Source organism: Henckelia pumila, chromosome 4 (genome assembly GCF_033568475.1).
Source record: "Henckelia pumila isolate YLH828 chromosome 4, ASM3356847v2, whole genome shotgun sequence".
Lineage (NCBI taxonomy): Eukaryota > Viridiplantae > Streptophyta > Magnoliopsida > Lamiales > Gesneriaceae > Henckelia > Henckelia pumila.
This window is the reverse complement of record NC_133123.1, coordinates 51724433-51796521: the sequence shown is the minus strand read 5'-3', so window position 1 is coordinate 51796521 and position 72089 is coordinate 51724433. Positions and strand designations below refer to the sequence as shown.

Genomic DNA, 72089 nt, shown 5'->3' with positions numbered 1-72089 from the left:
TGTGACTCGGAACAACGATTTCCAACTTGCCCAACGAATCATGGTAAAGCGCCTAGCAACATCGCCCCATGATTCCCTAGGTATCACTGATAGTGCCTACAAGAACCAGTAGATTTTGGTTAGCGTACAGTACGGTCCCTTCATCCATATATCCCGATCGAATCAACAACCATTGGTATATCGAGAGTCGCTCAAGATTCGATAACTATGCAATACATCTTGAAGATCAAATTAGTGACATCGCATGTGCTACTAAGAAACCATTTCTTAAATCACATCAAGTACTCTGGCCAGAGATTTGTCACACTAATATCTCCTCAGATCGCATAGGATATCCACACTCGCAAGTATGTGGTGAATCCTTGACAACAATGCATCGACTCCTATATGTGTCGTAACTGTACCCAATCTCGACACCTGATGACCCCCATAGAGTCGGTAAACGAGTCAAAGCACAGCACTAGCATATAGAGTCTCCATGATGTTTCAAGTCGTAAGGACTAATGGTGTACAACCAAAACCGCGGACTTTATCCACTCGATAAGTGATAACCACTTGGAAAGTCCGGATAGGGTAGTTCGATTATTCATCCTATGAATATCCATTTGCATGCTTCGAACATCTCCATGTTCCCTACCAATGAAACGTGGTACTCCGCATCGCAAATTCTAGTCTCAAACTCGAGCGATCCTTATCCTTATTATCGGACGGCTCAATTGACTAGGAACAGTTTAGAATATACAGTGACTATAAGATGTATTTCATGATAGACATCCCCATGTTCTACCACATCTTACATACACTATAGTATATTCAAGGTCTTTATCAAAACAACAATAGTATATCACAATATAACAATATGAAGAAAGATAAAGTCATTGCCATTAATAAAAGTGTAAATTATATTGAACAAAAGATCGTTTGTACAAAGAGTCATCAAAGCCCATAGCCACAAGTTGGCTCACTGGGCACCCACTCTTTCAATCTCCCACTTGCCCTATAGCCAACTAGTCATACTACGTAGACCCATTGCTTCGCGATGTTTGTCAAACAATGGTCCTGGCAAAGGCTTAGTAAGCGGATCAGCGATATTGTCTGCAGAGGCCACTCGTTCGACAGTGATGTCTCCTCTTTCCACAATCTCCCGGATGATGTGGTATTTCCTCAGTACGTGTTTGGATCTTTGATGAGACCTTGGTTCCTTTGCTTGAGCAACGGCACCCGTGTTGTCACAGTACACCGGGACTGGACCAACAAATTCAGGAATGACGCCCAACTCTTGGACGAACTTCCTCATCCAAACGGCCTCTTTAGCAGCAGCTGATGCTGCAATGTATTCAGCCTCAGTGGTGGAATCCGCTGTGGTGTCCTGCTTGGAACTCTTCCAAGAGACAGCACCGCCATTGAGCATGAACACAAATCCAGAGGTTGACTTCGAGTCATCCACGTCACTTTGGAAGCTAGAGTCGGTATAGCCTTCCAATTTCAGATCTCGTCCTCCATATACCATGAACATATTCTTAGTCCTTCGTAAGTACTTAAGAATGTCCTTCACGGCTTTCCAATGCATTTGACCGGGATTAGCTTGATATCTGCTCGTGACACTCAGAGCAAATGCTACATCCGGTCTGGTAGATATCATCCCATACATGATACTACCTATAGCTGACGCATATGGTACATGTGTCATATTCTCTATCTCTTCATCAGTCTTGGGACACATAGACTTGGATAGAGAAACTCCATGACACATGGGTAGATGTCCTCTCTTGGACCCATCCATTGAAAACCGTTTCAATATGGTGTCGATGTAGGTTGATTGAGTGAGTCCTATCATTCTCTTAGATCTATCTCTATAGATCTGTATCCCAAGAATGTAGGATGCCTCACCCAAATCCTTCATCGAGAATCTACCTGATAGCCATATCTTTGTTGACTGCAACATCCCTACATCATTCCCAATGAGTAGGATGTCATCAACATAAAGTACTAAGAATGTCACAGCATCCTTAACTACTTTCTTGTACACGCACGGTTCCTCCGGGTTTTTGATGAAACCAAAATCTTTTATTGTTTCATCAAATTTCTGGTTCCAACTTCTTGATGCTTGTTTTAGACCATAAATTGATCTCTGAAGCTTGCATACCTTATGCTCGCTTCCCATGGATGTGAACCCCTCTGGCTGCTTCATATAGATTTCTTCCTTAATGTTTCCATTAAGAAAAGCAGTCTTCACATCCATTTGCCATATCTCATAGTCATACCATGCAGCTATGGCAATAAGGATTCTTATGGACTTGAACATTGCAACTGGTGAAAAGGTTTCATCATAGTCAACTCCTTGTCTTTGAGTGTAACCTTTCGCCACCAATCGCGCCTTGTAGGTCAATACCTTACCATCAGGCCCAAGCTTTCTCTTGTAGATCCATTTACACCCTATTGGAACAATTCCATCAGGAGGATCTACTAAAGACCAAACTTGGTTTGTATGCATTGAATCCAATTCAGACTGCATAGCTTCAAGCCATAAATTTGAATCCGCATCAGAAATTGCTTCCTTGAAGTTTCTTGGATCACATCCAATGTTGGGTTCATCTTGATCCCCTTCAAGAAGAAGACCATATCGAACAGGAGGTCTAGAAGTCCTCTCGGATCTTCTAGGTTCAGGCGTGTCCAGTAATGGTTCCTGAGGCGTAGGATCGTTATTTTGTATTTCGGGTTCTTCTCGAACTTTTTCGAGTTCCATCATCTCGCCTTTCTTATCCAATAAGAACTCCTTCTCCAAGAAGGTGGCATTCCTAGAAACAAACACCTTTGTTTCAGCAGGATAATAGAAATAATATCCGATTGAATTCTTCGGATACCCTACAAAATAACATAAGCTGGATCGACTATCCAACTTATCTCCCACTGTCCGCTTCACGTAAGCAGGACATCCCCAAATCCTCAAGTACGAATACTTAGGAGCTTTGCCATTCCATAACTCGTATGGTGTTTTGTCCACTGCTTTAGTGTGGACGTTGTTCAACAACAATACCGCCGTTTCAAGCGCATAGCCCCAAAACGAAGGTGGAAGCTCAGTGAAGCTCATCATGGATCGAACCATGTCCAACAAAGTTCGATTACGACGCTCCGATACACCATTCAGCTGTGGTGTCATAGGAGGAGTCCACTGAGAGAGAATCCCATTCTCTTTTAGATAGTCCAAAAACTCGGTACTTAAGTATTCTCCACCTCGATCCGATCGAAGTGCTTTAATACTTTTACCTAGCTTGTTTTCTACTTCAGCCCTGAATTCTTTGAACTTTTCAAATGCTTCAGACTTATATTTCATTAAATATAAATACCCATACCTTGAATGATCATCAGTAAAGGTAATGAAGTAGGTGTGGCCATGTTGAGTCCCTACTCTAAATGGTCCACAAACATCTGTATGGATCAAATCTAACAGATTTTGACTCCGCTCAGGTTTTCCCTTAAAAGGAGATTTAGTCATTTTTCCTTTTAGGCAGGATTCACAAGTAGGTAGAGAGTTAATATCAGACATATCAAACATGCCCTCTCCCACTAGCTTGTTCATCCTCCTTGAGGAAATATGACCTAGCCTAGCGTGCCAAAGGTTTGCCGGGTTTTGACTATCGATTTTCCTTTTGTTTGTTGTCGCCGGTTTATCAATATAATTTATTGGAACGTCTTTTAGTTTTAAGTTGTATAGATCATTTTCAAGTTGTCCATTTCCAATCAAACATTCATTCTTGTAAATATTGCAAATCTCATTCACAAAATTGCAAGAATAACCATCTCTATCTAGCATAGAAACAGAAATAATGTTTTTAATTAAATCCGGAACAAATAAAACATCTCTTAAAAATAACTTAAAACCGTTCTGCAAAATTAAACAAACATCTCCAATGGCTGTAGCTTCAACTCTGGAACCATTCCCGAGCCTCAGCTGGGTCTCACCCATTCTAAGCCTGCGACTTCTTGTCATCACCTGCAAATCATTGCAAATGTGAGATCCACATCCGGTATCCAATACCCAAGAAGTAGTATTAAGTGAAATGTTTATTTCAATATAGAACATACCCTTTGCAGTTCCCAACTGCTCTAGATATTCCTTGCAGTTGCGCTTCCAATGACCGGGCTTCTTGCAGTAATGGCAAACATCCTTGGATTTTCCATTGTTTGAAGCCTTTGTCTTGTGCTTCTTCTCGGGCTCGACTTTCTTGGGTGGGGCAGAACGTTTCTTGCCCTTCGTACTTGGCCCCTTCTTAGTAGAAGATGAGGAGCCCACCAAGAAAGCTGGTTTATCCTTCTTTAGTGTGGATTCATATGTCACAAGCATATTGACCATCTCTTCAAGGGTGGCCTCTATCTTGTTCATATTAAAATTTACCACAAATCCATCAAACGAAGAAGGAAGAGACAGAAGCAGTAAATCCACGTTGAGTTCATGCTCCAACACCAAATCAAGGGTCGCTAACTTTTGTATGAGCCAAATCACTCGTACCCCATGATCACGGACCGAAGTCCCTTCACGCATGCGACACGTCATTAGCTCCTTAACAGTAGCGAACCTTTCAGCCCTCGATTGATCCCCAAAAAGTTCCTTGAGTTGAGCGTGAATGTCAGCAGCATTCACGGTGTCCTCAAATCGCCTCTGGAGTTCATCAGACATCGAGGCTTGCATATAGCATTTGGTCTTGATGTCATGGTCCCACCATGCATCAAGTTTGGCCAATTCCTCCGGACTTACGTCAGCTGGTGCTTCCTTCGGAGGTGATTTCTCTAACACGTAGAGCATCTTCTCCGAAGTCAAGACAATCTTCAACTTCCGGAACCATTCCGTATAGTTTGCGCCAGTTAACTTGTTTTGTTCGAGGATCGAGAATAAAGGATTACGCGAATTCATCGTATGAAATACTGAAAAGAAAAACAGACATATATCAATGATTGTTTAAGCAATTTACTAAGACATAAAATAGGCGAATTTAATTTTATGAATCTCACTCCCACTATTTTAACGATTTCACTACCCTCTAGTGAAAACGGGAAACTTTTTCCTTAGTGAGAACATGGAGTCCAATTGACAAACTTATGGTCCCGAATAATATCAGCCAACCATAATTTTCAAAAGGTAGAGCCCAATTGCTTCCAAAGCAACCCCCATGTATTTACCTCATGTCCAATAAGGGCCCAATAATATGACGCCGTTTAAAGTGACATGTCAAGATGACCCATCAATATTAAGTTGTGATGGACGGTCGCCATGTGGATCCCCCAATAATATGAGCCGATCCCATGGGAGTTCCACCCAACTTACAACATGTGTCGATCCAATGTACAGCTTTCCGACGGACGGGCCCCCCCAATAATATGAGCCGGACCGTATCCGCGGGTAGCATCACATACATTGACCGTTGATGGAAGGTAGGAACATTTAAACAAATTTAAATTTCCTTTATTTATCTTGATATCAATTTTAAATCATATTTAAAATGAGGGATTTTTAATTATAAAAATTTTGTCTCATCAATTCAATTTATTGCATGCTTGCCGGATTCACGCAATTTATGTCTAAACATGCATACAATCATAATATCAAATATTATATAGGATGATCGATTCCATTTCTAATTGACCCGTGGTTGCCAATCACGAGTCTTAGTCCAATCCTAGGTAATATGCAGTATGCAATGCAATCCTATTACATGTGCTTCCAATTTACATTTCTTTTGTCTTTATTGTCTGCTGGGCCCACCATCTTCAAATCTTGATCTCCCACTAAATCTAATGTATTTACAATAAATAACAATGACAAGTAGGGGATACATTTTTAGGGGTGGGAACGGGCCATAAACCAATCCCACTTTTATTACATATGACATTCATACTGGGCCATAAACCAGGCCCATTAATAAAACCAACAACAATAAAACAAATGTAAATTCCTAACATACACCTACAAAATTGGTCATGGCAATCGATCATCCTTATCCAATAACATTTAATTCAAAATTAATTTATTGGATAACATGCAGTGGCAATTCAAATTTAAACAAGATAAAATCATATTTTATATATAAAATCATATTTTACACATAAAATCATATTTTATCTCTATATCAAATAAAATCATATTTTATCTATAAAATCCAATTTTACAGATAAAATCATATTTTACTTAATATATCATAAGATCATATCTTATCATCAATTGTACCAAAAATAATTGATTTCAAAATTCAATTTAAGGATAAAATATTAAAATTTTCCAAAAATTCAAATTTATCCAAAAATCAATTTTAAAATTTACGGACTCGAACAATTCGATCCGAAATCTTGTGAACCAATCAAAAACAATTTTTGACCGGACCAAAAATAAAATTTTAACACATTAAAATTAATTTTAAATAAAATATAATTTTTCCCGCGGGCCGCCCGGGACACTCCCGGGCCGGCCCGCATCCGTGGGCGCGGGCCGGGGGCAGCCCGGCTGCCCCCTTAGGGCAGCGCCTGGCGCTGCCCTGGGCGGCGCCGAGCGCCGCCGCTGGGCAGCGCCGAGCGCTGCCCTACGCAGCGCCCAGCGCTGCGCTGCGCTGGGCAGCGCACAGCGCTGCCCTGGGCGGCGCCGTGCGCCGCCCGGGGCAGCAACGATTGCTGCCCCACCGGGCAGCGATCCAATCGCTGCCCAGGTTTTGCCCCGAAAAATTTTTTTTTTTATTTAAAAATATTTATTTTGTTTTCAAAAAATCGAGATTCAAAAATTTTGTACAATCGATTAATTTAATCGTTTGATCTGAGCAACCTGGCTCTGATACCACTGTTGGAAAACTTGCGTTCAGATCAATCACGATTGATACCCGGTGCAGCGGAAGTTTAAAAATTTTATCATGGAACAATTCCATGGTGTGGGCATCAACCGTTCAACGATTAAATTATTTTGTGTGTGTAAAATTCAAATAACAATTAATTAAATTTTACCTTCAATCTCGAATCGAGATTATTGGACTCCAACAGATTTCTCTGCTCTTGTTGTCTCTCCCTGGAACCGATGAACTGCTTCAATCAGGTCCACGAATGGGGTTTAAATCCCTCTGATAGATTGCACTAGAAAATCTATCAGAAGTTTTCTGCGAAGAGATTAAACGAATCTGATTCGTTATTCCTGACTGCAATTAAAAATCACAGACCGGAAATTCTCTGACAGAGCAAGGAGGGGCGGCCGAATTGTGAGAGTGAAAGGGGCTAGGGTTTCGAAAATTCTGCTCTCAAAATAATGACCAGTTGTGTGTAATTTCTGTACTGCAATAACTTATTTATAATGCAGGCCACTAACACCTTAGGGCCCATTAGTCATAAGTTGAGGCCCGACAAGCAAAGCCCGCATGTTCAGAAATTAATATAAAATTCATCGTGACTCCGATTGATAAACCGATTTTACCAATGTGCACAGAAACCATTTCTGCACATTTTAAAGTCAAGATAAATTTTCCTGAATCCGAATTCAGTGGTTTCCAAAAATGTACATCCCTATGTCATTTTAGGAAATCCTACTCCCTTACTCTTATTTAAGAAGTCCAACTCCTTAGTTCATTAAATTTAACTCTTTAAATTTAACTATCTCAACGGGGATTAAAACTCCATTACACTGTGTGACCCTCAATGGTTCAGGGATACAGCTAGCCGTGGGCTCACAACTCCTTGTGACTCGGAACAACGATTTCCGACTTGCCCAACGAATCATGGTAAAGCGCCTAGCAACATCGCCCCATGATTCCCTAGGTATCACTGATAGTGCCTACAAGAACCAGTAGATTTTGGTTAGCGTACAGTACGGTCCCTTCATCCATATATCCCGATCGAATCAACAACCATTGGTATATCGAGAGTCGCTCAAGATTCGATAACTATGCAATACATCTTGAAGATCAAATTAGTGACATCGCATGTGCTACTAAGAAACCATTTCTTAAATCACATCAAGTACTCTGGCCAGAGATTTGTCACACTAATATCTCCTCAGATCGCATAGGATATCCACACTCGCAAGTATGTGGTGAATCCTTGACAACAATGCATCGACTCCTATATGTGTCGTAACTGTACCCAATCTCGACACCTGATGACCCCCATAGAGTCGGTAAACGAGTCAAAGCACAGCACTAGCATATAGAGTCTCCATGATGTTTCAAGTCGTAAGGACTAATGGTGTACAACCAAAACCGCGGACTTTATCCACTCGATAAGTGATAACCACTTGGAAAGTCCGGATAGGGTAGTTCGATTATTCATCCTATGAATATCCATTTGCATGCTTCGAACATCTCCATGTTCCCTACCAATGAAACGTGGTACTCCGCATCGCAAATGCTAGTCTCAAACTCGAGCGATCCTTATCCTTATTATCGGACGGCTCAATTGACTAGGAACAGTTTAGAATATACAGTGACTATAAGATGTATTTCATGATAGACATCCCCATGTTCTACCACATCTTACATACACTATAGTATATTCAAGGTCTTTATCAAAACAACAATAGTATATCACAATATAACAATATGAAGAAAGATAAAGTCATTGCCATTAATAAAAGTGTAAATTATATTGAACAAAAGATCGTTTGTACAAAGAGTCATCAAAGCCCATAGCCACAAGTTGGCTCACTGGGCACCCACTCTTTCAAGGTATGCAGAGTATCCAGATGTTTGCGATATTATCTGAGCCAGCCTTGTATTCATGGATCCGAGATGCTCAGATGTCTGATTCAAAGACCCAGCGTTTAGCTCGTCTAGCTAACGAGGGTAGCTCGTCTGGATTTCATTATCAGTCAGATGGCTTTCTGTATTTGTCTGGTAGGCTTGTGATTCCACAGGATGAAGAGTTGCGAGAGGAGATTTTATCTCAGGCACATCGCACTAAGTTGAGTATTCATCCTGGGAGCAACAAGATGTACAAGGATCTACGTACTCGTTTCTGGTGGAAGGGAATGAAACGCAGTGTTTATCAGTTTGTTTCGAGATGTTTGGTGTCTCAACAGGTCAAGGCGGAGCACCGACGACCTGGAGGATTGCTTCACAGTCTGCCTATTCCTGAATGGAAATGGGAGTTTATCACTATGGACTTTGTGACCCATTTGTCGGTATCCCCGAGGAACTGTGATGCTATCTGGGTGGTGGTGGACCGACTCACCAAGTCAGCGCATTTCATTGCCTATAGCCGAGAGTACTCTGTGGATCGCATGGCACGGATGTACATTCAGGATATCGTCCGACTTCATGGAGTGCCTGTGAGCATTGTCAGCGATCGGGACCCCAGGTTTACTTCTAGATTTTGGGGGAGTGTTCAGCGTGCGATGGGTACTACTCTCAGTTTGAGTACAGCCTATCATCCGGAGACTGATGGTCAGTTAGAGCGCACTATCCGTACGTTAGAAGATATGCTTAGAGCGTGCGTCATGGATTTTGGTTCAGCCTGGCAGGATCATTTGCCGTTGATCGAGTTCGCTTACAACAACAGCTATCACACTAGTATTGGGATGGCACCTTTTAAAGCGTTGTATGGGCGACGTTGTCGTACTCCACTCTTCTGGGAAGAAGTGGGGGAGAGACAGGCTGAAGGACCGGAGTTTATCCAGCAGGCGATAGACATTGTTGATCAGATCAAGAAACGGATTAAGACTGCCCAGGATCGTCAGGCCAGTTATGCTAATATCAAGCGTAGGCCTTTGCAGTTCGAGGTCGGGGAGAAAGTGTTTCTGAGAGTGTCACCTTTCCGCAAGATTCTCAGATTTGGCCTTAAGGGCAAGTTATCTCCCAGATTTATCGGTCCGTTTGAGATCTTGGAGAGTATTGGCGATTTGGCTTATCGACTAGCATTGCCACCGCATCTATCTAGCATTCACGACGTGTTCCACGTATCTCTGTTGCGACGATATGTGGCGGATGAATCTCATATTCTGCAGCGGTCTGAGGTTCAGGTAGACAAGGATTTGACTTATGTTGAGAAACCTCTTCGCATCCTTGATTATAAGGATAAGGTTTTACGGAACAAAGTCATTCCTTTGGTTTTAGTTCAGTGGCAGCGCCGAGGCACTGAAAAAGCTACTTGGGAGCTTGAGGACAGGATGCGTCAAGACCATCCTGAGTTGTTTTGATTTCATTCTTTAAGTTGTATTCAGTTGCAAACTCTGTAAACGTTTGATTTGAATGAAGAATGTTTCTGATTTCTGTATTTGCATTCGGTACTTAAGATCTGATTTCGAGGACGAAATATCTTAAGTGGGGGAGAATGTAGTAGCCCGTGCCCTAATTGAGTAATTAAAGGATTAATGCTAATTAATTGAATTAGGTATCGGACGGATCGGAAGCTCCGAAGGCACGATCGGAAGCTCCGAACAGGATCGGAAGCTCCGATGAGCGATCGGAGGCACCGATGTTATTACGTTAGGCATGACGTGTGGTTGGATCGGAAGCTCCGATCAGGACCGGAAGCTCCGATCACCCCTATCCGGAGTCATCAAGTGATATTTTGACACGTGGCAGATCAGGATCTTCGGAAGCTCCGATGACAGGATCGGACGTTCCGATCGAGGTTCGGACGTTCCGATCAAGGATCGGAAGTTCCGATCGTTGTCTATAAATAGAAGGCCGAGACTTCACTTTCATTTGCCAATTCCGAGTTCTCCTTTCCTTTCTAGTCATTTTGGAGTTGTTCTAGTCTTCTTAGGCTTGGTCCGGAGGTCGGAGAGGCGTTCGGTAGTCGTAGCGGAGTCGTGCCCAAGTTCTGGAGGCATCGACATCAAAGGGCTAACGACGGACGAAGGTATAGCTTTTGCTCCCTATAAATATTTAGGAGTATGCAATAGCTTAGTTAAGGCTTTTAGAGCACTTTAATGATAGTAGTATCATTTGGCAGTGTAGAGCAGACTATAGGCGTAGACCTAGATTTGGTAGAGCTTGCACTGTTTTGAGGTACGAAAGTACTGTTCGAGATATCCTGACTGAGTATGCATGTATTATGTGACTGCATGATTTATATGCCATGATATTATGCTGCATTCATTTGCATCTTGTTGTATCTCCTTCGAGATGTCTGTAGTAGGGTTGTACCCTATCCTGTTAGTGGATGGACTTCCATCGATTTGGGTCCGGCGTATCCACGATTATCTCGGTATGGGAGCCACCTCCTGAAGCGACGGCACAGCGTGCTACATACCAGGGCCCGGTCTGTCTCTGTTATCTGATCCTTGACCTCGAGTCTATAGGGAGTTCACTTTGCATGCATGTATACTCATACTCTCGCACTGAGCGTTTTATGCTCACGTATCGTACTCTGTATTTTCTGGACACCCTATTCCATGGGGCAGGTTTGCGATTGGACGAGGAGGGTGGATCCAGGAGGGGCTAATCAGTGGTTGGCCAGCTGGAGCTTCGCTTAGGTTTTACTACTGTTGTTTGGGTTTTATACAGCTATTCGATTTGGTTGTATATTATTTGGATAAAGTTACAGATTCCTTTACTTGGGATTGTATAATGTTTATGGTTTCCGCAGTTTTATTCTGATATCTGTTTTATTAAGTTAAATTGCATGCCTAAGTTCTGTTTAGTAGGTGATCCGGGTAAGGGTCACTACAAACCTAGTCTTTGCAAGAGATAAATCTTCAATCTCCAATTGAAATTTTTTCGTTTTCTTCCTCCTAAACTTGATAATAATCAACTTATCTTGGCAACAAATCGTCCAAAGATAAGTCTAAGAAAAAAAACATGTAGTAGCCCGTACCCTAATTGAGTAATTAAAGGATTAATGCTAATTAATTGAATCGGGTATCGGACGGATCGGAAGCTCCGAAGGCACGATCGGAAGCTCCGAACAGGATCGGAAGCTCCGATGAGCGATCGGAGGCACCGATGTTATTACGTCAGGCATGACGTGTGGTTGGATCGGAAGCTCCGATCAGGACCGGAAGCTCCGATCACCCCTATCCGGAGTCAACAAGTGATATTTTGACACGTGGCAGATCAGGATCTTCGGAAGCTCCGATGGTAGGATCGGACGTTCCGATCGAGGTTCGGATGTTTCGATCAAGGATCGGAAGTTCCGATCGTTGTCTATAAATAGAAGGCCGAGACTTCACTTTCAATTGCCAATTCCGAGTTCTCCTTTCCTTTCTAGTCCTTTTGGAGCTGTTTTAGTCTTCTTAGGCTTGGTCCGGAGGTTGGCGAGGCGTTCGGTAGTCGTAGCGGAGTTGTGCCCAAGTTCTGGAGGCATCGACATCAAAGGGCTAACGACGGACGAAGGTATAGCTTTTGCTTCCTATAAATATTTAGGAGTATGCAATAGCTTAGTTAAGGCTTTTAGAGCACTTTGATGATAGTAGTATCTTTTGGCAGTGTAGAGCATACTATAGGCGTGGACCTAGACTTGGTAGAGCTTGCACTGTATTGAGTTACGAAAGTACTGTTCGAGATATCCTGACTGAGTATGCATGTATTATGTGACTGCATGATTTATATTCCATGATATTATGCTGCATTCATTTGCATCTTGCTGTATCTCCTTCGAGATGTCTGTTAGTAGGGTTGTACCCTATCCTGTTAGTGGATGGACTTCCATCGATTTGGGTCCGGCGTATCCACGGTTATCTCGGTATGGGAGCCACATCCTGAAGCGACGGCACAGCGTGCTACATACCAGGGCCCGGTCTGTCTTTGTTATCTGATCCTTGACCTCGAGTCTATAGGGAGTTCACTTTGCATGCATGTATACTCATACTCTCGCACTGAGCGTTTTATGCTCACGTCTCGTATTCTGTATTTTCTGGACACCCTATTCCATGGGACAGGTTTGCGATTGGACGAGGAGGGTGGATCCAGGAGGGGCTAGTCAGTGGTTGGCCAGCTGGAGCTTCGCCTAGGTTTTATTACTGTTGTTTGGGTTTATACAGCTATTCGATTTGGTTCTATATTATTGGATAAATTACAGATTCCTTTACTTGGGGTTGTAAACTATTTTATGGTTTCCGCAGTTTTATTCTGATATCTATTTAAATAAGTTAATTGCATGCCTAAGTTCTGTTTAGTAGGTGATCCAGGTAAGGGTCACTACATTTATGGTATCAGAGCATGCAAAAGATTTCTTGGGATTTAGTCTCATCTTGAGGTATTTTTGTAGATGTCAAATCGTGACGACCAGAGTTCTCATGGCAGTGTTGGTGGGCGTTGGGGTGATGCCGACCGGGAGCCTCGTCGAGAACGGCGTCATCGTCATCATGACGACGAGCGTTTCACTGTGCGTCGATTCTTAGCTATGGGTCCTAAGCCCTTAGTTGGAGGTGAGTCTCCGGAGGATGCGGAGAACTGGTTAGACTGCATGGAGACGACTTTTCAGACTTTTCAGTGCACTGATGAGCAGAAGGTAGAGACCCTTGGCTATCTTCTGGATGGGCGTGCGCGCAGGTGGTGGAGGTTTACTTCTGCACCTTTTGTTGCGGTGAGAGGAGTGGCCACCTGGGCCGAGTTCCGCACAGCTTTCCAAAAGCGGTATTTTCCTCCTGCACTCCGACAGTCGAAGGTGGGCGAGCTATTGAGTCTGCGACAGGGAGCCATGTCTATTGATGAGTATCAGCAGAGGTTCTTTGATCTGTTATCCTATTGCCTTGAGATTGCTGATAGCTCAGAGATGAAGTATAATCTGTTCCTTCAAGGCCTTAACCCTGAGATCCATGACTGTGTGGCGGTTGGCGACGACATGTCCTACGAGGGTTTGGTGAGCCGTTGTCACCAGGCGGAGGACAGCATTCGGCGGAACAAGTCTTTTCCTCAGTCGAGGCCTGCTAGTTCTTTGGGTCCCCGTGCCCAAACTTTCAAGAAGTCTGGATCTTCTTCTTCCTCTGGTTCTGGGGGTGTTTTCCGTTACGGTAAGAAGGACAAGTGTGATCACTGTGGGAAGAACCATCCATCCGACAAGTGCCGCAGAGCTTCTGGAGCTTGTTTCCGTTGTGGAGAGACTGGTCATATCCGGAGGGATTGTCCATTGTCTGGGGGAGGCGGTTCTGGATCTGGTTCAGGATCAGGTTCTCAGGCCACCGTACAGCAGAGGTCGCAGGGACAGTCTGCTGGGAGTTCTCATTTGAAGCCACAAGCTTCTGGCCAGGTGTTTGCCCTGAGACATGATCAGGCTGTGGAGGAGAATGAGAAAGTCATCGCAGGTATATTTCTGCTTTATGGTATACCTGCTCTTGTACTTATTGACACTGGTGCATCTCATTCCTTCATTTCTGCACGTTTTGTTAAGAGGCATAAGTTACCATGCATTGCACTAGACGTAGTGATGTCTGTTTCTACTCCGACGGGCCAATCTGCTTTGGCTAAGCGTCTAGTGATGGGTTGCCCTTTAGAGTTCGAAGGGAACAATCTGTTAGCGAATCTCATGGTCCTGGCGATGGACGACTTTGATTGCATTCTGGGAATAGATGTGTTGACTACCTATCGAGCTTCAGTGGACTGCTATCAGAGATTAGTACGCTTTCATCTGGAGGGGAGTGAGAGCTGGTTTTTCTATGGTGAGGGAGCGCGACCCCCGATGCCTTTGGTATCAGCTTTGAGAGCCTGTCGAGCTCTGGAGTCTGGCGGGGAAGCCTACCTTATCTATGCAGTTGATTTGTCCGCTGAGAGTTTTGGGATAGAGAGCATTCCTGTTGTGGATGAATTTCCAGATGTGTTTCCTGATGAGATTCCGGGTTTTCCTCCTGCTAGGGAAGTCGAGTTTGGCATAGAGTTGATGCCGGGTACTTCGCCTATTTCTAGAGCACCGTATCTTCTGGCTCCGTCAGAGATGCGTGAGTTGAAGAATCAGCTACAGGATCTTTTAGACAAGGGGTACATTCGTCCTAGTGTGTCACCTTGGGGAGCTCCTGTTCTCTTCGTAAAGAAGAAGGATGGGTCGATGCGGCTGTGCATTGACTATCGGCAGCTGAATCGAGTCACTGTGAAGAACAAGTATCCGTTACCTCGTATTGATGACTTGTTCGACCAGCTGCAGGGCACGTCAGTTTACTCCAAGATTGACTTGAGATCTGGATATCATCAGTTGAGAGTCCGTGATCAGGACGTAGCCAAGACTGCATTCCGTACTCGCTATGGGCATTACGAGTTCCTAGTGATGCCATTTGGTTTGACTAATGCGCCGGCTATATTCATGGATTTGATGAACCGTGTCTTCAGGGAGTATTTGGACAAGTTTGTCGTGGTCTTCATTGACGACATCTTGGTGTATTCACGTAATACGGAAGAGCATGTTTCTCACTTGCGGTTGGTACTGCAAACTCTTCGAGATGAGCAGTTGTACGCCAAGCTGAGCAAGTGTGAGTTCTGGATGGATAGAGTGGTCTTTCTTGGCCATATCATATCCAGGGAGGGGATTTCTGTTGATCCAAGCAAGATTGAAGCGGTACTTAATTGGTCGCGTCCGATGACAGTTGCTGAGATCCGTAGTTTTCTAGGTCTAGCAGGGTATTATTGTCGCTTCATTCTGAACTTCTCTCAGTTAGCTCGACCATTGACGCAGCTTACCCGCAAAGGTCTGGATTTCGAGTGGTCCTCCGAGTGCGAGGAGAATTTCCATGAGCTTCGACGGCGGTTGACTTCTGCGCCGGTGTTGGCATTACCGTCAGGATTTGGAGGGTATGTAGTTTACACGGATGCTTCTCTTCAGGGGTTAGGTTGTGTCCTGACTCAGAATGGGCATGTGATCGCATACGCTTCTAGACAGCTGAAGCTTCACGAGGACAACTATCCAGTCCATGATTTGGAGTTAGCAGCCATCATGTTCGCTTTGAAGATCTGGCATCATTATCTGTATGGCGAGAAATTTGAGATCTTTACCAACCATAAGAGTCTCAAGTATTTGTTCACTCAGGCGGAGTTGAACATGAGGCAGAGACGTTGGATGGACTTGCTTAAGGACTATGATTGCGAGATTAAGTACCATCCGGGAGCTACTAATCTCACCGCTGATGCTTTGAGTCGCAAGGTGCGACTATCCGCACTTCAGACTTGTTCGATGTCTAGTGCGATCAGTGACTGTTGTAATTCAGGTTATAACTTCAAGCATAAGAAAGGTATGCAGAGTATCCAGATGTTTGCGATATTATCTGAGCCAGCCTTGTATTCGCGGATCCGAGATGCTCAGATGTCTGATTCGAAGACCCAGCATTTAGCTCGTCTAGCTAACGAGGGTAGCTCGTCTGGATTTCATTATCAGTCAGATGGCTTTCTGTGTTTGTCTGGTAGGCTTGTGATTCCGCAAGATGAAGAGTTGCGAGAGAAGATTTTGTCTCAGGCGCATCGCACTAAGTTGAGTATTCATCCTGGGAGCAACAAGATGTACAAGGATCTACGTACTCGTTTCTGGTGGAAGGGAATGAAACACAGTGTTTATCAGTTTGTTTCGAGATGTTTGGTGTGTCAACAGGTCAAGGCAGAGCACCGACGACCTGGAGGATTGCTTCACAGTCTGCCTATTCCTGAATGGAAATGGGAGTTTATCACTATGGACTTTGTGACCCATTTGCCAGTATCCCCGAGGAACTGTGATGCTATCTGGGTTGTGGTGGACCAACTCACCAAGTCAGCGCATTTCATTGCCTATAGCCGAGAGTACTCTGTGGATCGCATGGCACGGATGTACATTCAGGAGATCGTCCGACTTCATGGAGTGCCTGTGAGCATTGTCAGTGATCGGGACCCCAGATTTACTTCTAGATTCTGGGGGAGTGTTCAGCATGCGATGGGTACTACTCTCAGTTTGAGTACATCCTATCATCCGGAGACTGATGGTCAGTCAGAGCGCACTATCCATACGTTAGAGGATATGCTTAGAGCGTGCGTCATGGATTTTGGTTCAGCCTGGCAGGATCATTTGCCGTTGATCGAGTTCGCTTACAACAACAGCTATCACACTAGTATTGGGATGGCACCTTTTGAGGCGTTGTATGGACGACGTTGTCGTACTCCACTCTTCTGGGAAGAAGTGGGGGAGAGACAGGCTGAAGGACCGGAGTTTATCCAGTAGGCGATAGACATTGTTGATCAGATCAAGAAACGGATTAAGACTGCACAGGATCGTCAGGCCAGCTATGCTAATATCAAGCGTAGGCCTTTGCAGTTTGAGGTTGGGGAGAAAGTGTTTCTGAGAGTGTCACCTTTCCGTAAGATTCTCAGATTTGGCCTTAAGGGCAAGTTGTCTCCCTGATTTATCGGTCCGTTTGAGGTCTTGGAGAGCATTGGCGATTTGGCTTATCGATTAGCTTTGCTACCGCATCTATCCAGTATTCACGACGTGTTCCACGTATCTCCGTTGCGACGGTATGTGGCAGATGAATTTCATATTCTGCAGCGGTCTGAGGTTCAGGTAGACAAGGATTTGACTTATGTTGAGAAACCTCTTCGTATCCTGGATTATAAGGATAAGGTTTTACGGAACAAAGTCATTCCTTTGGTTTTAGTTCAGTGGCAGCACCGAGGCACTGAGGAAGCTACTTGGGAGCTCGAGGACAGGATGCGTAAAGACCATCCTGAGTTGTTTTGATTTCATTCTTTAAGTTGTATTCAGTTGCAAACTCTGTAAACGTTTGATTTGAATATAGAATGTTTCTGATTTCTGTATTTGCATTCGGTACTTAAGATCTGATTTCGAGGACGAAATATCTTAAGTGGGGGAGAATGTAGTAGCCCGTACCCTAATTGAGTAATTAAAGGATTAATGCTAATTAATTGAATCGGGTATCGGACGGATCGGAAGCTCCGAAGGCACGATCGGAAGCTCCGAACAGGATCGGAAGCTCCGATGAGCGATCGGAGGCACCGATGTTATTACGTCAGGTATGATGTGTGGTTGGATCGGAAGCTCCGATCAGGACCGGAAGCTCCGATCACCCCTATCCGGAGTCAACAAATGATATTTTGACACGTGGCAGATCAGGATCTTCGGAAGCTCCGATGGCAGGATCAGACGTTCCGATCGAGGTTCGGACATTCCGATCAAGGATCGGAAGTTCCGATCGTTGTCTATAAATAGAAGGCGGAGACTTCACTTTCAATTGCCAATTCCGAGTTCTCCTTTCCTTTCTAGTCCTTTTGGAGCTGTTTTAGTCTTCTTAGGCTTGGTCCGGAGGTCGGCGAGGCGTTCGGTAGTCGTAGCGGAGTTGTGCCCAAGTTTTGGAGGCATCGACATCAAAGGGCTAACGACGGATGAAGGTATAGCTTTTGCTTCCTATAAATATTTAGGAGTATGCAATAGCTTAGTTAAGGCTTTTAGAGCACTTTGATGATAGTAGTATCTTTTGGCAGTGTAGAGCAGACTATAGGCGTGGACCTAGACTTGGTAGAGCTTGCACTGTATTGAGGTACGAAAGTACTGTTCGAGATATCCTGACTGAGTATGCATGTATTAGGTGACTGCATGATTTATATGCCATGATATTATGCTGCATTCATTTGCATCTTGCTGTATCTCCTTCGAGATGTCTGTTAGTAGGGTTGTACCCTATCCTGTTAGTGGATGGACTTCCATCGATTTGGGTCCGGCGTATCCACGGTTATCTCGGTATGGGAGACACCTCCTGAAGCGACGGCACAGCGTGCTACATACCAGGGCCCGATCTGTCTCTGTTATCTGATCCTTGACCTCGAGTCTATAGGGAGTTCACTTTGCATGCATGTATACTCATACTCTCGCACTGAGCGTTTTATGCTCACGTCTCGTATTCTGTATTTTCTGGACACCCTATTCCATGGGGCAGGTTTGCGATTGGACGAGGAGGGTGGATCCAGGAGGGGCTAGTCAGTGGTTGGCCAGCTGGAGCTTCGCCTAGGTTTTATTACTGTTGTTTGGGTTTATACAGCTATTCGATTTGGTTGTATATTATTGGATAAATTACAGATTCCTTTACTTGGGGTTGTAAACTATTTTATGGTTTCCGCAGTTTTATTCTGATATCTGTTTAAATAAGTTAATTGCATGCCTAAGTTCTGTTTAGTAGGTGATCCAGGTAAGGGTCACTAAAAAACAAGAGTTTCCAAAACATAAAATTCTTCCAAAAATAAGTCTGCGCGGCCGACGGTGCGGGCGCTCAATGCAGTCGAGCGCGCGCGCAGTGTTTTCGCATCATGCATTCTTCAGAGTGGCGCGGGCGCACCATATTGTTGAGCGGGCGCCCCTTCGCTTCGTCATGGGATCGCGCGAGCGCGCGGTTTACTTGCGCGGGCGCGCCCTCACTACGCATTTTTTCCACTTTTCTTCTCAGTAATGGCGCGGGCACGCCTTGGTATAGGGCGGGCGCACCTATGCTTTCATCTTTTTCCAATTCTTCAAGTTTTCAATTCTCGATCTTTTCTTCCCTCTTTTGCACTTATATCCATCAATTCAATTCCAATGACTTGTTTCCTTCATATAACAAAAACAACACAAAAAAACGCATAACAACGACAAATAAAACACAAGAGTCAAGCAAAATACTAACCAATATAAGCGCATAAAATGCACTTATCACTGTCCGATACCCAATTTGTTTAATTAGCGTTGATTAATCCCTTAATCACTGATTTCGGGTACGGGCTACTACATTCTCCCCCACTTAAGATGTTTCGTCCTCGAAACAGATCTTAAGTACTGAATGTAACACAAGGTACAGAAACATTCTTTATTCAAATCAAACGTTTACAGAGTTTGCAACTTAATACAACTTAAGAATGAAATCAAAACAACTCAGGATATTCTGTGCACATCCAGTCTTCGAGTTCCCAAGTAGCTTCCTCAGTGCCTCGGCGCTGCCACTGAAATAAAACCAGATGAATGACTTTGTTCCGCAAAACCTTATCCTTATGATCCAGGATACGAATAGGTTTCTCAACATAGGTCAAATCCTTGCTCACCTGAACCTCAGACCGCTGCAGAATATGGGACTCATCCGCCACATACCGTCGCAACAGAGATACGTGTAACACGTCGTGAATACTGGAAAGATGAGGTGGTAAAGCCAGACGATAAGCCAAATCGCCAATGCTTTCCAAGATCTCAAACAGACCGATAAATCTGGGAGGCAACTTGCCCTTAAGGCCAAATCTGAGAATCCTGCGGAAAGGTGACACTCTCAAAAACACCCTCTCCCCGACATCGAACTGCAAAGGCCTACGCTTAGTATTAGCATAGCTGGCCTGACAATCCTGTGCAATTTTAATCCGTTTCTTGATTTGATCAACAATGTCTGTAGCTTGCTGGATTAACTCTGGCCCCTCAGCCTGTCTCTTCCCCCACTTCTTCCCAGAAAAGTAGAGTACGACAATGTCGTCTGTACAATGCCTCAAAAGGTGCCATCCCAATGCTAGTATGATAGCTGTTGTTGTACGCGAACTCGATCAATGGCAAATGATCTTGCCATGCTGAACCAAAATCCATGACGCACGCTCTAAGCATATCCTCCAAAGTACGGATAATGCGCTCTGACTGACCATCAATCTCCGGATGATAGGCAGTACTCAAACTGAGAGTAGTACCCATCGCACGCTGAACACTCCCCCAGAATCTAGAAGTAAACCTGGGGTCCCGATCGCTGACAATGCTCACAGGCACTCCATGAAGTCGAACGATCTCCTGAATGCACAACCGAGCCATACGATCCACATTGTACTCCCGGCTATAGGCAATGAAATACGCTGACTTGGTGAGTCGGTCCACCACAACCCAGATAGCATCACAGTTCCTCGGGGATACCGGCAAATGGGTCACAAAGTCCATTGTGATAAACTCCCATTTCCATTCAGGAATAGGCAGACTGTGAAGCAATCCTCCAGGTCGTCGGTGCTCTGCCTTGACCTGTTGACACACCAAACATCTCGAAACAAACTGATAAACACTGCATTTCATTTCCTTCCACCAGAAACGAGTACGTAGATCCTTGTACATCTTGTTGCTCCCAGGATGAATACTCAACTTAGTGCGATGCGCCTGAGACAAAATCTCCTCTCGCAACTCTACATCCTAAGGAATCACAAGCCTACCAGACAAACACAGAAAGCCATCTGACTCATAATTAAATCCAGATGAGCTACCCTCGTTATCTAGATGAGCTAAACGCTGGGTCTTCGAATCAGACATCTGAGCATCTCGAATCTGCGAATACAAAGCTGGCTCAGATAATATCGCAAACATCTGGATACTCTGCATACCTTTCTTATGCTTGAAAGTATATCCTGAAGTACAACAGTCACTGATCTCACTAGACATCGAACAAGTCTGAAGTGCAGATAGTCGCATCTTGCAAATCAATGCATCAGCGGTGAGATTAGCAGCTCCCGGATGGTACTTAATCTCGCAATCATAGTCCTTAAGCAAGTCTATCCAACGTCTCTGCCTCATGTTCAACTCCGCCTGAGTGAACAAATACTTGAGACTCTTATGGTCGGTGAAGATCTCAAATTTCTCGCCATACAGATAATGACGCCAGATCTTCAAAGCGAACACAATGGCTGCCAATTCCAAATCATGGACTGGGTAGTTGTCCTCGTGAAGCTTCAGCTGTCTAGAAGCGTATGCGATCACATGCCCATTCTGAGTCAGGACACAACCTAACCCCTGAAGAGAAGTATCAGTGTACACCACATACCCTCCAGATCCTGATGGTAATGCCAACACCGGCGCAGAAGTCAACCGCCATCGAAGCTCACAGAAGTTCTCCTCATACTCGGAGGACTACTCGAAATCCACACCCTTGCGGGTAAGCTGCGTCAAAGGTCGAGCTAGCTGAGAGAAATTCAAAATGAAGCGATGATAATATCCTTCTAGACCCAGAAAGCTACGGATCTCAGCAACCGTAGTCGGACGCGACCAATTAAGCACCGCCTCAATCTTGCTTGGATCAACAGAAATCCCCTCCCTGGATATGATATGGCCAAGAAAGACCACTCGATCCATCCAAAACTCACACTTGCTCAGCTTGGCGTATAACTGCTCATCTTGAAGAGTCTGTAGTACCAACCGCAAGTGAGAAACATGCTCTTCCGTATTACGCGAATACACCAAGATGTCGTCAATGAAGAACACGACAAACTTGTCCAAATACTCCCTGAACACACAGTTCATCAGATCCATGAATATAGCCGCTCATTAGTCAATCCAAATGGCATCACTAGAAACTCGTAATGCCCATAGCGAGTACGGAATGTAGTCTTGGCTACGTCCTGATCTCGGACTCTCAACTGATGATACCCAGATCTCAAGTCAATCTTGGAGTAAACTGAAGTGCCCTGCAGCTGATCAAACAAGTCATCAATACGAGGCAAAGGATACTTGTTCTTCACAGTGACTCGATTCAGCTGCCGATAGTCAATGCACAGCCGCATCGACCCATCCTTCTTCTTCTTCACAAAGAGAACAGGAGCTCCCCAAGGAGATACACTAGGACGAATGTACCCCTTGTCCAAAAGATCTTGTAGCTGATTCTTCAACTCACGCATCTCTGACGGAGCCAGACGATATGGTGCTCGAGAAATAGGCGAAGTACCAGGCATCAACTCTATGCCAAACTCGACTTCCCTAATAGGAGGAAAACCCGGAATCTCATCATGAAATACATCTGGGAATTCGTCCACGACCGGAATGCTCTCTATCCCAACGCTCTCAGCGGACAAATCAAATGCATAGATAAGGTAACCTTCCCTGCCAGACTCTAGATCTCGATAGGCTCTCAAAGTAGATACCAGTGGCATCGGGGTTCGCGCTCCCTTACCATAGAAAAACCAGCTCTCACTCCCTTCCGAATGAAAGCGTACTAATCTCTGATAGCAGTCCACTGAAGCTCGATAGGTAGTCAACATGTCTATCCCCAGAATACAATCGAAGTCATCCATCGCAAGAACCATGAGATTCGCTAACATAATGTTTCCCTCGAACTCTAAAGGGCAACCCATCACTAGATGCTTAGCCAAAGCAGATTGGCCCGTCGGAGTAGAAACAAACATCACTACGTCTATTGCAATGCATGGTAACTTATGCCTCTTAACAAAACATGCAGAAATGAAGTAATGAGATGCACCAGTGTCAAAAGGTACAAGAGCAGGTATACCATAAAACAGAAATGTACCTGCGATGACTTTCTCATTTTCCTCCACTGTCTGATCATGTCTCAGGGCAAACACCTGGCCAGAAGCTCGTGGCCTCAAATGAGAACTCCCAGCAGGTTGTCCCTGCGACCTCTGCTGAACGGTGGCCTGAGAACCAGATCCTGAACCTGAACCAGAACCTCCTCCCCCAGATAGTGGACAATCCCTCCGGATATGACCCACCTCACCGAAACGAAAACAAGCTCCAGAAGCTTTACCGCACTTGTCGGATGGATGGTTCTTCCCACAGTGATCACACTTGTCCTTCTTTCCGAAACGGACAACACCAGCAGAGCCAGAGGAAGAAGAAGTAGATCCAGACTTCTTGAAAGATTGGGCACGGGGACCCAAAGAACTAGCAGGTCTCGACTGAGAGAAAGACATGTTCTGTCGAATGCTGTCCTCCGCCTAGTGACAACGGCTCACCAAACCCTCGTAGGACATGTCGTCACCAACCGCCACATGGTCATGGATCTCAGGGTTTAAGGCCCTGAAGGAACAGATTATACTTTATCTCGGAGCTGTCGGCAATCTCCGGGCAATAGGCTAACAGATCAAAGAACTTCTGCTGGTACTCATCAATAGACAAAGCTCCCTGCCGCAAGCTCAAAAGCTCACCTGCCTTCGTCTGTCGGAGTGCAAGAGGAAAATATAGCTTGTGGAAAGCTGTGCGAAATTCGGCTTAGGTGGCCACTCCTCTCGCCGCAACAAAAGGTGCATAAGTAAACCTCCACCACCTGCTCGCACGTCCATCTAGAAGATAACCCAGTGTCTCCATCTTCTGGTCCTCGGTGTAGTGAAACGTCCGAAAAGTCGTCTCCATGCGGTCTAACCAGTTCTCTGCCTCTTCCGGAGACTCGCCTCCGCCCAAGGGCTTAGGCCCCATCTACAAGAATCAACGTACACTGAAACGGTCCTCATCTCGATGACGATGGCGACGTTCCCGACGAGGCTCCCGATCGGCATCACCTCAATGCCCACCAATACTGCCATGAGAACTCTGGTCATCACGATCTGCCATCTACAAAATTAACCTAACGGTTATCTTATGTAGAATCTAAATCCCAAGAATACTTTGCATGCTCTGATACCATAAATGTAGTGACCCTTACTCGGATCACCTACTAAACAAAACTTAGGCATGCAATTAATTTAATCAAAACAGTAACCAGAATTAAGCTGCAGAAACCATAGATATTATACAATCCCAAGTAAAGGAATCTGTAAATACCCAAAAATAATACAACCAAATCGAATAGTTGTATCAATCCAATAACAACAGAATAAAACCTAGGAGAAGCTCCAGCTGGCCAACCACTGCCTAGCCCCTCTTGGATCCACCCGCCTCGTCCAATCGCAAACCTGCCCCATGGAATAGGGTGTCTAGAAACACAGAGTACGAGACGTGAGCATAAAACGCTCAGTACGAGAGTATGAGTATACATGCATGCAAAGTGAACTCCCTATAACTCGAGATCAAGGATCAGATACAAAGACAAACCGGGCCCTGGTATGTAGCACGCTGTGCCGTCGCTTCAGGAGGTGGCTCCCATACCATAATACCAGTGGATTTACCGGACCCAAAGCCATGGAAGTCCATCCACGAATAGGATAGCGTACAACCCTACTAATAGACATCTCGAAGTAGATAGCTCAGTATGCAAATGAATGCAGCATAAATCAATGACATATAAACCATGCAGTCACATAATACATGCATACTTAGTCAGGATATCTCGAACAGTACTTTCGTACCTCAAATCAGTGCAAGCTCTACCAACTCTAGGTCCACGCCTATAGTCTGCTCTACACTGCCAAATGATACTACTATCATTAAAGTGCTCTAAAAGCCTTAACTAAGCTATTGCATACTCCTAAATATTTTTAGGAAGCAAAAGCTATACCTTCGTCCGTCGATAGACCTTTGATGTCGATGCCTCCAGAACTTGGGCACAACTCCGCTGCGACTACCGAACGCCTCGCCGACCCCCGGATCAAGACTTGGAAGACTAGAACTAAGCAAATAATACTATAATGGAGAGGGAAATTTGTGAATTGGCAAATCAGAATGAAGCCTCGGCCTTCTATTTATAGACCATGATCGGAACCTCCGATCCTCGATCGGAACTTCCGAAGATCCTCATCTGCCACGTGTCAAACTATCACTGGTTGACTTCGGATAGGGGTGATCGGAGCTTCCGATCCTGATCGGAGCTTCCGATCCTGCCACACGTCATGCCTGACGTAATTCGATCAGAGCTTCCGATCGCTCATCGGAGCTTCCGATCCTGTTCGGGGCTTCCGATCTGTCCGATACCCAATTTGTTTAATTAGCGTTGATTAATCCCTTAATCACTGATTTCGGGTACGGGCTACTACATACCAATTAGTCTAGATTTTAATTTAGAGATTTTTTTTATTTTATTTTAAGTTAATGATCAATTTCTTTTGTTCTTCATTGCACTTTCTTTGATCCGGAGATCGAACGAACTGCACGTGCTTTGAGAAGAGCTAGAAGAGAAGAACAACAAAATATGGCTGAAGAAAATCAAGTTCCCTTGGTGCCAATCAGAGATCACTTCCGGCTGACGATCCAAACTCACTATTCTGGAATCGCTCGAGGGACGATAAATGCAAACAACTTTGAATTGAAGTCGGCTTTGATCAACATGGTTCAACAGAACCAGTTTAATGGGAGTGCAACCGTTGAACCTCATCTACACCTACGTACCTTTTTGGAGATTACTGACACAATAAAAATAAAAAGTGTTCCTGAGGATATTATTCGCTTACGTTTTTTCCCTTTTTCTCTCAGGGATCAGGCCAGAAGTTGGCTACAATCACTATCGTTGGGGAGTATTACTACATGGGAGGAGATGGCAATAAAATTTCTTGCAAAATATTTTCCACCTGCTAAATCCACCCAGTTGAAAATCGAAATCAACACCTTCAGGAAGATGGATTCTGAACAGCTCTACGAGGCATGGGAAATGTACAAAGATTTACTTAGACATTGTGCTAACCATAATTTTACAGATTGAGAGCAAATTGAGTGGTTTTACAATGGACTGAATGAGCCTACGAGGATGTCTGTGGACTCTGCTGCTGGAGGTATCATATTTGCGAAGGACCCTATACAGGCCTATTGTTGGAAAACTGGCGTTCAGATCAATCACGATTGATACCCGGTGCAGCGGAAGTTTAAAAATTTTATTATGGAACAATTCCATAGTGTTGGTATCAACCGTTTACGATTAAATTATTTGTGTGTGTAAAAATTAAATAACTGTTATGTAATTTTTACCTTCAATCTCGAATCGAGATTATTGGACACCACACAGATTTCTCTGCGCTTCTTGTATCTCCCTGGAACTGATGAACAAGCTTTCCTTCAATCAGGTCCACGAATAGAGGTTTAATCCCTCTGATAGATTGCACTAGAAAATCTATCAGAAGTTTTCTACGAAGAGAATAAACGAATTTGATTCGCTATTCCAGACTGCAATTCAAAATCACAGACCGGAATTTCTCACGCAGAGAAGGGAGGGGGCGGCCAAATTTGAGAGAGAGGAGGCTAGGGTTTTCGAAAAAACTGTCTCAAATTATGACCTGTTGTGTGTAATTTCTGTACTGTAATAACTTATTTATAATGCAGACCACTAACACCTTAGGGCCCATTAGTCATAAGTTGAGGCCCGACAAGCAAAGCCCGCATGTTCAGAAATTAATATAAAATTCATCGTGACTCCGATTGATAAACCGATTTTACCAATGTGCACAGAAACCATTTCTGCACATTTTAAAGTCAAGATAAATTTTCCTGAATCCGAATTCAGTGGTTTCCAAAAATGTACATCCCTATGTCATTTTAGGAAATCCTACTCCCTTACTCTTATTTAAGAAGTCCAACTTCTTTATTCATTAAATTTAACTCTTTAAATTTAACTATCTCAACGGGGATTAAAACTCCATTACACTGTGTGACCCTCAATGGTTCAGGGATACAGCTAGCCGTGGGCTCACAACTCCTTGTGACTCGGAACAACGATTTCCGACTTGCCCAACGAATCATGGTAAAGCGCCTAGCAACATCGCCCCATGATTCCCTAGGTATCACTGATAGTGCCTACAAGAACCAGTAGATTTTGGTTAGCGTACAGTACGGTCCCTTCATCCATATATCCCGATCGAATCAACAACCATTGGTATATCGAGAGTCGCTCAAGATTCGATAACTATGCAATACATCTTGAAGATCAAATTAGTGACATCGCATGTGCTACTAAGAAACCATTTCTTAAATCACATCAAGTACTCTGGCCAGAGATTCGTCACACTAATATCTCCTCAGATCGCATAGGATATCCACACTCGCAAGTATGTGGTGAATCCTTGACAACAATGCATCGACTCCTATATGTGTTGTAACTGTACCCAATCCCGACACCTGATGACCCCCATAGAGTCGGTAAACGAGTCAAAGCACAGTACTAGCATATAGAGTCTCCATGATGTTTCAAGTAGTAAGGACTAATGGTGTACAACCAAAACCGCGGACTTTATCCACTCGATAAGTGATAACCACTTGGAAAGTCCGGATAGGGTAGTTCGATTATTCATCCTATGAATATCCATTTGCATGCTTCGAACATCTCCATGTTCCCTACCAATGAAACGTGGTACTCCGCATCGCAAATGCTAGTCTCAAACTCGAGCGATCCTTATCCTTATTATCGGACGGCTCAATCGACTAGGAACAATTTAGAATATACAGTGACTATAAGATGTATTTCATGATAGACATCCCCATGTTATACCACATCTTACATACACTATAGTATATTCAAGGTCTTTATCAAAACAACAATAGTATATCATAATATAACAATATGAAGAAAGATAAAGTCATTGCCATTAATAAAAGTGTAAATTATATTAAACAAAAGATCGTTTGTACAAAGAGTCATCAAAGCCCATAGCCACAAGTTGGCTCACTGGGCACCCACTCTTTCACCTATGATATGCTCAAACAAATGACCATCAATAATTTCCAATGTCCATCTGAACGCATGGGAGTGAAAGGCGGTGTATGCAGTGGATCCTCTCACATCAATAACTGCCCAATTATCTGCACTGACAATGCAAGTAGCTGCTTTGAATAAGGTTAATGTTGTAGATTCAGCTGGAGTTTCAATCGCTATTGAAGGATCCCATCCCCCAGAAGAAGTGAATTATCTCAATCCTAATGGCTACAGAGGTTATGGAGGCCATAGAGGTAATCCTGTGCCCAATACTTATCACCCAGGTTTGAGGAATCATGAAAATTTTTCTTACGCTAAAAATAAAAATGTGTTGAATCCATCTCCGGGGTTCATTACAAATAAGGGTGAATATAAGCCATCTTTGGAGGATGTTGTTAGTAATTTTGTGAAGGAATCTAGCAAGAGTATGGCGAGGACTTAGTCTCGCCTTGACAGCTTAGAGACACATGTGTCCAATATGGGTGTTGTGCTGCAATGGCGAATGATTTGAAAGATAACAACAAAGGCCAGTTTCCAAGCAATACAAAGATAAATCGGAAGGAGCAATGCAATGCTATCACCTTAAGGAGTGGGAAACAACTAGGTAATGAAGAAGGCAACTGTGAGAGCAAGGCATCTGATAGAACTAAAAAAGCTGCAGTTTAAGAGAAGAAAGTCGAGGAGAAGGAGATTGAACTTGAGCAGAAACCGATGTACAAGCCTCCACTTCCATATCCCCAGAGGTTCAAGAAGAAGATATTGGATGAGCAGTTCTCCAAATTTTTGGAGATTTTCAAGAAGATTCATATCAACATCCCTTTTGCTGATGTTTTGGAGCAAATGCCAAACTACGCGAAGTTCATCAAAGAGGTGATGTCCAAGAAAAGAAGGCTGCTAAAGAACGAAGTGGTGAACTTAACTGAGGAATGCAGTGCGGTGCTTCAAAAGAAGATGCCACAAAAGCTTAAAGATCCAAGGAGTTTTACTATTCCTTGTTCTATTGGTGTATCTCATATTACTACTGCATTATGTGATTTAGGGGCCAGTATTAATTTGATGTCATTTTCTGTTTATAGGGCCTTGGAGCTTGGAGAGATGAAACCGACATCGATCACTCTGCAGTTGGCGGATAGAAGATGTACTCATCAAGGTGGATAAGTTCATATTTCCGGCTGATTTTGTGATTTTGGATATGAAAGAAGAGCACGGCACGCCATTGATTTTTGGGAGACCATTTTTGGCCACTGCTGATGCCAAAATAGATGTAAAAATGGTGAATTGTCGATGGGTGTGGAAGGCGAAAGAGTAATTTTTAATATATTCATGAAGGCACCTAACCCACCTGTTGAAGATATATGCATGATTGAGCGGGTTGTGAAGCTGGACGGTTGTCAAAAAGCTGTTATTGAGGTTGAATCGCCAAAGGAGAGAGAGCCAAGTTTATCAAAGAATAAAAACACGAAAAAGAAGGCGAAATTTAAAAATAGGTTCGTGAAATATATTTGGCGTATGAAAGAGAAGGGGAAGACCCCAACCAAAGTGACAACCGCTTAAAACCGGTGAAAGTCGGGCTGACGACTCTAAACCAAGCTCTTTTTGGGAGGCAACCCAAAATTTTTGTGTTATTTTATTTTTGTTTTTGTTTTTTTTTATTTTTATCTAATTTATGCTTTAATTTTTTGTTTATTTTTGTTAATGAGTTAATATATTATTTTTGAGTGCATTATTGGGAATTTTGGAGGCCTAATGTTACAAATTTTTGAATTTTTTTCATGTTGTGAGAAGTTTCTGTCTGAAGTCTATGTGCGCCCGTGCAAGCCTTGGAGCGCGCCCGCTCTAGTCTGGGATATTAAGTCCGAAAGTCATGCGCGCTTGCTCCTCAATATTCCGCGCCCGCTCCCCCTCTGTGTTTCACTGATACAAGTTAGCGCCTCACTTATGCGCAATTGCGCTTCCTAACCGCGCTACACCATGTGCTATCGCGCTTCCAAGATTCACCACTACATGCGCTATCGCGCTTTCCAAGGGATCCCCCCCCCCATGTGCTATCGCGTAGACAAACTGCACAGAAACTATGCGCTAACGCGCATATGAAGGGCTCTACTCCTTGCGCAATCGCACTTTTGAAGAGCACCATCACATATTACCTTGGCATTCAAAGAGAAAGGCTCTTCTTCATCATAGTCTATCTCACTCTTGCACAATATTATCTTGTCTTATCCACCTCCTTAACGATGGTCGCCTGATGATAGTGTTGATGTTGCGACTTCTTTCCATGGAGATGATGATGACACCGAGTCCTGATACTTGGTGTCGAAGGTACCCTTGTTCTTTTTCTGAAATTCAATCATTGGGGACAATGATCGTATCTAAGTTTGGGGGTGAATAATCATTTTTGTGATTTTGTGCACATATGTTTCTTGCTTTCTTGAAGTTGAAGTGTTGAAGTTTATGTTGAGGTGCACTTGATATAATATTTATGCACTGCTTGTGTTTTTATTTTTGTTTGGTGTTTATGTTTTGTGTTTTATTAAAAAAAAATTAAAAAATTAGAAAACACAAAGAAAAATGGCTTATGATGATTGGCCTATGATGATGAATGAGTAAGAAAATAGCATTTTTAAATCTAGTGGTGAATGATGAAAAGTTGCAAAAGCAAAATAGAAATTTTTTGTTAAAAACAACTCCATCCGGGCCTGGAAAGGGATTGAAATCCTATTCACCAATCCATGGCTAAGTATGCGGATAAAATGGGGTTGATGCTCCATCCGGGCTATAGACGAGGGGATTGAAATCCGAATCCTATCTTTAGTTATAGCTAAGTCTGCGGGTAATTATTGGGGCTAAATAAAATAGAAACTGTGTGCAAAATCCGGTGATTTTATAAAAACAAAAGTGATATAATTTGAAAAGTCATTTTGATCTTAGTGAGTAGAAGTTGAATTTGGTGAAAAGTGTTTTGAAACTAGAGAGCGGAGTTGATGATTCTATGAAACAAACTTATTGCATTAGTGTATCGAAAGCTATGTGGATAGACAAAATTGATAATTCACACAAGCACGAGAACTCCTGAGAAATCTAACTACACATGGATTAAATACACATGGATTAATTGTTGGATATATGAGGCCGGTTGGTTTGCATAATTTAATTTATTTTTGCTTGTGTGTTGTTTAGTTGTTTGTTTGTTTGTTTTGTTTAGTTTTGCTCGGGCTTAGCAAATATTTAAGTTTGAAGGAATTTGATAAGTGTATTTTATGCACTTAATTTTATTATGATTTTAATTATTAATTGTTTTGTTTAGAGCAGATTTATGCGTTGTTTTGTTGTTTGTGTGCATGTAGGAGAATTATTGAGATTATGGGAGAAAGAAGAAAAATAAGGAAAAAAAAAAGAAAAGAATAAGAAGCAGGAAAAGAAAAGAAAAGAAAAATAGGAAAGAAGCGCTGTAAAGAAAAGAAAGAAGAAAATCAAAGAAAGTATAGCGCTTGTTTATAGCGCTATAAGAAAAGGATTTAAGCGCAATCGTGCTGTTTTTCGAGAGCCTTGGAAAATAAAGGGCGTAGCTTAAGCGCGCCCGCGCATGATTACTGAGTGCCCGCCCGACGAGAAATATTGTGGAGAGATTTTGAGATTTTGATCATGAACTTTTGGGAGAAAATCTGTGCTTAACGTGAAGAACAGATGTTGAAGATTGAGAGTCCGGACACGGCATCGAAGATTCGGCTTTGTTTTCTCTCTTTTATATTTATTAATTTTTGATTTAATGTTTATTTTTCTGAACATGATTTGGTTGTGTTTGAATTTTATTATGAACTAAATTTTTAGAGTCTAGAGGTCGGATGGAACTGGTGTAGACATTTTCATGAATTTTTGATTTTATTGAATTGAGTTTCTCTAGATTAATTGTTTTTCTAGTTTTGATTGTCTTTTCAATTACTTTATCAATAATTGATTTGTTATATTTATTTGAAATCCAGCACTCGGGAGAGGAGATTTTGAATAGGATCAATAGAATTAACACTATTAATTGTTTATATAGCTCAGGAGAGTATATAACTTTAATAGAGCCTTAAAAAGAACATTATTTTACACAGATCAATGCAATTAGATTCTTAATAGAGATATTGGAATTGAATTGTAGGTTATACACTCTATTTGTTGCTTAGGAGATGGAAATAGAATAATCTACGTGTTCTTGGTTATTAATTGAAATGAATTCATGAAAATAAATTAATTAGGAGTGATTGTTGTTGAAACTAGTGTTTTCATGACCGGATCGGAGATCGAACCGGTTTACTTAAAAAAATGGTCCAACCGGTCGGTCGAACCGGAAAACCGTTTATATAATTTAATATAATAAATAATATATTTTGGAATTTTAAAAACTCAAAAATTATATAAATAGACATAAAATATATATTTAACATAGTTTGAAAGCTAAATAAATATTTAAATATATTTAAAATATCAATTATAGTTATAAATTATTTAAATAATAAATTATTTAATTTTAAAAAAACCAATAATTATTAAAATATTTTTTTAAATGAAGTAGAAATTTCAAATAATAATGTATTTATATATAAAAATATTAAATCAAAGGTTTAAAAATAAAAAAATTTAAATTTTCAAAAAATAAATAAATAAAATTTGAAAAATCGGTTCAACCGGTTTTCCGGTTTTTGGCCGGTCCAACCAGTTCTTGATCGGTTCTGACCGGTTGGACCGGTTTTCCGGTTCTTGGGGCCGGACAAGAACCGGTCCGGCGAACGGTTCCCGGTCGAACCGGTCAGTCCGGCCCAGTTTCGAAAACACTGGTTGAAACCAGGTGAAATCTAAACCTCTAGATCATTTTTCATCTGATTGATATTTCTCTGAAATTTGTGTGCGTGCTATTAAAAATTCAATTATTATTTTATTTTCCTGCAAACTTCTCAATTATCAATTTTTAAAATAAAATTAGGACTATTTTAATTATAAATACTTAATAATTATCAATTTTACTATTCGTGGAAACGATACTTTACTTACTCTATATTAAAACTTGACACCGTGCACTTGCGAGCACAAATTTCGCAACACATTGTAAAGACAGTGTAAATTCAGTTTATGAATGACAATGCATTTCATTTTTATGAATGAATAGACTGGTTTTTAGATTCTGAAATTTGAGACTTGTTGTTTTCGAATTAATGTTTGAGAACAACGTCGGTGTCAACCAACCCCGTTTTCAGGACGTGACATTTCATACGATATTTAGGTTGTAGTAGATGAAGATCAGATGCAGCTCGAATACACATTTTTTTGTAAAATAACTTCTCTTATCCTTAAAAAATTAGGGAAGATTTTTGAGAAAGTTAGGGATTTGTTTCTCGCTCAAACTGATGTCGATGCATATGGGAGAGAAGAGTTCTAACTTTCTCTCTAATAGACGATACTAATGTGTAAACTAAATTCCATGTGTATCTGACATGGAAAAAAAAAATTCAAAACCTTCATTTTTTACTAAGAAACAATGCAACTTCAGCAACCATGGTTGAACTTGATAGAAAAAGGACCAAGTGCCTAAAAAGTTTTAAAATAGTGAACATAAATCGAAGATGACAAAGATATCATACTAAAATTTAAAAGTGACAAATTTATAGGACCAATTTATCTAATTTCCCAAAAACTCTAAGATCCACTGGTTTATTAATACTAGTACCCGGACGCATGCGATGTGTGCCTTCTATTGTCCATTTTTTTTAACTGAAAATAAAAAAATAATAATAATGAGTGAAATAAAAGAAAGGGAGAAGATGACATTTTTTAAATAAATATCCATAAAATGACAAAAAATATTTTGAAAATGATATTTCTGTAATTAGATAGCCATCAAAGGGCAAATAACAATGAGAGAGGTCATACCAACGTACCAAAGCGTCCCTCATGTTTAATTAATACTAGTCGTGGTGGCACACGCGATGCGTGTGCATAAAATAAATGATAATATTTTGTTATGCTTATAAACATAACAGTAAAATTCATGATACAATATTATTCACATTCTCCAAAGAAGAAAACAGAAATTGATAGTTTTTAAATTTGAAATGTGACACACTAACATACCAAATACAGTTATCATCACCCTCTCAAGTTTAATATAATAGAAAAGAGATAGTACTAGTGAAAAAATGCACACTCTTGCGTGTGTAACATAAAAGTTTTTTTTCTATGTAATCCTTTTTTTGAAAGCAAAATATAAAGTGAGTGAGAGGTTTAGTGTGATAATAAATAGAAATAATTAATTATGAAATAATATATATTAATGTCCTCAAAGGTAATTGCCATAACATGCTCATCTCTTATAAATCAGAATACAAGAATAAATATTAGGTTTTGGAACTTAAGGACATGATTGGTATGAATGAATATGATGAAAATGAAATGAGCATTCCCATCTCATTCCTCATACCTATGTTTTGTATGAACATGGGAATGATCCATTTTGGATGAGAATGGTCATTTCATTCTCCTTTTTTATTTTTGTAAAAAATTTATTCTATATTTAGATTATTCTTATCAATCTAACCTTATATAATAACAACTATAATATTTAATATTATTTATATATAAAACAACAAATTATTATATAATTATTTTACTATTATATATAAATAATTATTATTACGTATATATCATCATTATTAATATGATTTATTATATATTTATCTATCGATATTATTATTTAATAAATATTAGTTTAAAAAATTAATATTTATTATTATTATTATTATTATATATTATATTATTTAATTATTTAACTAATACTAATAATAATTATTATTATATTTTGAATTTTTATTATTATAATAATTATTTTTTTATTATCTTAAAAATATTATTATATTAAAAAATATTTTGAAAAATATTCCGATTAATATATAAGATAAATGAAATTAAATAAAATAATTTTATAATATTATTAATTTAGTATTTAATAATATTAATAATAATAATAAATATGAGTAGTTATTATTATTAATTTTTTTTTATTAAAAATATTTGATTATTAAAATAATTTCATTCCATTTCATTCCATTTTTTTCAATATCAAAAAAAATATTGCATTTTCGTTGTTATTCCATTCCAAAATGATTATTCCTGCTTACTTCATTCTAACCAATCATAACTAAAAGACTATTTTTTAAAAAAAAACAAACAACAAAAAATATAACAATAACTGAAAATCACCCAAAATTTTCCGTTGAATCTCGCATACGATGCGTCGTTGTAGCAGAAATTCGAATCTGAAGCTACTCGCGGACGCAGTTGTTGGAAAATCCTGCCCGATTTGCCTATGCCAGGTTCAAATTCGTTCCGCGGTCGTTCTCCCGTGCACGCACGCGTACTGTATCGGATGCATCTCTAGATGGAGCCAATTGAAGCGCAGTTGCCCTCTCTGCAACGCACGTTTCAGCTCTTGGTTCTGTAGCACGCTCGGCAAACAAATATTATTGCCTTTGGGATGTGGGGAAACGGTCCATTCCTCCCACCGGGATCGGCGGGATGCCTTGTTACGGAGGTGGAGAGCCGAATTTATCATTCTTAAGTAGTATTTTTTTTATTGATGATTGATGAGAGGGTAAAATTTTAGGGGCTTAGGAAAACCAATTTTATTGAAGAAAATGAATTTTCTCGTTAACCATGTTGATGTTAAGTGGTAAAAGAATATTTTTCTTAATTATTGTAGATTTTTCTTAATATTTGATCATTGATCTAAATGCGGAAAATGAAGTTCATCATGCCTAATCAGCTTATTTTAGATTTTTTGATACTCTGATTTTTGAGTTTCTTCGTTTATTCAATCTTCCTTCCCGTTTTTTGTTGGAATATTAATGTATTGTTGATTCAGTTGCTCTACCAAATTGTTGCTCAGGTTAATTAGAAATTCCAGACAACATCCAAGTAGACTGTCACAAAATAAGCAGTTGCCAAATAGAAGATCTTTTGGACATGTAAATGATGAAGGGGTTGATGTTATACATGAAAGGATCAAACAATGGCGCGCCAGGTATTGTCTTGCCACCGAAAACCAAACCTTTTGTTGATTTCTTGATTTGGCAGAGATGCCGTTTTTTGAGTATTTTCTTGAAAGTCAATTGCTGGAGTAATTGCATTATTCAACATAAAGGTGTGTTCATTTGATTTTTGTTTCAGCATCTATGAACAGCGGTTGCGGGCAGTTCCTCCATCTACCAAGTGTGGTCTAATGCAGGTTTGCTTGCTAATGCCCATGTCATTTGTTTGGCACATACTATTCATTTTGTATGTTGGTTTGTGATTCTGATATCAAAGAGGGCTTTGGTGTTGTTAAAACTTAAGTCCTATGGGGTGAAGCAGAATCATTGTTCTTCAATTTTCCTGATAATGGAAGTAGCTCAATTGGATTAACTATTGTGTCAGGTCCTATTCATTAGGAAGAACTAGTATACTGACTACTTGTTTAAAGAATATTGTATTGGTGACTATACAGTTGCTTTCAACTTGAGGTCAAGTACATGGATTTTGTCCCTTCCAGTATGAGAATATGAACTAATTAAGGAATCTGAGGAGATAAGGTGTCTCATAGACTTGAAACATTTTTTCTTTTGGGCTTCAACATAATGTGCCTATTTTTAAATTTGCAGCGAATTTCGGAATGCACTGATGCAAAAAAAATGATGTTAAGGAGGATAGAACCATGGATAAAAAGGGAACTGCAGGCTGTTCTTAAAGATCCTGATCCCACTGTCATCGTACATGTTGCCACCTCGCTTTTCATCTTGAGATACAAGAAGAAAACTGACAACTTTCGAGGGCAAGTAGGCATTGAGTCCGATTATCTCGCACCCTTGCGACCTTTTCTTCAGGAGCATGCAGATTTGTTTTGGCATGAACTTAGGTATACAGACTTAATTTTCCTATCTATTTGTTATTTTACTCAATTTCCAGACTCTGCACTCTTGCATGCGTAGACGGAGCTGTGGTCTTGAGGGATTCACTTTAGAATTTGATACCCCTGTTAGACCTCAATGATAGACTCAATCACTAAGTGGATTCACATGTCTTTTCTGTAAATTGGAAGAGCCAATTCTTCTTGAGTCCTTGACCATGTAGAACAATGATAATATTCCATTCGTCACGTCTTTGATAGGCACAACCACATACTTGCAGGCTGCAAAGATCAATGCACAACAATTTCTAACCTAGGTGCATTTTATTACCTCTACATTCACCCCCGTCCAAGCCTCAGGGCCTGCTGATGCAGCTTTGGAGTGTCTCTCTGATGTTTTGTTTTTTCCAATCATGTGTGTGAAACTAATTCATCCTTAAATCTACACATCCCACTCATAATTATTGAATGATAATCAATTTATATGTTTCTTATGGGAAGTCGGTGATTCGGCTGTTTATGACCATGCTCTGATGGAATAAAGAAAATCTATGCAGATGCTTTGCAGAAAGCTCTTTTTCCATGGAAGCGTATGATAAGGTGGTAGAGTATAAGTGACTCGACTTATAGGGTGACTGTTATGGTGTTAGTGCTGTCTAATGATTGAAGTAAATAATTCTTTCATCTCCAAGAGGATTGAGATGTGATAAGTTCAGTTGCAGCCTGCAGGAAGATTAAAGGAAATGGAACATAAAAGGGTGAGGACTCCACCTCAGACAATGTGTATGGATTGATCATTTGAGTTATTATATAGCTTTTGATTCTGATTGGCAGCCTTCATTTCATAAGACTGCAACTCATAGAAATTGATACCGAACTTCTTGTGTTGCATCTGATACTCAAATAATCAGAGGAAACCTGGTCCAACTTGAGTTTTTTCCATGTATACAGTACCGACCCTTATTATCCTGTTGCACTGTTAGCTAATGTTCTGCTTTACTATGACTTTGTATTTATAAATTTGGATCCTACATGATACTTTGTGTAAATTTCTTGCAATTTTTTGTATGTAGTGGTGTCATGGTGTAGGGGGCGGCTTTGTAGTTTGTTTTACTTAAAGCTATATATTTTTGTTGATAATTTAGATAGAAACGCTGTAACTGATGTTTGCCTATATGTTCCTCGCTCTTGATAAAGAAAAGAATTTACGGCTGAGCAAACAATTGCTTCCTTAATTTGCAGATGGTACATTGACAGTTACAGATGCAGAAACCGTCTATGGTTTCCTCTCTCCTATTCATGCATGGAGATTGGAGATTAATGAACTAATTATTGGTCCCTTTAGCTATTAATTTCTTGGAGGGAAATAAAACTATATGTACTTCATATTGCTCGTGACACTTGCACCACTTTTAGTTGTCATGTCGTATTGTTGTTTAATTACTTCATGATCTTACTATTTTGTTGGAGGGAAAGAGTAACACAACTGGCCTTAATGACAGCTTGTCTATACCTAGACCAATTTGCATCATTTGACTAGTTAATGTTATTTTTTATCCTCGTCTAAATAGTGTTTGATGAGCATGTCCGGCATGGAGAAAGTGGAGGTGGCGGTGCTCCAATGATGGATTCTGCGAGTTTTATTGACATTTTTTTATGGCTCTGGAGAATGAAGACACCCAGAAGAATTAAGATATTTGTGCTGGTATTATTATCTTAGTGGAAAGAGCTTTCTCATGTCGGCTGATACTAGCACAGTGTTTAGGGTTAGTTGTGTTTTTCAATTTTACATTCTCCGCATCGATGTTTGGTGACCCTTTGATGTACAGTCTTTTCTGGGATCAAAGTCCTCTGCTGGTCAATGTTTATAAAGTGGTGGAAATCTAAGAGGTTTTAAATTATTTTGCGGAAGAAAAGAAGGGTAACATCAAGAACTCCGAATGTTTCCTGATAGATTCTTCCAACAAAAACTGCGGGAATTTCCTACTTGTGGCCCTTGAGGAAAGGCTACAAGTCTCAATTTGTTGCCTGATACACGAATCATTTAACTCGAACCTGTGTTCATGTTACAATTGGCTCGATAGCATGATACCTGCGTCGATTTTTTATTTTTGGTTATGGTTTAGATTTTGAATTTTCTTTTGGAAGTCCTATGGTGCGTATTGTGCCCTTTTTCTAGCATCCATGCCATAGTTGGATTCCCTCGTTTATTAATTTCTTCTTGTGGTATACGGTATACCACAATGATCGAATGGATGAGAATCCTTTTATAATTTGTTTGATTGTTATGCATTAAGCCACATGGTCGGCCCGGCCTAATATATGCTTGAATTTTCCTCCGAAGATTTATGTTGTTGCATGAGCGATATGGAGGGTGCACGCTACTTATGTCCGGTTTCTTGTTCATTTGTGCCATATTACCTTCTGTGTTCTGAATGGAACAGGTCGTGCACCAAAAACGAGGGACGGAACTATGGATGTGCATTACGGATGCAAGAGATGAAACATGGGATTTGGTGAAGCCATCTGATTCATGAGAAGTGACACCTGCTAATCAATCTATTGGCTTGCAACATGGCTGCACCACGACGAGCATACTCACGATATGGGACTAACGCGGCAACACATTCCACCGGAAGAGGAACAAGATGATTGATTTCTAAGTACTTGTCATATAACTGCTCAAGAAATCGGATGTGATAAGACCATATTCTTTTTGTCAAATTGTTAAGACTTAAATTTCATTATATTTTGATTTTCCATTTGTATTTTCAAATTAAAGTATCTATAGTGGGAGCTATTGGATCCTATTCCTGTGGACCTCACCTAGACATATGAACCCCTCACGTGTTTTTGGTATCCAATAGCTTATGTAGTTATGATCCATTGGGCTTGACACCCAGTGGAATACTTGGTAAACCCATGCACATTGGAACATAACTACATAAGCTATTGGAAGAAAATAAATAAATAAAAAAGAAAGAAAAAAGAATCTAGGGTTTATAAAAAAAATTGCAAAATCTGCTAAAGATTTTGGCAAATTGTAAGAAAGCCCTTATAAAGTTCGAGATTACCTCATGAGTCTGGGTCTCCGATCTCTGATTTTAGCCATGAATTTAATGCTATGAAAGGATATTATTAGTTTATTAGGTCTTACAAGTTATTTGAAAAGAGTAACACTCATGTGAGACGGGTCAACTTTATCAATATTTTTAATAATAAGTAATACTTTTGACATAAAATATAATATTTTTTAATTGATAACACATATAAGACATTCGTCTCATAAAAATAATCCTTGAGACTGTCTCATAGGAGTTTTTGCCATTTGAAAAATATATTTTTAAAATAAAGAGAAATACATCTATAGTCCTCGTATATTTTTTTGTTATAAAAAAAAAATTTGGTCCCTTAATATATCAACGAAACATGCCATTAATTTATGAGTAAATATAATTTCAGGTACTAATTTATGATGTTTGTTAAATTTTAGGGTGGCAAAATAAATAAATATAAAATGGAACAACTGAAAATAGTATAAAAAGATAAAGACCATAAATAATTACATATGTACAACATAAATATACTTATTTTTTTAATTAATAATATTATTATTATATGGTTTAGGATATATAAGTCATAATAATTCGTCAGAATAATTTTTAATTTAGTTAAAAAAAAATTTATCTTCTCCTCAAAAATAAAATAAAAATTTATCTTCAAAAAATTTACCCAAGGCTGCTGCGTTACTGTGATTTCTTCGTGGGCAAACAATTCGCGCGGGAGATTCATTTCGATCGCAACAAAGGGGAATGGGCGATGAGGATTTGGAGTTGGAGAAGACTAGATTGATTAGCTTAGCTCTGGAATTCGGATTTGACGAAGAATCTGCCCAACAGTGTTTGGATCGCCTTGTCCACCTCTATGGTCAGTTGGAGTGAATGGGTTTCCTTCAAATTTTATGCTTATGAATTGGAATAGCCTTCAAATTTTATGCTTTTTTTGCTAATTACTCTTGTTAAGGCGATGATGGCCAAGACTTCATCACTGTGGAGCACTGCGGTGATGACTTTCTGGCTTCACTGGCTGAATGTATGCAAGACAGTGAGGATTGGGATGATGTGCAAGCTATGGAATCAGAAGCTTGCGGTGCTTTGGCCGAGATTCTGGACAAGGAACTTCCTCAGGATGATAATGCACTGATTGAAGAAGGAACTCAGATTCATGTCATACATGATTCTCCAGTAACCCATAATCACCCAACGATCATGCAATTGGATTCTTCGAGTGACAGTGAAGAAGTTGACGTATCTATTCCCAGCAAAAAGTGGGTGAAACCTTCCATTAAAATTTCTATAGAGGACAGTGGATGTGGCCCTTCTCCAAGTTTGAATGGACCTTCTTCACGCTCTTTGGTAAAAAAAAAAAATTCAGGACTTGTTTTCGTTAACAACTTTAAAGTACAATTTTGTTGACCTGTCTCTTATTGGCAGCAAAATATTCGTGCTTATTTTGTTATATGAACACACTTATAGTATGATTTTATGCTGTTTATGGCTAATGGCAAAATAGCGGTATTGTAACTACGGATGCCCACTGATATTATTAATGTGTGTTATCCCGATTCACCTTTCCTCTACCCAAAACTAGAAATAAAACTAATGCCCATGCCCCAACTCTTTCCCTCCTTTTCTGAAAAAAAATGTGATTTCTTGGCGTAGGATTACAGAAGCCATCTCACTCAAAATCCAGTTTCATCGGTTTCCAATGAATTAAGACTCTTCAACTCATTCAGCCAAAAGAACGGCACTCTCGCATTCAAAGAGCTTCAGCAACTGGATGACTTTGAATTGGCAAATGTTGTTGTGTTTGGAAACAAGACCTTTCGACCATTACAACATCAGACTTGTAAAGCATTTCTTGCTCAGCGTGATTGCTTTGTTCTTATGCCTACGGGTGGTGGTAAAAGCCTTTGTTACCAGGTTAGGCTACTTCATTTGAAGCTTAGATCTTGTTTTCTATTTATACATCCCTGCGGCCAGTTAATCCACTTCATTCGCTTCTTTGTGTCTTATATACTGAAGTATTTTGAGGTTTAATTAATTTATGAGCCAGATGAGATCAGTAGGCCTGAAGGCAACTTTTGTAGGATCATCATGAAATTCAAGTCTTTTTTTAAAATTGTTGTAATATGCATTATCATTTTTCTGCTCAACTTGAAATATATCAATAAATTTTTTCAACTTTTTTTCCATACTATTTTGCATGATCAGTTCATATCTGAAGACATGTTTTCTAATAATGGACCAAAATTCATTTCATTCTAAGATAAACACTTTATTCTTCTGGGCGAATTTGTGAGCTCTTGGCCGCTAGTACCTCAATCACATTTTTTATCTATCTTAACTGGGTTCTGATTTATATAAATATTTATAGAACAACAGGAGGATCTAATTTACTATTTCCTTAAGAAAGAAAAAGTCCTTGATATCTTTTATAAAGTGCCATCTCAAGCCATTCATGGCACCATTCATCATCCAAAAAGAGATGTTTTTCTTTCAAGCATGACTGAAAAAACATCACAGGAGGTGTCTAACATATTTATGTTTTCGTTATAGGAAGTTCATTTCAACCAAAAGGTCGTCAGTGGTTCACCTTACAGCGGTTTTTTAGTGGTAAAAGCTGACTGCTGTTTTATGAGTGCAAAAATTGTAATTTTGCTACCCATTAGCATGCTATTCGACGATTCTGAATTTTAAAATCCATGAAGATAATAATAATCTACTGTAATTTTTCTTCTAGTAACATGATATGAATGTCAAAACTCAAAATTGTTCAGAATGATATTAGGCATTTGATCACATCTTCTAGAGTTTCATGATATACAATGGTGAAGAACGATGAGATTAAGACGTGCACGAGTGTAAGACAGTGTTGAGAGTAAATGAATGCCTAAGGGCAAGAGCTAGAACTATGAGAATGAAAGAAGTCACTTGTTGAAGAAATAAGGGCTAAGGCTACATAGACGTAGGAGATCAAGGCGGATGTGGATCCGATTGTGAAGAACTAAATTTGATTAAATTAATACAAGTTCAACGCCAAGGCACTAAAAATTACCTCTCTCTTGGTTCTAAACCTATTTATTTCTATTAATGGTCGGTTTCGCTAGCTGGTTAATATTATTGGTTGATATACCTTAATTTGCGCCCATCTTTCAATCTAAATAGGGTTATGCTTATGTATAACATCGCCACACACTTTGTGAAAGAATTCAACATATTTAGTGATAAATGGCGTGAACAGTTTTACTCTTTGTTGTGCGTTAGAGGGCTTTGCAAACTCATCAAGGCAAACCATTTGTGGGTCGTGGTTTTGTTGTGGCAACAACCCACACCATTAGTTATGGCTTTGTTATGGAGAAAGGGTTGTGGTCTCCCTTTTATACCTTGGGTTCCTGTTCCTAACTCAATATAGTGCCAGTGTGTTCGTTGGGTGCAAAACTGAATTAGCTTTTCTGGATTGGTTGCCTTATTTGGCTGTTAGTATATTCAGGATTTCCATTCGTAAATGTTGACCCTATGTTCAACCGCTACTAAAAACTGTAAAATATAAAGAATACACCTTGCCTTTTGCTTATTACCAAGGAAGAATGGATTGTATTGTTTGATACCATGCATAAGGGATGAGGATTAGGGCCGGAAAAAAACTCCTCATGTTATTGACTAAAAAGTATGTTGAAGTCTTCTACATAGTGGGTACCTATATGTTGTATATAAGCATAAATCATTGTTGCGATTGCAAAATTGGCTTAGGAAAAGGCACATGTTACCCATGAAATTTAGCCAATTACTAAATCCTAAAATTGATTAAAAAACTTAGCAGTTTAGCCAATAGTTTAAGACTTGACTAGGTATAAATTTCCGGCCCCTTAAAGTCTGGACGATTTTGACCTATAACTTGATTACCGTTGTTTTGGACTTGAATTAATGATCATTTAACATCATTCACGTGTGTATTGATCTTGATCTCTTAAGCTTGTGCACTTTCTGCTCTTATTTCTCTTAGATATTCACTTATGTTATCCTCCTTTTTCAGAGCTCAAGCTCGTCATTAAGCTTCAGAATTCCCTTAATGGGGTCACTTGTACTTGTGTCTGAGTCTTGATCTCATTCAAAGAATTCTCAAATATATTTTGTGTGAGTCTTGATCTCCCTCAAAGAATTCTCAAATATGTTTTCAATTTCCATGGTGAAAATTGAGGCTTTGAAAGTGTACAATTATGCACCTAATGCGTGCACCATGCCTCCTGACATACATGCACTGTGGCATAAACTCAGGAACCAATGTAGTAATTCCTAACCTTTCTAGCTGTTATCTAACTCCTCTCATAGGCACTTTTGGATAGAACTGAAATATTCATTTTTTGGCTCAATGGTACTCAGAGAGGCAATGTGCAAAAGTACCACATACCTTTGTGGGCATCTAATTTTTAATTTTAAAATTTAGGATTCTCAGCATGAATGATTATGGTCAGGATTGTCAGCAGTGTTTGTGATATGTTTATCGTGCAGCTTCCAGCCATTCTCCAGCCAGGTGTTATGATTGTTATATCTCCACTCCTTTCGCTCATTCAAGATCAGATTGTTACACTGAATCTTAAATTTGGAATACCTGCAACCTTCTTAAATTCTCAGCAAAGTCCATCACAAGCAGCAGCCATACTTCAAGAGTTGAGGTGAGTTTTAGTATTTTCCCACGTTTAGTAAAATTAATCCTTTACAACCTCCCCAACTAACCCATTCCGGCTTCCTTCCAATAAGTTTCCCAATTAAGTTGTCACAAAACAAATAGATGTAGTGAATACTTATGATTTCTTCTCTGAACCCTTAAACATGAATCATAGAAAGTTATTTTTATTGAAGGCTAAAATTATTCCTCCTTTTATTGTGAAAGAAGTAGAAAGCAATTTGCTATGAAACAGAATAATATTATTTCTTGACTATGTACACTATCAAACTTCTATTTTCCTTATGCGAATGGATTTTAATGAGCAAGTAGCATTTAGCTCTGTATGAAAACCAAAAAAATACTAAACCCCTACATCAAATTAATGAACTTCTAAACCCCGTGTTTATAAAAATCAGGCATAAAATCCCCTGGAAATGAGGCACTGTGTCTGACTTTTAAAAACACGGGGTTTGAAAAGATCTTTATTTTAGATAGGGGTTTTATTCTTTTTCGATATTTTGCAAGGCTGATAAATGCAATTTGCGCGAATTTTAATCCATTTTGGTGTACTTGATGGGATGTGTTTGAAAATGCTTTACTATTTACTTTTTTTTTTACCATTTCTATGTTAGAACGGCATGACTACTTTAATTTATCTTTTACACGAAGGAAACTGGTTCACCCAATATGATGGAGGGTGTACTGATTACCCTGGAAGGTCTGCATGTCCTAATGCATATCATTATTAGTATTTTATTGAATATTATTTGGTAGACATGAACTTAATCGCTTTGCAATCATCTGCATGTTTTTGTGTGGGTAATAAATCAACAGTATAAAGATTTTAACTATACTCCAGTTAATGATTGCCTAAAGTTTATGTTATCTATCATGGAAAGTAAATCTTAGTCTGTCACACAAGCTCTGCTCATACATCTTAATAGCAGAGTTCTGATGTGCGGTGAGTCATTTGGATATTGTCTTAGATGCCATGGATTCGGTTATGGCTCCATTGTAAGTTCTTAGAAATAATATAATGCAAAATGCAACAAGTCATACATTATCGATTACTCCGCTCAAGTTTCTTGATCTTAAAGTTAATGTTTTGTACAAATGTTTGTAGGAAGGATGCACCGTCATGTAAACTCCTCTATGTGACTCCTGAAAGGGTTGCTGGAAATGTTTCATTTCAAGAGATCCTGCATAGTCTGCACAGGAAGGTTAATTTCATTAGGCTGTGGAACAAGTATTCCATTTGTTATGTTTTGTCATTGAAAATCATGATGCTTTCTTAATGACACTGAATATGGGAAGATTATCACTCTTGATATAGGGACAATTAGCTGGATTTGTTGTTGATGAAGCTCACTGTCTAAGGTATGCCCGTCACTGATTTTTTTTTTTTTTGTAGATAAGGTACATTTCCTATGAACTGTGATCTATAGGTTCTGAATGTCATAATTTTAGTTTCAAGAACTAGGTTTTGTTCCTCAAGTTTAGTTTGGTGATGGAATTCTACCCACTTGGTTGTTTGTAATGTTTATTAGCCAGTGGGGCCATGACTTCCGCCCAGATTACAGATTATTAGGATGTCTTAAACAGAACTTTCCTCGTGTTCCTCTGATGGCTTTAACTGCCACTGCAACCCAGAGAGTTCGGAAGGTTAGCCTGCTGCTTCTCGGTGTTTGTATGAATACCATATTTTCTTAAGTGCTTATCTGGCATTTTATCGGCAGGATATATTAAATTCATTGAGAATCCCCCAAGCAATTGTACTTGAGACAAGTTTTGATAGGCCCAACTTAAAGTATGAAACGGTAGGAAAATCTAAAGAACCTCTCAAGCAGCTTGGGAAATTACTGATGGATCGATTCGAGAATTTATGTGGAATAGTGTACTGCCTTTCAAAGAATGAATGTGTGGAGGTTTCAAAGTTTCTGAATGAGAAGTTCAAGATTAAAACAGCGTATTACCATGCTGGTTTGGCTGCTCGTCAGAGGGTTACAGTTCAGAAGAAATGGCATAGTGGGGAAGTCCATGTTGTCTGTGCTACTATAGCATTCGGGATGGGAATCGACAAACCTGATGTTGTGAGTTCTCTTAATTTCAAATTCTGTTTTCATTCATGCTTTACAATCTATAGAAAGTTCATCGTTTTATTCGAGTGCTAAAAAGGTTAATATGCAGTTTTTCCTTGTTCTTCAACAGTTATCTACTATGACCTTTTTTAATTATAATCATAACTAGTTTAAAGATCACACACACCATAAGCTAACCATATCTCAGCGCTTTGTCATTCACAACACCATGTCCAAATCGATCGAGAGCTACTACCAGGAATCTGGAAGGGCGGGACGAGATAACCTTCCTTCCACATGTGTTCTATTATACCAGAAGAAGGATTTCAGTCGTGTTGTATGTATGCTCAGAAGTGGGCAACGGGGTAAAAGTGGAAGCTTTAAGGTGGCAATGGATCAGGCTCGCAAAATGCAGCACTACTGCGAACTTAAGGTCTAGCTATAATCTATTAAGAACATTGTTGCATAAACTGTTAATAATATGCACGGATCTTCTATACATACAAGACATTGAAGATTGCTTGAATACAAAAACTTTTTCAGGATGAATGCCGGAGACAAGCTTTACTCGAACACTTCGGAGAATCATTCGATCGCGATTACTGCAGAACTGGCTCCAGTCCATGCGACAACTGCCTCAAAATATCTTCAGGAAGAAGTGTCACAAATTAAACTGTGACCACATCTTTTTCACTATGCTTTTATCTTATGAAAATTTCTTCGGGCAGCTCATGCTTCTTATCCCTAAACAGATGGGACAGATTAATTTATTGATTTAAATCAAATAATTATTTCCTAGTTCGAGAGTAGTTGCAATTTTGTAATTTAAAAATCGAAGTACGTACTAATTCCATTGTCAAAACATATATCACTTTTGTACGATTTAAAGAATAGTCAAATTAATTTGGTACGAGCAATTCAACTCAGTTTGTTAGTCAATTTGATGTTTATATTAATTAGCATTTTCCTGAAATTGGAAATGGCGTGGATGATGAAAAGGATTGATTAGTTGTGATAAAATGAGACTACAATGGTCCAATTTGTCTTATTGATAGCAAAAAAATTATTCGCTTCTGGGAAAATTACTAGTCCACACTAGAAGTTTCCACGCCTAATAAAAATCAAAATTCCCAAATCTCCCGCGCACACATAAGCGTGCTTGAAATATAATTCATAAATAGTGTGGAAAAATTTAAATATGTAAAACTTTTATTGAATATATATTAAGGCACAATGTAAATCAACAACCTAAGATCTATAATATGTGCGAATGTGAATTATCGAACATTTTAAATTTGACGGTGGAGTTATGTATCCCAGTAAAATATATTCTTTCTTCTCACACATTTTGTCAAATAGATAGCGATCGATTTCTTACTAACAAATATGAATAAATTACATTACAATTTACAACCACCCTATTTTATATGAGATAAACTTATTGAAAATCACTGTGACCCGAACTAAACATAATAAATTACTAGTCGTCGTGGCACACGCAATGCGTGTGCAAAACATGAAAATGACGAAAATTAGATATTTAAAAGTATTTATATCTTTAATTCAAAAATAATACAAAACAAAAATAAAAATAAATTCAAAAAAATATATTGTAAATAGTGGATAGGAATTTCGGAGGATGGAGGTTGTTGGAAGGAGTGAGAAGTGGGAAAGAAGTTGAGAGAGAGGAGAGTGATGAGGGTATAAAATGAATAAATAGGTGAAAATTCACCATGATACTAAAATCAGTTGGTATAGGGTGCTTAGACTTAATAATATAGTAAGATATTTGTTTCTTCCAAAGTAATACAACACAAAAGCAAACTAATAAGAAAAAAAAACCAAAAAAAAACAGTGAGTATAGCGATTGAAAATCTACAACTATCATACAAACCGGAAGTACCACTTAAGCTTTGTGGATCGCCCATAAATGTTGAATTTCTCGATGAAGCCAGCAACGAAAATTTCTTCATGGTTAGAGATTTAGAGAGCGCTTTGGTGAGTTTTTGCTTATTTTAAAATAATTATAGAAATTATTTTTGAACTTGGTGAGAAGTTAAAGCAGAAAGTATTTAAAAATAGAAATCTAAATCTAACACAAGCTAAAATTTGAATATTTGGAAAATAATTATTTCCAAGCTTAATTTTCAGTTAAATAATAACAATATCTTTAAACTATAGGAAATTGATCTCTCTTAATTCTCTAAAATTTGATATTCACACTAATGCACTATCAACAATGTTTTATATAATTAGTATACATTATTATGAATATTGTATCAAAATATTATTAAAAAAAATGAATATTAATTGTATCAAAATTAATTTATTGTTTATAACATGAATGATTGGAAAAATTATATAAGATTAATATAAAAAAATATAAAAAAATGAAAAAAAATTGTATAAATACACAAAAATATGTATTAAAAAATTTGGAAATGCAAAATATATAAAAATGTAAAATATTATTTAAAAATAAATGCTAGTGATAAAATATGATTTTAAAGAATTAAAGATAATTACATAGTAGGGAAAATAAATTTTTTTGTCCATCAACTTGTTTAGTTTTTTGTTTTGATTCATTAACTTTTTAAAGTTTGGTTTTGATATACTAAATTTTAGTTTTCGACTATTTTGGTCCAATTGCTTACGTGGCACCGAAAAATGCTAACGTGACATCGAAAAATGTTGACGTGACATCGAAAAATGCTGACATATCAACAATTGGACCAAAATAACCGAAAATTAAAAGTTATTGTATCAAAACCAAACTTTGAAAAGTTAATGGACCAAAACAAAAAAAATTGAAAAAGTTAATGAACCAAAAAACTCATTTTTCCTACGTAATATGATTAAAAAAAATTAAGGATATAAATGTCAATTTGTAATTTTAAGTCATAAACAAAAAGCAGAAGCAAAAAAAAAAAACATCACATTCTTGATTCTAGCTTTTGGGTAAAAATTATAGAATTTGAAGCTGAAGCTGACATTCACAAATACTCAAAAGCAGTTTTATGCTGCTAGAATTTAGAAAGTGCTTCTTAAGAAGCTCTCCCAAACATTATCTTAGTAATTAGACAACTTAATACACATGGTATTAAGAACAAAACAAAGGTAGTAGCCAGCTTTCGGGATTTAATGCTTCTATCGTATGTTCTCTCATCCGTCAATATCTCAAAGCCCATCTATCGATTTTTTTTTCTTTCATGTAGTCAATTTTTAAAAATTAATTAATTATATATATATTTTTTACTTAATCTTAATTTTTTAAACAAAAAATAAGTAGTATATTAATTTATAAGCCGAAAAAACCGCCTTAAGGACTAATTTTGTGAGGCAAATCCACTCATCTCATGGATTTATGAATTTAGAAGTGTTAAAATAGGTTAGGTCGTCCTCTCATATAAAAGAGGTATGTTGGATTAGCAATTTTTCAAACCACAAAATGGCGGGTCAGTCTGTCCAACACGCCAAATTACACGTAGTCCTTCGAGTTGGCCTGTCGCGCCAACAAAAATAGTTGGATTGGATTGGGTTTGTGTTTTTCAACCCAACTAAAAAGTGCGCTTAACGGTAAGTTGTGAGTCAGCCCATCTACTAGCCCATTTTAACAACTGTACTTACTCATTCATTTATAAAAGTATTATATATATGCATATTTATTGACACGTCCATTAGTGATCCTCAACAGTTTGATGTTTTCTGTCCTATTTTCTGGAGCACAGCTGTAAATTATGACTTGAATGTTTCTCATGATCAAATAAATGAATGCTACTTCCCTTTTTTAAAAAAAAGAAAAAAAGAAGCATATATTATATATATAATATGTATTTTGAACAACTTTTTTGGGTTTCCATATCCAACGTACGATATAGAGATAGGTACGGTCCTTCAAAGGGCTGTGGCTCCCACCCCAAAAAATTATTCTCGAAGACTTTCGTACTCCCACCCGTACCACACACAGATTCCACACGGTTCCACGTGGCTGTACGATTCCCTCACATCCGGCCCTTCATCTGTGATCAGGTTCTCCTATCGACGGCCCAGATTTCTTTGACAGGTTCTCTAGTCCTCTGGGTTATGATATGATATGATGCGTGCTTCACATCATATGGGCCACCATTTCAAAAATATGTCGTCCACATTTCAAATTATGCTTATATCAACAAAAAAATAATAATAATTTTTTTTATGGGAAAATTTAACAAGCCATGTGTATGCTTGAACTTATGATATAAGAAGCAATTTTTTTTACTAAAATTAAATAATTTAAAAAAAGATCTCTAATGAAACGGTCTCACGAATATATATTCATGATAAGAGTCAACTTGATTTATATTTGCAATGAAAGTTAATACTTTTAACATTAAAATTAATATTTTTCATAAGTTGAGTGAGATCGAAATCTCGGATATTTATCTCACAAAATCGAAATGTTGTCACATGAGTTTTGGTGTTAATTAAATTATAACAAGACTCATGAATATAGTTAATTCATACCATAACAATCTAAAAAAATTTCCTATTCCAAAATCAAAAGTCAATTTACAAGTCATTTTTCTATCGATGTAACTTAATTCAATGTATTCAATATTTTGCTCATATTGATTCTTATTATTATCATTATTATTGTATTTTTTTGAGGTCGTCTTATTATAGTTAACAATATTTATTTCACAACGTCTGTATTTTCAAAAGGGTTGATTTTGAAAGAGACCTCATTTTATATGAGTCAGAGGCTCATTGACTCATATGAGGTTAAATCGATAAATATGCACGAGCGACATGAAGTGAGGGAGGGAGCAATATGGCCAACCTCAGAACATACCCACAATATTTCAGCAAGTAATATGCTCCACACAACGAACCAGCAACGCTGAAGAAGTTTTTAATTGCCATATCAGCTCAAGTCTTACCAACTCGCCTATGATCCAACCTAACACATATGTACTTTTTTGGTACTCTTGTGTGTGTGTATATATTGTGGTTATCAATTGATATATGTCCCTCCATAGACCAGACTCACATGTTATTGTATTCAAGACCTCCGCCGCCGCCGTCTTCCGCTGCTTAAAGTAATCCATGGATTCAGACTCGTCGCTATTCAACCTTCTGACAGACGATCTGATGTTCAAAATTCTCCGCTTTTTAAGCGATGATTCTGACTTCAGATCGTTCCGCTCCGCCTGCAAGAGCTTCCGCCGTCTGGAATCCCTCCGCCGCACGCACCTCCGAGTTCTCCGGCCGGAGTTCCTCCCGTCCCTTGTCTCCAAGTTCCCTAACATAACTTCCCTGGACCTCTCCGCCTGCCCTTGCGTCGACGGTGCATTCGTCATCCATTCGCTCTCCGTTTCCTTTTCTTGGACTTGTGGAATATCTCGCCTGAATCTGAGCCGCTGCACGGGGCTGAGATCTCCGGGGCTCGAAATGGTGGTGAGGTGTTGCCGGAACCTGGAGAGCGTGGATGTATCTTACTGTTGTGGGTTCGGCGACCTCGAGGCGGCGGCGCTCTCCGGCGCGTCGAGGCTGAAGGAGCTGAAGTTAGACAAATGCCTGAACGTGAGCGATGTGGGATTGGCTAAAGTGGCGATCGGGTGTCCCAAACTCGAAAAACTTAGTCTCAAATGGTGCTTGGAGATAACTGATATGGGAGTCGAATTTCTCTCCAAGAAATGCGCTCAACTCACATATCTTGATCTTTCATTTTTGAAGGTGAAACACACAATAATGTTAAATTAATTCGTTTTTTACTTTTTCCAAAAAAAAAAAATTAAAATATCATTTTTGGCATATGAGTATTTGTATTTCATTACTAGTGGTTTCTTTCTAAATGATTAATAGGTTTTTGTTCCGTCTCAGAAAATTGATCCGACCATGTATTTCTGTTTCATTAATTAAACTTGTGGTTTTTTTTGGGGGTATATTTTGAAGGTTACGCGGGAATCATTACGGTGGATGAGTAGAATGGAGAAGCTGGAGGTGCTACGGATCGTGGGGTGTGCTTTAGTGGACGATGTGGGGTTGCATTATCTTGGAAAAGGATGCCCTTCGCTCCAGGTTTTTATTCTTTTTTTTTTTTTTCATATAATTATTGGGGAAATAAATATTTTCCTAGTTTTAAATTTTAATAGTTTCTATAAAAAAAAATGTTAAAGTCGCGTTTTGATGCAAAGGTTGTTTATTTTAAGATACTACAAAGTTCAAACCCATTTTGGGGGAGAGTAAATATTTTTGGGCTTTTATATAATTAATTAATTCTCCTCAAAAAAATGTATTTTGTATCTTGACATAAAACATTTTCTTCTACTTTGTAATTCGTCCGTCCCAACTACCAATGTACTGTTTGGGAGGAAGAAAAGTTTTTTCCTCATAAAATTTTAAAATTTAGGGACGGAAAAACTGAGAAGTGCTCTCTCCCAAACCCTACTAAAGTCTCATTTCATTTTTCACATAAATTAAAAAATTCGTAAGAAGTATCAATTAACAAACACCTTTTAGATCTTTATTTATTATTATTTAGTTCTTTATATAATTGGTTTGTTATTTTTTAATAGTTATTTAATTACTATACCAAATTAAATAGAGGTATATTAGTAAAATAGTAGAAAAATATTGTTGATATGGTACATGCATGCGTATACATTTAGCATAAACAAAAAAATAAAAAGTAACATGTATAATTGAGATGAAGAGAGTATTAGTTATCGTCTTCTTTGCTTATATAACTTTTGAAAGAAAAATATCATCTGCACTTTAATATGTGTCACATGCGAGTTTTTGTTATATGGAATTCAAAAAAATAGTCTCCTCCCAATTGTTCTTTATTAACATGGGAGTTGCAATGTACCTTATGAATTATGGTATGGTTGAATCAGAAGAAACTGTTGTAGAAGAATTTATCTGTTTACACTTTCATTCAATGACAAATTAAGAAGCTTAGATAGTGTTTGAGATTGCTTTTAATTCGTATATAGTTGGCAGGTCCTGGACGTATCAAGGTGCGCGAAATTGAGCTCATCTGCGTTGGTGTCGGTCATCGAATCACAGTATCAGCTGTCCCAACTTCATGCTAGCTACTGTTATATTTTTGTAAGCACAACTTGAGTCGTAGTTTGTTTGTAAAAGTGAGTTAATTAATAGAAGTACTAAAGATAAACTTTCGGGTTTGAATCGCTAGGATCTCCCGGTACTCAATCACCAGTTTAAGGACCTAAAGAATCTGAAAAGGCTAACTATTGGTGGAGCTCTGGTTTCTGATTTCGCGCTTAAAATCTTGGGCGAAAATTGCTTGTCTTTGGCTGAAATTGGGCTAGGAAAGTGCAGAGGAGTTACTGATATGGGTGTTATGCAGCTCGTATCCCGTTGTGTGGATTTGAAGGTACTCGATTTGACGTGCTGCAGTGATCTCACTGACTTGGCAATATTAGCTGTGGCGAGCTCCTGCCGGGATCTTACATGTCTCAAGTTAGAGTGCTGCAACTTGCTTAGTGAGACTAGCCTCGACTGTCTTGGATCCGAGTGTGCTTTACTAGAGGAGATTGATCTCACAGATTGTTCGGGAATCAACGACACGGGTAAAGTTTTGTAGAAATTATATTCCTGAGTTTTCATACTTGGTTAATTCCTAATTTGAATTGTTGGATATTGTGTTTTGATTCATAGAGTCGAGCCTAGCTAGCTAACCATGCAAAGGGCTTGAATATTTTTTTGGCAGGATTAAAATATCTATCAAAGTGTTCCAAGCTTTCGTCCGTGAAACTTGGACTATGTATCGGAATTTCAGACAAAGGGTTGCAGTATATCGCTTTGAATTGCAAAAAACTTCGAGAACTTGATCTTTATAGGTAAATATTGGATACAGATCCTCTGCAGTGGGAACAAAACAAAACAAAACAAAATATATGGTGTTGTGCAGGACACCATTACAACTGGCCGAACGCATATATTTTTTTGTTTTGAATTATGCAAGATCATACTTTATGGTCAAAATTTGAAAGTTTAGGGGGAAGAAAAACAAAACTTTACATTTATATGTGTGTGCAGGTGTGAGGGAATTGGCGACGAGGGACTAGTTTCGTTATCAAATGGCTGCAAGAGTTTGAGAAGGCTGATCTTATCATATTGCCATTTGGTTACTGATAGAGGGATAGGGTGTTTAGGTTTGTTACACCAACTTTGGGACGCGGAGATGCGAGGCCTGCCGAAAGTTACTGGTTCCGGTTTGAGAAAACTGGCTGCTGGATGCCTGCGCCTTGCAGAATTGGATCTAAAACATTGTGAAAACATCGATGACTTTGGTTTTTGGGCCCTGGCTTGCTATGCCAAGAATTTGCAACAGGTACTCAGCCTATTTCTTCTTCCTTTTTATTTATGACGTGTGAACCCATAGTCGTTACTTTCGGTAGGATAACTCTCGGAGGGTAACGTAGTAATCTGCAAACCATCTTACGAAGGTAATTAAACTGCACTAGGCAAGATCATTTAGAGTGAATCGAACATATGACTATTAGTCGAGCGTTGATCTACTCAACTAACTCCAATCTTTTCTTTGTGAATTGCATAATGCATGTCTTGAAGAATGTTGTGATTTGCATTCAAGTCGTTATTCTTGAAATCAGGAGGTGTTGTAAATCCTGGAATTAGTTACAGCTGTGTTTGAGCACAAGTATTTGACGAAAAATAGAGCTCGAAATTTATTCCGTTTCACAAAAGTACTACTTGTGAAGTTTTCCATAGAATAGCCTAGATAGGGTTTGGTAATTTAATGGGTCAAAGTTTAGTATTTGTGCAATAATAAATACTAAAATATATTAATGATTGTGTGTATTAGAACAGTACTTTTAATTCTTTAAAATGTAAAAATTGCAGATCAATCTGAGCGGCTGCGAAATCTCAGATGCGGGGCTATGCGTTCTACTGGGGAACTTGACGCGTCTTCAGGAAGCCAAGTTAGTTAATCTGCGGAATGTATCAGTAAACGGGATGGAGATCGTCCTTAGAGTCTGCTGTTTTCGGCTCAAGAAGTTGAAGTTGCTTGCCCATCTCCGACCATTGCTTTCTCCACAGTTGGTGGAAAGTTTAGAAGCAAGGGGCTGCAAGATTCGATGGGATTACACTAAAGTGGAGGCAGTTATGGCCCTTTGCTCCAACCATACATGAAGTTTTGTATATATATATCATGGCCTTGTGTGCAAAATGTGACGATGGAATTGTGTATATTGATGTTGTATATATCCATCACCATTATCAAAAACATAAATATTTGATATATAATAATAATAAATATATTATATACTACGTACTTTGAATTGTGAATTTACTTTTATATCTCTCATTTTCTATTTTATTACACCACCATTAATAAATCATATTGTGTTATGTGTAAATTAATAATGTCAATTAAATATTTTTTTTCTATCATGTATTAGATATTTCACATTCTATTTTCACATGCATCGCTTTTGCTCTTTCCTAATGTTTGTAGTTTTGTTACCGTGTAGGAAACATAACTGGTACCCAACATGCAGTTTCTCATTTAATTTAAGGATTATAGATATATAACATATTGATGCGAATATTTTTGAAATATTCAATGCTGATAGAATTATTGATGTGATATTCTACTATATGTTCATATGAACACCTTAATATTTTTGGCACAACACATTTAACAAAACTAGTTTGGTCATTTTAACAAGTGGACTTAATTATCCTCCATTTTATTTATAAACAAACTCTAGAGAGATACTAATACAATATCAAAAACTCATATTTTTAATGAACTTCGCAACAAAACTCCCTCTCTTTTCCCCCATTATCCCCATGTTTTTCCTCTTACAACTATATATATATATATATATATATATATATATATATATTTATTTGATATAATTTTTTTTCTACCTATCATTTTGTTTTAAATTTTATTTAAAAGAATGAATTTGAATATTAACTTATCTATGCAAGCATTTTTTTTAAAAGTTTTGTCATTATATTTATATATAATATATGTTATACACATGTGACACATATGCATTACGGTTAGTGTATAATTTCCAGTTAGACAAAATCACGGGTCTATATAGTGAGATGGATCTCTCATTTGACGGACTCATGAAAAATATTATTTGTGTCACTTTTCACTACAGACATGAATCATGTCGACCGATCTTACGGATATATTATCGTCTCACAAAAAACCAAAATTATATTTTAAAAAATTATCAAAAAGTTATATGATAGTGTATAACTGCAACTAAGGTTTAGTCATTGTTTTCAAAACTAGACTGGACCGGCCGGTTCGACCGAGAACCGTCACACGTCATGTCCGTCACACTCTCATAAACCATTTTAGCAATCAAATTGGTCAAAACTCAAAACCGATCAAGAACCGGTCGGACCGGTAAAGAACCGAAAAAACGATCTTCAATTTTTGTTTTTGAAAAATTAATTTTTTTTATTTTAAAACCTTAAATTTAATATTTTATTATTTTATTATATGTATACATGATTATTTAGAATTTTATTTCGTTAAAAATATTATTTTAGTAAAACTAGAGTTTTTTCAATTTATTTTTTATTTTAAAAAAATGGATAACTATAATAGATATTTTGAATATGTTTATATAGTTATTTAATTTTTAAACTTTCGTAAATATTTTTTTGGGTCAATTTATAAACATCTTTTAGGTTTTTTAAAATTTTAAAATATATTATTTATTACCATTGTATCGGTGCACACGTTATTTGCTTGTATAATATTTTTTAAAATAATTTGATTTATATTCAGATTAAAATATCATAGTTGAAAAATTACCGAGGAACTAAACTGTAATTTGAAATGTCAAAATAAAAAAATAAAAAACAAAGGTGTAATATATATATATACCATATAAGGGCAATTTTGACAAAAAAAAGATATGTCCTCGTTTGTCTAATAGGCAGATTCTTTATATAATATTAGTGTATCGATATACGTGTTGCGTGATTGTACAATATTTTTTAATTATTTTGATTTATATTCAAATAGGAGTTATATCAAATTTGTAAAATTTATCGAGGGACTAAACTGCAATTTGAAATGTCGAAATACAAAAAAATAAAAGTGTTATATCTATATCACATAAGGACAATTTTGACAAAAAAAAAGGATGTTGTCCTTTATTGTCTAATGTGCAGATTTTTTTATATACAATATAGATATTATATTATATAAACGCTTTTCTCACACGACCATCTGGTTAAACTAGTCTGACCATGGTAAGGTCCTCAATATCAAGAGGTGCATTCATGAGAGAGAGTTCATCAGCTTTGGATTTGATGAACTGCATAAATTTAGTGATGGACTGAATGCCCTTTACCGGCTTTCGAAGTTGCATCTTGAGTTGAGTGATGCAACCACGAGAGCGCTTGCCATAGGTGAGGGCAAGAGTGTTCCAGGAGGCAGCAGAGGTGGTGGTAGTTGCAGTAAACGGAATTAATGAAAGAGACATCGATCTAATGATGATATTCAAGATCAACTGGTCTTGGCGGATCCAGGAGATGTACTCAGGATTGAGAGAGTGACTGGAGGTGGCGGTGGTCGTGGTGGCGGTGGTGATGGTCTTGGCCGGACAAGGATGAGAACCGTCAATAAAGCTAAGGAGACCATGACCTGTGAGGAGGGTCATGAACTGCAGTTTCCAAGAGAGGTAGTTCAAAGTTGTAAGCTTCAAGGGCGCGTGGGTAGCAACATTGAAGGAAATAGGAGAAGAAACTATGCCGGTGGTAGCCATGAAGTCGATCGGAAAAAAATAGGAAGATTTTCCGATGACGGGATGGCGGTGGCTGCGGCTGGAGGCTAGGGTTTATTGGCGTAGGCCGTGGGCTATTGATACCATATAGAAACTAATGAGAGAATGATATTTTCATATATCTTAAGAATAATTACATGTGATGTTTATATAAAACATTAAATGCTTAAGAAAGATAAAGATGGCAAAGAATAAAATATTACAAGATAAAAAAAACATAATATACAATAAATATACAATATATTCCAATATTTAGTTCGTTCGTGACACATGGGATTAGAGGCGATCTGGATAGCTGCTTAATTGTCACAGAACAACAAGGCAGGAGCTGGAGATGATATGGATAGCTCCGAAAGAAGATGGTTTATCCATGTGATTTCACTTGCAGTGGCTGCCATGGCACGATACTCGGCTTCGGAAGATGATCGGGCAACAGTAGGTTTCTTCTTGTCCTTCCAGGAAATGAGAGAATCACCTAGAAATACACAATAGCCTATAGTTGATTTTCTCGAGTCCGGGACAAGACCCCCAATCTGCATTAGAAAATGCCTTTAATTGTAAAGAAGAAGATGAAGAAAAGAATAAACCTTGACTGGGGTGACCCTTAAGATATCGGAGTAGATGATGGACTGCTTGTAGATGTTGAGTTTGAGGTCGAGAAAAATATTGACTGAGCTTGTGGACCGCATAGGTGATGTCATGTCTGGAAATTGTAAGATATAGAAGGATCCAATGATTCGTCGGTGATAAGTGCAATTTTTGCACTTATTTATATGATTTAGCTTTGTCTTTGTTATGTATCGAACGATATGATGCGTTTTTGTGTTAGTTTGTGACGTTTGCAGGAACTTAGGTAACAATCAAGTTTTGACATGTAAAATAAGTGAAATAGATGAAATAAGGACAAGGAGAAAAGATTGAATCGAAAAGAAGTGCGAATATCAAAGTCGGAGCACCGAGAAGAGGCACAAGAATGAATCACGAAGCATTAAGAGTCTAGAAATTATTGGTGAATCTAGGGAGCTCCAATCCAATCTTCACCATTCAGAATGTAGTTTAAGATGTTTTAAAGCAGTTGTCCAAATTTCAGCCCGATCCAATGGATAGAACTCAAGATATGATTTTTTTCACGAATTCCGCACAAGAAGGGACAATGCAGAGCGCACCTGCGCCCAAACACGGATTCACCCGCGCCCTATAGCTTCTTATTTTTGAAAAAATGTGATGACGATCAGCGCCCCCGCGCCCTCCTATCAGCGCTCCTACGCCCAAGTGAATTGATCGCGGTGCACCCGCGCCCTGCATGTTCATATTTTGGGAAACTTTTATTCTCGAATTTTTTTAAAAAAAGACTCTTTGGCATATATCAGAGGGGAATTGAGGGTTTGTAGAAGTTTTTGAAGGCTAGAGACCAAGGAGAAGGGAGAAGAAGCATTATTGGCACGAAGACAGACGAAGAGACTTTCAAAGATGGAGAAACATCATCTACCTTCGTTTTTATTTCATTCTCTCTCCTAATTTTTTAATGATATTCAAGAACATGCTTTGTTTGATTTTTATTTTCGTTATGAACTAATTCCTTTGTCTAGAGGAACGACGTAGCTTGACTTGAGACCGTGTTTTTGATATTTTGATTGATATATTAGAATTATTCATTCGGCTTATTTGTATTTACCTGAATTTATTGCGTTCAATTAACTGATCACTAGTTAAATTGTTATATTTATTTGAAATCTAGCCTCGAGAGAGGCGATTTTGAATAGGATTGTAGAAAAATACATCGTTGGTGTTTATAGACTTCGAAAGGCCTATCTCCATTGAAGTCATTGTAAGAATTATTGTGCTATTTACCGAATTTGATATCTGAACTTTGATAGAAATATTGAGTTTGATATTAGATACGAATTTCTAATTGTGACTTGAGAAAGAGAGTAGAAAATATTGATAATTCTTGGTTAGTAAACTAGAAGAATTTATGATATAGATTTCTATAGGAATTAAACTGGTGGATAGTCAAGTGAAATCGAACCTCTAGAATTAATATCTTATTGAATTTTTGTCTTGTGAACTCGTCATTAATTAATTTTATTTATTGCAAATTTTTGTTTTTTAAACTCAAACCATCATCGTAGCTCTACATAGGATTAATATTTTATTAATTGCAAATATTTAATATAATATCATTTTATTCATTCTTTGTGAGATCGACTTAGACTTAATTCCTATATTATAACTTGACACCGTACACTTGCAAGCAAAAAACACGCAACAAGTTTTTGGCGCCATTGTCGGGGAATGAATTTTATTTGATTTATATTAAATTGCGCTAATTAGTCTTAATTTTTATTTCGAGCATTTATTTTATTTTATTGGTTCTAATTTTAATTATTTTCCTTTGTATATGTAGTTTATGTGAAAAATTCAAAGTTATGACTCACTGCTCTTTGATCCATAAATCGAAAATACTGCTAAAGCCTTGAGAAAAGCTAAAAGAGAAGAGTTGAAACAAATGGCTGAAGAAAGAGAAAGAAAAGAAAATACTGGTCCGGTGCCAATCAGAGATCACTTTAGACCAGCTTTGATCAATATGAGGCAACAAAAACAGTTTAGGGGTACATCTACTGAAGATCCAAATTTGTATCTGCGCACTTTTCTGGAGATTGCTGACACTGTAAAAATTCATAGTGCTACTGAAGACACCATTAGACTACGACTGTTCTCGTTTTATCTTAGGGACAATGCTTGTAGTTGATTACAATCACTGCCTCTTGGGAGTATTACTACATGAGTTGACATGGCTTCTAAGTTTCTGGCTAAATATTTTCTGCCTGCCAAGTATGCCTAACTGAAAATTGAGATCACTACATTCAGATAGAAAATTTTTGTGCAGCTTTATGAAGCTTGGGAGCTCTACAAAGAATTACTGCGAAAGTGCCCAAACCATAATTTTTGATATTGATAGCAGATTGAATTATTTTACAACGGTTTTCATGGGTCACCTCAGATTTCTATGGATGTATGCTGCTGCTAAAGGATCAATATTTCTAAATTTCCCGTGGATGCTTATGAGATGCTTGAGCAGATGACGATTAATAGCTACCAGTGGCTGAGTGAGAGATCTATGATAAAGAAACCTACTGGAATTCATGAATTTGATGCATTCACGACCTTGAATGCTCAAATGATTGCTATTTATACACAGTTGGCTGCGATTAGCAAATGAAATCAAGTTTCAACTGATTCGGAATCATTGGCGACTGCAGTTTATCCTATTGGTGGATTTGAATGCGTGAAGCAAGCTCAATATATGAACAATAATAATTTTACTAGATATCGAGGTAATCCTGTACCAAATCAATATCATCCTATTTTGCGCAATCATGATAATGTTTCATATGCAAATAATAATAATGTGTTGAATCCTCCACCGGGGTTCAATAATTAAAAGGGTGAGGATAAACCATCTTTGGAGGATTTGGTTGGTAATTTTATATACGAGTCAACAAAAAAGATTTGAGAGAACAGAATAATCTTGATAATATGGAGATAAATTTGACCAATATGGGTGCTTCTATGAAAAATATTGAAATAAAAATTGGTCAACTTGCGAATGCCTTGACGAATCAGCAGAGAGAAGATTTTCCTAGCAACACTGAGGTGAACCCAATAGAGCAGTGCAAAGACATCACTTTGATAAGTGGGAAAGAAGTTGGGATTGATGACCCAAAGGTAGTGGATGATGATGAAGTTGAAGAGATTGAGATTGAATTAGAAAATCTGACAGGAAAATTTCCAGTAAGCCTGCAGTTGTGTCTGAGCAACCTCCTGTGCCAAAAGCGGTTCTGCCATATCCACAGCGGTTAAAAAAAACGTTGGATGAACAATTTTCTAAGTTTCTTGATACCTTCAAGAAAATTCATATAAAAATTTCATTCGCTGATGCTTTGGAGCAGATGCCACACTATGCAAAATTCATGAAGGATGTGATGTCGAGGAAGAGGAAGCTCGAAGAATTTGAGACAGTAAAGTTGACTGAAGAATGCAGTGCCATCTTGCAAAAGAAATTACCACAAAAATTAAAAGATCCAGGAGTTTTACTATTCTTTGTATTATTGGTGGTGCCACTGTAAATAAAGTATTATGTGATTTAGTTGCAAGTATTAATTTAATGCCTTTGTCTATTTTCAGGGCCTTGGAGCTTGGCGAGGTGAAGCCAACCACGATCACTTTGTAGTTGGCTGACCGTTCTTTTTATTATCCTCGTGGAGTTGTGGAGGATGTATTGATAAAATTAGATAAATTTATTTTTCCTGCTGATTTTGTAGTTCTTGACATGGAAAAAGCTCAAGATGTCCCTCTAATTTTGAGGAGACCATTCTTGTCAACTGGAAGAGCTTTAATTGATGTGCAGGATGGTGAATTAACTCTAAAAATGGTGAAACGACCACTTTTAATATTTATAAGACCATGTGTGACGCCCGGGGCTGAGGAGGCGGGGAGTGATAGCCGGTGCCAAGAGGTTGCATAGAAAATGAGCGGCTCCTGGTAGGCTTCTAGGCGGAGGGAGACATGAATGAACCGATCCTGTCGAAATGAGAGGGATTCTGAGACTGTGTAGGTGTGGGACTGCATAGTTGAGGAGAGTTTAAAAGATTTCATATGTACTACTCATATCAAAAAGGTGCATCTTCTTTTCGGGAACTCATCACATAAGAACTCCAAAGTTAAGCGTGCTTGACTTGGGGAAATTATAGGATGGGTGACCCTCTAGGAAGTTTCTCAGGGTGCGTGTGAGTGAGGACATAAGCACGCTGTAAAGACCCATCTTGATACAGTGGATCGTTATACCATGAATTATCAAGATGAGGTACGTGCTTGTAATCGCATTAATTTATTTGATTATTTTGTGAAAAATTTTGGTGTAGGAATAGAGTTGAAGAAAGGGCGAGATCCTAAGGGGGAAAAGAAGGTGAAAAATAAAGCCAAGTCCAAGATGATTTTTGAGTATGTTTGGAGGGTGAAAGAGAGGAACAAGACCTCCAATAAATTGGCAGTGATGGGATAACATCAGTGCACAGTCAGGCCGACGAATTTAAACTAAAAGCTTTTTGGGACGCAACCCAAATTGTATTTTATTTTTGTTTTATTTATTTACTTTTAAGTTATTTTTTCCCCTTGTTAAATTTTTTTTCTTAGTTTTAGTAAGCGTATGTCCTGTTCACGTGCTAACATTGAATTTTATACTCTAGGTCGTAGAATTCATGAAAATCTCGAGTAACATCGGCCGACCCCCATGATGATGATGAGGGCGATGACCACTGAAGGTCATCTAGGTACGTGTATTCCCTTGTTCTTTTTTTGATTCACTATACATTAGGGACAATGCACGAATTTAAGTTTGGGGAGATTTTGTGTGTTATTTTGGTTGGTTAGTTTGTGATGTTTGCATTTTAATGAAATTGTTTTCCTGATCCTGAATCTGTGTCATGTTTTTTATATTTTCATAGTTTGTATTGTGTTTTAGTTCGTATTGTGTTTTTGTGTCCGTTTTATTGTTCGTTTGTGCGTTTGTTTCTTTTGAAAAAAAAGTAAAAAAAAGTGATAAGAAAATGAAAAATGGCCTATGATGATGAGTTGAAAAAAGAAAAAGAGAATATAATCTAGTGTTGACAACATTGTATCTTGAGTTCTCACATTTTATGCACTATAGCCTTGACTGTCGATACTCCTGACAATTAAAAAAAATTATGTGGATTTTGTAAGAATATTAGATGATTTGATCCTTAACTTTGGTGATGCACACTTGAGACTGAGGTAGATTTTTACAAACAGAAAAATAATTTAGGCAATTTTGTTATTGAGCCTGCAAGTCGTTTACTTGTTAGCCTTTCATTTGTAGCCTTGCGATGAAAAGAAAAGGCCAAAACCAAATGTAATAAAAAAAAGAAAAAATTCGAAAAAAATAAGAAGAAAAAAAAAGGAGAGAGTAAGGTGAGGGAAAATGAAAAGAAAAATATCTAGAATGTATGGAGTAGAAGGTGTCAGATAAATATCTGACAGTGCCTGAAACTGTTAAACCTAGACTACTCAATACCACATAAATTGAAACTATCCACTTCCTAGCCTACCCAATACTACATAAATTAAAAATATCCAATCCCTTTTACCTGAATCCCGAGATGGGTTTACCTTGAATATATATTGGATACTTGTTCTCCTATTGAATGTTCTTGAGCCTAAAGAATTACCTAACAAGTCTTTTTGATCTTTGTGAGTAAGGGTTGAACTTGGTGGAGAGTGTGTTGAAACTAGAGGACATGATTAATGACTTTGTGAGACTTACTGATTGCATGATTTGATCGAAAGTTACGTGGATAGACGAGATTGGCTAATCACACACGCACGAGAACTCTCGAGAAAATTAGCTACACATGGATTAATTGTTGAACATGAGGCCGGTTGGTTTATAAAAATTTTATTGTTTTCTTGTGTGTTGTCTAGCTTATTGTTTGTTTAATTGTTTTGTTTTGCTCGGAACTAGCAAAATTTTAAATTTGGGGGGATTTGATAAGTGCAATTTTTGCACTTATATTTTATATGATTTATCTTTGTCTTTGTTATGTATCGAGCGATATTATGCGCATTTGTATTAGTTTGTGTCGTTTGAAAAAAATTAGGTAACAATCAATTTTTAACATGTAAAAGAAGTGAAATAAATGAAATAAGGAGAAGGAGATAAGATTGAATCAAAAGAAGTGCGAATATCAAAGTCGGAGCACCGAGAAGAGGCGTAGGAATGAATCACGAAGCATTAAGAGTCCAAAAATTATTGGCAAATCCAGGTAGCTCTGAATCCAATATGCACCGTTCAAAATGTAGTTTAAGATGCTTTAAAGCTGCTGTCCAAATTTCAGCCCGATCCAATGAATAGAACTCAAGATATGATTTTTTCAAGAATTTTGCACAAGAAGGAACATTGCAGAGCGCACCCGCGCCTGAAAGCCGGCGCACCCACGCCCTGTAACCTCTTATATCCAAAAAATGTGATGCCGATTAGCGCACCAACGCCCTCCTATCATCTCTCCTGCACCCAAGTGAATTGATCGCGGCGTACCCATGCCCATGGGCAGCGCACCCGCGCCCTGCGTGTTCATATTTTGGGAAACTTTTATTCTCTAATTTTAAAAAAGGACTCTTTGGCATATATCAGAGGTGAATCGAGGATTTTTAGGAGTTTTTGAAGGCTAGAGATGGCTAGAGACCAAGGAGAAGGGAGAAGAAGAATTCTTGGCACGAAGACAGACAAAGCGCTTTCCGAAGACGAAGAAGCATCATCTATCTTCGTTTTTATTTCATTCTCTCTCCTAATTTTTTAATGATGTTCAAGAACATGCTTTGTTTGATTTTTATTTTCGTTATGAACTAATTCTTTTGTCTAGAGGGACAACGTAGCTTGAATTGGGGAAATTATAGGATGGGTGACCCTCTAGGAAGTTTCTCAGGGTGAAGTGTGAGTGAGGACATAAGCACGCTGTAAAGACCCGTCTTGATACAGTGGGTCGTTATGCCATGAATTACCAAGATGAGGTACGTGCTTGTAATTGCATTAATTTATTTGATTATTCTGTGAAAAGTTTTGGTGTAGGAATAGAGTTGAAGAAAGGGCGAGATCCGAAGGGGGAAAAGAAGGTGAAAAATAAAGCCAAGTCCAAGATGATTTTTGAGTATGTTTGGAGGGTGAAAGAGAGGAACAAGACCTCCAATAAATTGGCAGTGATGGGATAACATCAGTGCACAGTCAGGCCGACGAATTTAAACTAAACGCTTTTTGGGACGCAACCCAAATTGTATTTTATTTTTGTTTTATTTATTTACTTTTAAGTTATTTTTTCCCCTTGTTAAATTTTTTTTCTTAGTTTTAGTAAGCGTATGTCTTGTTCACGCGCTAACATTGAATTTTATACTCTAGGTCGTAGAATTCATGAAAATCTCGAGTAACATCGGCCGACCCCCATGATGATGATGAGGGCGATGACCACTGAAGGTCATCTAGGTACGTGTATTCCCTTGTTCTTTTTTTGATTCACTATACATTAGGGACAATGCACGAATTTAAGTTTGGGGAGATTTTGTGTGTTATTTTGGTTGTTTAGTTTGTGATGTTTGCAATTTAATGAAATTGTTTGCCTGATCCTGAATATGTGTCATGTTTTTTATATTTTCATAGTTTGTATTGTGTTTTAGTTCGTATTGTGTTTTTGTGTCCGTTTTATTGTTCGTTTGTGCGTTTATTTCTTTTGAAAAAAAAGTGAAAAAAAGTGATAAAAAAAGGAAAATGGCCTATGATGATGAGTTGAAAAAAGAAAAAGAGAATATAATCTAGTGTTGGAAACATTGTATCTTGAGTTCTCACATTTTATGTACTATAGTCTTGACTGTCGATACTCCTGACAATTAGAAAAAATTATGTGGATTTTGTAAGAATATTAGATGATTTGATCTTTAAATTTGGTGATGCACATTTGAGACTGAGATAGATTTTTACAAACAGGAAAATGATTTAGGCAATTTTGTTATTAAGTCTGCAAGCCGTTTACTTGTTAGCCTTTTATTTGTAGCCTTGCGATGAAAAGAAAAGGCCAAAACCAAATGAAAGCAAAAAAATCAAAAATTCGAAAAAAATAAGAAGAAAAAAAAAGGAGAGAGTAAGGTGAGGGAAAATGAAAAGAAAAATATCTAGAATGTATGGAGTAGAAGGTGTCAGATAAATATCTGATAGTGCCTGAAACTGTTAAACCTAGACTACTCAATACCACATAAATTGAAACTATCCACTTCCTAGCCTACCCAATACTACATAAATTAAAAATATCCAATCCCTTTTACCTGAATCCCGAGATGGGTTTACCTTGAATATATATTGGATACTTGTTCTCCTATTGAATGTTCTTGAGCCTAAAGAATTACCTGACAAGTCTTTTTGATCTTTGTGAGTAAGGGTTGAACTTGGTGGAGAGTGTGTTGAAACTAGAGGACATGATTAATGACTTTGTGAGACTTACTGATTGCATGATTTGATCGAAAGTTACGTGGATAGACGAGATTGGCTAATCACACACACACGAGAACTCTCGAGAAAATTAGCTACACATGGATTAATTGTTGAACATGAGGCCGGTTGGTTTATAAAAATTTTATTGTTTTCTTGTGTGTTGTCTAGCTTATTGTTTGTTTAATTGTTTTGTTTTGCTCGAAACTAGAAAAATTTTTAATTTGGGGGGATTCTATAAGTGCAATTTCTGCACTTATATTTTATATGATTTAGCTTTGTCTTTGTTATGTATCGAGCGATATTATGCGCATTTGTGTTAGTTTGTGTCGTTTGCAAAAAATTAGGTAACAATCAATTTTTGACATGTAAAAGAAGTGGAATAGATGAAATAAGGAGAAGGAGATAAGATTGAATCAAAAGAAGTGCGAATATCAAAGTCGGAGCACCGAGAAGAGGCGTAGGAATGAATCACGAAGCAATATGTGGAGCTCCGAATCCAATATCCACCATTCAAAATGTAGTTTAAGATGCTTTAAAGCTGCTGTCCAAATTTCAGCCCGATCCAACGGATAGAACTCAAGATATGATTTTTTCAAGAATTCTGCACAAGAAGGAACATTGCAGAGCGCACCCGCGCCCGAAATTTGGCGCACCCGTGCCCTGTAACCTCTTATTTCCAAAAAATATGACGCCGATTAGCGCACCAGCGCCCTCCTATCAGCTCTCCTGCACCCAAGTGAATTGATCGCTGCGCACCCGCACCCTGCGTGTTCATATTTTGGAAAACTTTTATTCTCTAATTTTAAAAAAGGACTCTTTGGCATATATCAGAGGTGAATCGAGGAAATTTAGGAATTTTTGAAGGCTAGAGATGGCTAGAGACCAAGGAGAAGGGAGAAGAAGAATTCTTGGCACGAAGACAGACAAAGCGCTTTCCGAAGACGAAGAAGCATCATCTATCTTCGTTTTTATTTCATTCTCTCTCCTAATTTTTTAATGATGTTCAAGAACATGCTTTGTTTGATTTTTATTTTCGTTATGAACTAATTCTTTTGTCTAGTGGGACAACGTAGCTTGACTTGAGACCGTGTTTTTGATATTTTTATTGATATATTAGAATTATTCATTCATTTTATTTGTGTTTTCCTGAATTGATTGCGTTTAATTAATTGATCACTAATTGAATTATTATATTTATTTAAAATCTAGCACTCAAGAGAGGCGATTTTGAGTAGGATCATAGAAAAATACATCATTGGTGTTTATAGAGTTCGAGAGGCCTATCTCCATTGAAGCCATTGTAAGAACTATTGTGCTGTTGCCGAATTTGATATCTAAACTTTGATATAAATATTGAGTTTGATATTAGATACGAATTTCTACTTGTCACTTGAGAAAGAGAGTAGAAAATATTGATAATTATTGGTTAGTAAACTAGAAGAATTTACGATATAGATTTTTTTAGGAATTAAACTGGTAGATAGTAAAGTGAAATCGAACCTCTAAAATTCATCTTTTATTGAATTTTTGTCTTGTGAACTCGTCGTTAATTAATTTTATTTATTGCAAATTTTAGTTATTTAAACTCAAACCATCATCGTAGCTCTACATAGGATTAAGATTTTATTAGTTGTAAATATTTAAAATAATATCATTTTATTCATTCTCTGTGGGATCGAATTGGAATTAATTCCTATATTATAATTTGACATCGTAAGCTTGCGAGCAAAAAACATGCAACAGTCGGTAATGAGATATATCAGATAGATCAGCATCATTAGTTGTTTGTAATTCGACTTTGGGATGCTTGTGAACATTTGCTGGCTTGCACGAAAGAAACCTAGTATCCTCTTATAGTTTCAATGTGTAATTGCATTGAGACATAACGATGCCGCTGACATACTGTGCAATCTCAAGGCCAAGAAAGTACTTGAGTTTACCAAGATCCTTGAGATGGAACTGTTGATGCATAACCTTTTTGATATGATCAATGTCCTGGATATATGGTCCAGTAATGATGATATCATCAAGATATATGAGTGATGCGACGAATACGGAGCATGAACCCTTTATGAATAGAGAGTGATCAGATTTAGATAGGTGAAAACCAATGTGGATAACAAAAGCCGAGAACTCTTAGTACCATTGTTGTGATGCTTGTTTTAACCCGTATAGGGATTTGTTCAATCGACGTACTAATTTTTCTGAGCTACAGCTTTGCTCCCTCTGTCGTGGATAACTAAGAGGTAGATCCATATAAACTTCTTCAAATAGATCGTCATGGAGAAATGCATTGTTAACATCAGATTGAATGATATTCCACTTTTGACTTGCGACAAGAGCCAAAAGAATCTGGACAGTAACTAGTTTTGCAACATGTGAAAATGTTTCAATGAAGTCGATGCCTTCTTGTTGTTTATAGCCCTTAGCAACCAACCGGGCTTTGTATCGTTCAATTGACCTAGAAGCATTGTAATTGATCTTATACACCCATTTGGACCCAATGTCATGTTTCCCGGGTGGGAGTGACACAACAAACCATGTATTGTTAGTTTCCAAAGCTTGAAGTTCTGTTTTCATGGCTTGACGCCACTCATAGAACTTGATGGCCTGATGGTTAAATTGAGTCTCAGGATTTACGGTGACATTGAGAGTGAAATTCCGGAATGAGGGCTGCAATGAATTGTAACTAATAAAAATTGAGAGAGGATAATCATATTTGGAAGCCACTGGAGGGGAATATAATGATTGTGAGAACATGCTGCAATGGAACTCAAAGGTAGTTCGAGAAATGCGCATCGAGAGTCGAGGGAGATGCACAATCGTAGTAGGAGAGGGCAGCGATTGTTCAAGAACTGGAGAGGAAGGGCCAGAAGGTATCACAACATCCTAGGCATCCAACTGTGGATGAGGCAGAACCAACTCAGGAAATGGATCGACGGACATAGTGGTATGTGGGATCAAATGAAAGGGAAACATATCTTCATGAAATATCACGTCCTTGGAGACAAAAAACTTGATTAGTGTTAATGCCAAGAAGCATATATGCCGTCATTCTAGGCGGATATCCGAGAAATACACAAGTTCTGGCACGGGGCTTGAATTTGGTTCGAGCTCGAGTTAATGTAGATGTGAAAGCCAAGCAAACAAAGACCCGTAGAGAGGCATAATCAACTGGAACTTTATATAACGCTTCAAATGGTGACCCATTTTGAAGGAGATGAGATTGTGTTCGGTTAATTAAGAAAGTTGCTGTAAGAACACACTCGGTCCAGAACACTAAAGGAATAAGAGCTTGAAAAAACAAGGCCCTTGCTACATTTAACAAGTGCTGGTGCTTTTGCTCTACGATAAAATTTTGCTGAGGGCATTCGGCGCATGAGAGTTGACGAATAATTCCTTTTTGATGAAAACTGTAAGGCCCGAAAATATTAAGTTCTTAATGACGAGATTTAAGAGTTAAATTCCGAATAAGAGTAAAAAGATGAATTTAAGAATTTATGGAAATTAGAGATTTCAATTTCGGGTCAAAAATATTTAATTTGAGGATTTTTCGGATTTTAAGATTTTACTATCCGGAATTCTTAAATTAAAAGATTAAAAATATTTGAATTGATATTTATGGAATTTAAGATGTAAATTCCAAGATTATAAATATCAATGATTTAATTTGAGGATGAAATCCGAGCAAGGACCCATTTGCAAATATTGAATAGTTCAAGGACTAAAATACGATAAGGTCCGAAATGATTTAATTTTAATCCAAGAATATTTAATTGGAGAATATTTAGAGTTTAGACTTGAATTCTATTATTCTTAAATTATTTAGGATTGAAATTGAATTAAATCGCTTGTCCGAGGACTGAATTGCAATTAGGCTTCAGGGACCAAAATGCAATTCCCTTGAAATTTGTCCATAAAAACGTGTAAAGAAGGGAAAAGCATCAGAATTCCCAGCCAAGAAAACCGAGAAGGAGGGAGAGAAGGGGTTTCAACCATTTTTCATGTTTCAAGCTTCCGTAAAAATCAATCCGCTCGGTAGAATTTCCGATTGAACATATATTTGCGATCACAGCTCTGAGTGCTACGTTTTGACGTAAGTTTTATCAAGTTCTACCATGTTTGAATTTTATGATGGTGTTAGAATTATGATTTGATTGTATAAACATGTTCTAGCATATACGACGATAGCATATCTAAGACGGCTTGAGAAAAGATCGTCGTTTGAACATGATTTCGATTTTTGTAAGAATTGTCGAAAATATGGATTTTTGGGGGCTGACATTCACGTGTTATGCTGCTGGAATTGATGATGTTATATTGTTAAGATGATGAT

General features: G+C 38.3%; 3 protein-coding genes and 1 non-coding gene across 9 annotated transcripts; all 4 read left to right on the top strand.

Moving 5' to 3' along the window:
* The first annotated feature begins 35397 nt into the window (after positions 1-35397).
* On the top strand, positions 35398-39885 carry LOC140863750 (uncharacterized). Of its 6 annotated transcripts, none has more exons than XR_012144018.1 (6): positions 35398-35750; positions 36105-36239; positions 36386-36443; positions 36856-37109; positions 37658-37858; positions 39545-39885. XR_012144018.1 is itself a non-coding variant. In XM_073267373.1 (5 exons), exons 1-5 carry the CDS (start codon positions 35449-35451, stop codon positions 39618-39620), a joined length of 825 nt encoding a protein of 274 aa, XP_073123474.1. In that variant the 5' UTR covers positions 35398-35448; the 3' UTR covers positions 39621-39885. The 6 variants fall into 6 exon arrangements, 3 of the variants coding, with proteins under 3 accessions (XP_073123474.1, XP_073123476.1, XP_073123475.1); XR_012144017.1 differs by having other exon boundaries at positions 38672-39885; XR_012144016.1 differs by having other exon boundaries at positions 38343-39885.
* LOC140870245 (small nucleolar RNA snoR104) lies at positions 39020-39135 on the top strand. The gene has a single exon (XR_012147215.1). It is a non-coding gene; the product is annotated as a small nucleolar RNA snoR104 (small nucleolar RNA).
* A 958-nt stretch (positions 39886-40843) lies between the features above and the next one.
* LOC140864857 (ATP-dependent DNA helicase Q-like 1) lies at positions 40844-47763 on the top strand. Its single transcript, XM_073269244.1, has 10 exons — positions 40844-41027; positions 41124-41515; positions 41822-42082; positions 44672-44835; positions 45952-46048; positions 46162-46205; positions 46376-46490; positions 46565-46918; positions 47115-47339; positions 47450-47763. The coding sequence occupies exons 1-10, from the start codon at positions 40913-40915 to the stop codon at positions 47576-47578; spliced, it is 1896 nt and encodes a 631-aa protein (XP_073125345.1). The 5' UTR covers positions 40844-40912; the 3' UTR covers positions 47579-47763.
* Positions 47764-51925: 4162 nt separating this feature from the next.
* LOC140863002 (F-box/LRR-repeat protein 3) lies at positions 51926-56206 on the top strand. Its single transcript, XM_073266080.1, has 7 exons — positions 51926-52621; positions 52841-52966; positions 53891-53998; positions 54087-54483; positions 54624-54753; positions 54953-55247; positions 55778-56206. The coding sequence occupies exons 1-7, from the start codon at positions 51992-51994 to the stop codon at positions 56066-56068; spliced, it is 1977 nt and encodes a 658-aa protein (XP_073122181.1). The 5' UTR covers positions 51926-51991; the 3' UTR covers positions 56069-56206.
* Positions 56207-72089: the final 15883 nt, after the last annotated feature.

Coding starts and splice junctions, on each gene's coding strand:
- LOC140863750 (XM_073267373.1), top strand. CDS start 35,449: ATGCGTCGTTGTAGCAGAAATTCGAATCTGAAGCTACTCGCGGACGCA. Junction 36,240..36,385: donor ATCAAACAATGGCGCGCCAG/GTATTGTCTTGC, acceptor TTTTTGTTTCAG/CATCTATGAACAGCGGTTGC. Junction 36,444..36,855: donor CCAAGTGTGGTCTAATGCAG/GTTTGCTTGCTA, acceptor TTAAATTTGCAG/CGAATTTCGGAATGCACTGA.
- LOC140863002 (XM_073266080.1), top strand. CDS start 51,992: ATGGATTCAGACTCGTCGCTATTCAACCTTCTGACAGACGATCTGATG. Junction 54,754..54,952: donor CGAGAACTTGATCTTTATAG/GTAAATATTGGA, acceptor ATGTGTGTGCAG/GTGTGAGGGAATTGGCGACG. Junction 55,248..55,777: donor ATGCCAAGAATTTGCAACAG/GTACTCAGCCTA, acceptor TAAAAATTGCAG/ATCAATCTGAGCGGCTGCGA.
- LOC140864857 (XM_073269244.1), top strand. CDS start 40,913: ATGGGCGATGAGGATTTGGAGTTGGAGAAGACTAGATTGATTAGCTTA. Junction 42,083..44,671: donor GTAAAAGCCTTTGTTACCAG/GTTAGGCTACTT, acceptor TTTATCGTGCAG/CTTCCAGCCATTCTCCAGCC. Junction 44,836..45,951: donor GCCATACTTCAAGAGTTGAG/GTGAGTTTTAGT, acceptor AAATGTTTGTAG/GAAGGATGCACCGTCATGTA.